This window comes from Falco biarmicus, chromosome 4 (assembly GCF_023638135.1).
Source record: "Falco biarmicus isolate bFalBia1 chromosome 4, bFalBia1.pri, whole genome shotgun sequence".
NCBI classification, from domain to species: domain Eukaryota; kingdom Metazoa; phylum Chordata; class Aves; order Falconiformes; family Falconidae; genus Falco; species Falco biarmicus.
In genome coordinates this window covers 18,808,331-18,880,419 of record NC_079291.1, presented here as the reverse complement: position 1 = coordinate 18,880,419, position 72,089 = coordinate 18,808,331, and the positions used below count along the sequence as shown (strand labels likewise).

General features: G+C 42.7%; 1 protein-coding gene across 5 annotated transcripts; it reads right to left on the bottom strand.

Annotated features, from left to right (window-relative positions):
• Positions 1-47,431: 47,431 nt before the first annotated feature.
• Positions 47,432-68,684, bottom strand: HERPUD2 (HERPUD family member 2). 5 transcript variants are annotated; one of them, XM_056335985.1, is made up of 9 exons: positions 68,563-68,684; positions 67,995-68,321; positions 62,276-62,353; positions 58,877-58,990; positions 56,612-56,769; positions 50,784-50,906; positions 50,129-50,452; positions 48,789-48,903; positions 47,432-48,447 (listed from the first exon to the last, which is right to left on the bottom strand). In XM_056335985.1, exons 2-9 carry the CDS (start codon positions 68,139-68,141, stop codon positions 48,286-48,288), a joined length of 1,221 nt encoding a protein of 406 aa, XP_056191960.1. In that variant the 5' UTR covers positions 68,142-68,321; positions 68,563-68,684; the 3' UTR covers positions 47,432-48,285. The 5 variants fall into 5 exon arrangements, with proteins under 5 accessions (XP_056191960.1, XP_056191961.1, XP_056191962.1 ...); XM_056335986.1 differs by having other exon boundaries at positions 68,521-68,665; XM_056335987.1 differs by having other exon boundaries at positions 68,517-68,664.
• Positions 68,685-72,089: the final 3,405 nt, after the last annotated feature.

The following is a 72,089-nucleotide window of genomic DNA, read 5'->3' as shown; positions in this document are numbered from 1 at the left end:
GTTTTGTGGGGCCAAAATATTTCAACAACTCTTTCCTCTTTAGCTGGAAACTGGGACCACTTTCCTCAGCCCTAGCCAGCCTGAAAGCACTCAGCAATCACAAATTAATTCATCCTTTTGCCAGTGGGGGAAGGCAAAGGGGCAAAAGCAATTAAGCAACACACTTCGATGAAGATGTCTATCGACAGAACTACAGAGACACGCCGTGGCTTCAGTCCTGTAACATACCTGCCTGGGCACCGGCTCCCTCCTGTGAGATGCCCAGCAGCTGTACCCACCCCTTAGCAGCCTCGGCCCCCGCACAGCAGACCCCACCGGGCAGAGAGGAGCTGTAGCAGCGGGAGCAAAATATTCAGGAGGCTGCCTGCCATAAAACAAGCTTTAAAATCTCAGTCTGGCATATCTGCTCATTTCTGCAATTTGGTCACCCTGACTACATACCCAATGGCTTTTCTTTAACCTCCTCTTCTGAAAGGAAAAGAAAGAACAATGCCCAAGAAAAATGTTTTCTTTATGAAGCCATCCAAACTTTTCATTATCTTTCTTTTTCAGGGAAAACTAATAACGGCAAACCACAGAAAGATACACTACGTGGTCTTGTCCTCTCCGATGTTACTGAGAGCAGAGGAACATGAAACTAAATAAAGATGTTTACTGACAGACTAATAAACAAATGGGCCCATTTTGATGTAACCTTGATGAATGGAGCATCCAGGTGTTTTCAATAATGGCAATAAGCACTACAACTCAAAGTATTTCTGATTCAAGTATAATGCATTATTAGGCCATTAGAGGCTGAGTATAGAGGGCCATTTGTGCTCAGCCCTATCAATAATGCTCCTTCCCAGCCTACATTTAGGCCAGGGGAATTAGTCATACGGATATTCTATTTAATAAAAACCTAAAGAAGACGCATCAAGAATCGCATTACATTTTAACAGGGTTACAGTAGTCCAGGAGGACCACAAGTTTAATTTTCATAAGAGCATTCATTCCTCAATTATGTCAAACATGAAAATGTAAATGGCAAATTTAATGCTAACAATATCCCTCAAAGCACATTGGCAGGTAGCAACCATTATGTTGAGTGAATGCTGGCTGCATAACAAGCAGCCCCAAACTAGACAGCAGGGGATTAAAATTGCCAAGCTGAGCTCCGCTGATTACAGCTGCACACTGCCGAAAACATCCTTTGTAATATGCATGCGGACTAAGGGTGGATTCTTTCCTCCTGAAAAATTCGCTGACTGTGCAAGAATCACTATTAATACTGGCTGAAGGCGGTAGCCATGTGATGAGATAGGAGATACCCTTTGGGTCCCTCCAAGCAAGTACAATGAGCCAAATCCATCCCCAGTTGTAATTCCAGCGAAGAGGAGGGAGTTGCATGCGCACACGCACTTCTAGGCTATCCTTGCACAAACAGGAGTGCCTGAACGAGGAGGAGAAAGAGGGGATGGAGGATGGACACTCACATCTTGTTTCAGAGACACAATCTGCAGCCTCCCAGAAAGATACAAGTTGAAAAACCAATTCAAATATTCTGCAACAGAGCCAGACTGTAATACTCCAAGGTGCCTCTCCAATATGTGAAGGAAACCTATTTCTTTCATAACCATCCAAACCACAGTGAACTACAAATGAAGTAACATCATGGATTACATCCTGCACCTTCTGAATACAGCCCAGACCTCTGCAAATACTTGGCTTCATTGCCATGCCAGGAGTAACCTGGGACTCCAGCCCTGTTTCCACATAAAATAGTAGGGTTGGGAGTCAAACGTGCAGTACACAAAACACCGCTTCCCTGCCAGAGCCTTGAAAGGAAGATGCGTTACTTAACGTGCACTGTGCTGTTAGATGGTACTGCTGAACAAATGCAGCCAACGCACCTCTGTGACATCTGCAGTTCAAAAGAGAGAGAGATGCATCCAGCTCTGCAAAGCGTGCCGTGCCAGCCAGGCTCTCACTGGTTTACATCTCTGCTCAGGGAGCAGAAAGCATCACTACTGCTGCAGTTCCCAAAGGGTTCACTCAGCATGAGGCAGACTCATCTCTCTTACTGAGGTCACTGGAAGTACGCTTGTGTATTAAGGTCACCTTCTACATATGTTTTTTGTGTGTCCTCTTGTAAGACCACGTAAATGGACAGGTATGTGCATATAGCAGACATTTAACGGAAATATTAATGGACAATTTCACATATCTGTTAATGCAGCCTCATTACATAGCAAGGAAGGTTGGGTTTTTTCAAGATTTGTAAGACAATATATGAATTCTAGATATCTATCTATTCTGGATTTTGAGGTAGGAAATGTTACTCAGTCACGTCATCTAGTGATATCTCCAAATCTACTCATCAGAGTTCTGAAGCTGAACAAGAATGGGGTGCTTAACAAAACCATATTTTTCAGCAGCTCTTTTAACGCAGGCCTGAAACAAAGCTTAGGCTCTTATTTCCCGAATATCCTTAAGTTTTTTCCCTCACAGAAACATCTAAAATGTATACGCAGGAACATCTGAGGTACAGATCTGTATTTTCACAGAGCTGTGCCACTAAGACCTCCAACTGCAGCAATGCTTTAGTTTAGGTGGGAAATCAGCTCATTGTCACCATGCTGCTTGGTTTATATGTACACACGCATGACCAAAAATCATGTCAAAACAGCCCTACTAGCCCCATATCCCTGGGAGATGGGAACTTTGCCCATCCACCAGCCTGCAAAGAGCCACAAGAATTCCAGCTGCGTCATCAGCATCTTCCAAGATGCCTGGGACAGAACTGGCCTCAGAAAGTGCTGAGGAAACCTGGAATCTGTGTATCCTGAAAATCTTTAGGTATTGTTTTCTACTAAACTTTATCTGTCCTGGGTCTCTCATTTTCTTCTTCCTTTCTCTCAGAAAAGGCTCATTAAACTCTCTCTCTTTTCCATAGACCTTTCTTTCACCTCCTTTTCTTCATCCCCCCAGTCCCTCTAAGTCAGCAGGCTCCTGCAATCAGCAGATCCTTCGTTATCCTTAATCCCCCATCAGAGCAGTCGTTCCACATTTGCCCTCTCCTCCTGCCACTGCTCCCTCTTCCACCTCCACCCTATGCAGCACTGTGATGCTACAGAGTTAACTCTGCTTCTAAACCAAAATCTTGGCTTTGGATATTTTGGGAATATGAAGGGATGAAAAGGCATTTCCCCAGTCAGATCCTGCCACTCCTACCCCTCTTTTTTCCCAGTGATCCCAAGCCTAGCACTCCTGTTGCTGACAGATAAAACATACACACTTTACCAACCAGCCTGTTACACGGAGGGATTGGCACCAACCCCCATCACACAAAATAAGTTTTTGACGCCAAGCCGTCTCATGAGAGAATTACTTCTGATGCTTATGCTACGGCACAAGAAAGAAATGTGGAACAAGCAAACTACCAGCAGGATTTTACTGTTAGTAGATTTGTTCTTTTCACAAGTCAGCAATAACAAGGAATGAGGCGTAATAGCATAAGCAGGGTTTCAGAGATGTTAAAATGCACACTTCTGCCTGATTTAACTTCCTAATCTCTTGGATACCTTCCTGCTAAGAGGAGGAATGATTCTGCATCTTGGCTAATAAAAGTGGCAATATTTTGCTTTGGATTGATACCAGCTCAGAAGACAATTTCTAACATGTCTTTCCACTTGCTAAGCTAGCATGGACACCCTCAGCATGCCTTTGGAATACACTGAATTGAAGATAAGAGAGAGAGACAGAGATCAGGGAGTAGAGAGAAAAGGGGAAAAAAACCATAGTTGAGGAAGTTACTTAGCAAATGGAAAAATTTTACAAGTGATTCTTGCTTGACAATCCAGTCATAAGCAGCAAATTGTTTGGTATGGACATTTCGGAAGGAGTGAGTAAAGTTTTTGGAGGCTTCCTCAAATTTCTGGAGCCACAGAGAAATCTACTATGTCTTTCTGTTTTCTTGGCATTACTGAATATTTCAAGGGAGCTCAGTTTTCCAGAGTCTGAGCTTTCTTTAACAGCCTGTAATAGCAGTCACACTTTACAAAGCATACACGCTCCGAACCCAGCAGATGTGTTTTCACGATGATGGGTTCTTGTTATTTCAGTCCCTGTGCCCCAGCTTTCCTCCAAGGATCACTGCAGGAACCGGCACAGAACAAGTGTTACAGCATGAGACCCTCTCTAGCCAGAAGCTGTTGTGTCAGCACCAGGAAAGACTCAGCTTTCATCAGCCCAAAGTGAGGATCGGTTCTCGCTTTGGTTCTGAATTTCAGCAAAAAAATGGGTTGTTTCACAGTGGCTTCACAAAACCCCAAAGCAAGCAATTTTGTAAGCACTGGAAGGAGTTAGTTGCCTGAGAGCGCGCTAGACCAACACGGCCAAACACAGGGTTTTCTGGTGGGTCAGCACACCTCAACCTTGACTCCCAAATGCAAGCACCCACCTCTGAGCTCAGTTTTCATGGACTAGGAATTCTTCATTGGGAAGCAGCCGTGTTTTCTTTTCTGGGATGGGTTATTTTAAGCCTATGTCAGATGCTGTCAGTCACCAGCCTAAGAGAACTGCTCGGACCCCTGGCTTTGCTCTCAGCGTCCCATGAGGAACTTCACAAGCAGTCCACAGCCGTATTGGCATACGGCTATCACCACTCCTCTCCCCAGACGTCTTAGAATAATAAACTGGTAATTGAACGGCGAGTTCAGTGCTGCTGTTTGCAGAGAGCCATGACCGCTGAATGATTACCACAGCAGGCAGTGCGACGGAGGTGTTGAAAGAGTCTATTAGTCTGCTTAGTCTAAGGCAGTATGGAGTGTTGATGCAAGCTCTCTGCAAACAAATACCCTGCACAGACGACACAAGAAGAGCAGCAACTGGGGGGGCCGTTTTCTCAGTGGGAGTTGTCGTCAGAGAAGTGTCATGCTTGAAGGTGTGAGAAATGCACAGAACTAGGTGACCATGGCTGGAAATGCAGACAGGGAAGGAGTCCTTGCACCCTGGTTGTAGGTCTTGTGCTAGGGGAAAGGCAAGGCAAGGGGAAGATTGCTGCTGCTTGCTGTAACACGACGTGCCTCAGAGACTCATTCCCTGGGACTTAAAATGACCCATTAGACGCCCAAGTGCACAGGTCATGCTCGAGAAGACAAGAATCACCACGTTTGGAAGTCAGAGGAATAAACGGGTCCAATCTATGTTGACACTCCCCCACCAACACCCCAGTGGGATGCCCACTCAAGACCCCTGTCCCAGCGGCTGCAAGGCTCACAAAGCCATTCCCAGCTAGGGGATATGCAAGCCCCAGCCCCAACAGCCATCCCCACTCCCCCAGGGCTTGCAGCACTGCATGGTGCTTCTGTGATCTGGTGGTCCTCAGGACAGCAGACGCTTTGGGCAGCGTGGGACAACAACACGTTGCATGAGGCCGAGGGACATGATTCATGGCCCACTCTCTCAACAATCAACAGGGCTAAACCAAGGTGCTTGCCGTTGATAGGATGTATGAGTTTTGGTCATGGATGACTCTTAAGTAAACACGACTTGGAAGGACTGTGTGTTCCTTGGAACAGCTGCCTATTGAGGTGTAAATCTCCTGCCACTGAAAAAATCCTTATAGATAACTTTCATCCTTCCACAAGTACCCAAGCAATATTTTATAAACCATACGGGAAACATTTTAAATAGTTTTAACTAACACTATGAGATGCTTTACCATATCCAGGTTAGAGCCTTCAGGCAGATTCTCTCTCCTATCTCACCTCTTCATTTTTCTCACCAGGAGGCTGATCTGACATCATCTGAAAGTTTGGGATTGACCTTGTTTGTGTTTATCAGCTCTTCTGTTACCATGGCTCTGGAAAATAGTTCAGGTCACCTTGCTCCCAGTTGTTTTGACATGAAAGCAGCAAGACACCAAACACCTCTCTGAAAAAAGAGGCTTTTAAATAAAACCTTACAAACCAGAAAACAGCACAAAAGTATCCATGGGATCTGAAGGAAGACATTCAATGAAATTGAGATCTTAACCTGAGGTGACAGGTGTAATTGGGAACCACAGGTACTCAAAGAAAGGGGAAATCTTGCTTTGTGAAACCTGGAGTCAAACTCTGCCCATTTCAGTCCATGTGCAGAGAAAGCTGTGTAACCCAGCCCCAGCCAGACCAAATCACAGCACATCCCCATCCCCTACCCCCAGCTCCCCATCACCACTTCTCCTCAGCTTCTTGAGTGCCATCCATGGGAGCCAGCAGAGGGGCAACAATTTGCACTGTATGAAAACTTGGCCCTTGGGACATAATGGAGAAGCAAATAAAGGTCAGTGCTGCCTGGTGGCTTTCGTGAGCTGGGGGGGAATTGAAGCTTCCCCCTAATCCCAGGGCCAGCCGTGCCAGTGGGGAGGCTGAGCAGCAAGCATCCAGGGAGCTGCCTGGGAGCAGTGGTCCCTGCCCAAGGCTGGAGCTCCCTGTGAGAATGCTGCATTGTCTCTACACTTCTTTAGAGGACAAGCTGGCATGGGAGAATCTGTTTTCCCAGTGCAGGGTACTCAGACACTGCTCCTGAGCACTGGATGCTTCTCCTTTCCTTTTTTTTCCAGAGGGAAAGGACATCTCTGCATAGCCTGCTGCAGAAGTCCCCACACAACGGGTGCAGGTGTCCCAAAGCAGGACCAGCTTCCCCCAGCCTCATGTACCTGCTGTGGCCCTCCAGGCACAGGCGAGGCACTACACCTCTCAGAACAACCCTCTGAAAATGCCGCTACTGCAATTAGAAGTGCCTCTCGCCTCTCCAGCTGGAGTAATCCCTTTCTGCCCAAATTCAGCCAAATCCCTGCACTCAGGGGTTGTTTCTCCACAGCCAGCCCCTCCGCTGCTGTCAGCCCACATTACGGTCCGGCAGATCTGGAGGGCAGGATTTAACGTGCTGCCTTGTGATTCTGCCCGCTGAGGATGTCCAGTGGCATAAGCTCATCATATGACTGCATGCTGTGCACATTGGGGTAACCATGTGGAAGAGCTAATTACAAGGCAGGAAATTAGAGCACAAGCTTGGAGGAAGCAATCTTTCAGCACACAGCAAAGCCGATCACACAGTCTTGAGCAACTGTGCCTTAAGTAGCAAGAAAACTGGCTGCTGGAGGACCTGGGTTAAATATCTCTTCCCCTCTCTGTTTCCTCTCAACTTCTGCTGTTGCTATAGCACAGCTCAGTGGAAGCCTAAGTGATGTTGTCCAAGAGAGATGGAAACCTCCCTTCATTAGCAGTTCAGCAGGACACTTCAGCATGTGCTTAAATTTAGGCATATGGATAATCTTACTGACTTCAACAGGATGGCTTGAATGCTTTTTATTAGGTGCACGAAGGAGAACCTTGCTGAGTCAGATCCAGAAGGTTCATAGTTTCTCCAAGATCAAAGGCAGCACGTCAGCTCCTACAGCAGAACCCACATGGCTGCAGTTTATTTGCTTTATACAGACTACATTTGAGAGGGATGAAGTACAGTCTGCAAGCTAAATTCAGCTCTCTCCCTCTCGTGCTTTGTTCTGATTTTTTTCTTTTTGAGCATATCAGCGGGACAAGATCTTTGACAGTGCAGAGATTTGCAGATGAAACACTGGAACTGTTCGTAAGCTGCTGTTGCACTAAGATACAGAAAAGGAAACCTGCAATACCACTAAGATGTTAAGTGAGTTAAAATAATGTTTTCATTGGCACCAAGACGCCTCTGTCTGCCCCCTCCCCAAGATTTAGCAAGATGGAAGAATCAACTGCCAGACAGCTACTCCTCTGACCTGGGATTCTGCATTTACTACTACTGTTTGCTTTGATATTTCTAAGCCAGTAAGACAGAACAGTAAAGTGTCTTTGAAATATCTGCCCCCCTAGGTCTGCCCCCCTCCAAATTATCACCAAAGCAGAGTGCAAGCATCACCCTCCTTAGCTGATATAGAAGCTCTGGAAATAATGTTACAGTCACATGAAAATAGGCTTAAGCGTAGATGGCTGCAAATAATAAAATAATAAAAGCTTGCTTTTGGCCTGCTAACTTTGCAAACACTGCTCTAGGTCAAGGGGTGAAAACACGAAGAGCTGTCAGATCACATAGGGATCTCGAGGGATCAGCTGTGACTTAAGGAGGGGATCAAAGCACTCACAAACTGCTGCCTGCTGCTGAGCTGGGCAGCACCCTTGCACAGCACGACTCAACACCATAAACCTCTAGGAAAGGCAGAGTAGCAACTACAGCCAGTGCACGGGCAAGATCTGATATCACAGGAGCCATCCAAGGAACCTGAAAGCTGAGAGGTGTCACGATGACAGAGTCAGCGCTTGGGAAATGACACTTTGGTCTCCAGCATCAGCTGCGTGGCTACATCCAGACCAGACCTCCGGAGGCTGAGGAACAGGAGTCAGCCGAGGATGGTAAAACAGCTAGTGATCCACTCCGTGAAGTGTGCTGGCAGCACTCACACACACACACAGAGCAATCCTTACGTTAAATTGCCATGCTTTTTGGTACAGGTTGAAAAACAAACAGTAGTGGGGCACAACTGACATCCCAGAACATCTATGAGAAGTAAACAATGGCCTTGCTCAGAAATGTGATTAATGAAGAAGAAAACCCTTGCAGGCCTCTTGCCATCTCAGCAATTCCCAGGTTAAATTGCTGTGTTTAACACGCACCAGCCTTTGCATTAGGTTTTCTTACAACGTGCACCTCAAAGCGAAACTCAAATACGGTAGCTAAACTATTTTATTTCCAATGAATATGCCATCTATTCGGCAAGCAAAGAGCCTCAAATGCTTCAAAACAGGCTGGAGATCACTGTCAGCTGAAGACAGCAGATGAATACTGCGAGAGCGTGAACCGAAGCAGAGCACCGGCTTATATCAGGGCTCACTTGCTCACTCACTCCACTGCCAGCGCCAGACACATTGCAGAATCCATCTAATCCCTAAACATATCCAGAACTTAAAAGCCACACAACATATTTTGGACAAAATATCAACAAGGATCAGGTTTGTCAAGTGAAAGGTTTTTGCATTGGAAGGTCACTTTTTCAGCTATTTCACTTTAACCTTTACCACCATCGTTCACACAGATCGAACAAACAACCAGAACCAGGGAAAGTTTCCACTAATAAACCCATAAATGTATCTTTCCTCTGAAGCAATGGAAAACTTTTAAAGCACTTAGATGCCACGATGATGAGCATGGCATTAAAAAAATGTAGATAGATAAGATAAGGCAGGGGATTGTCTGGCAGGAGTCAGCAGCTGTAATTTGACATGATGATAATTTCCCTTGTGAACGCTCAGACAGGGGCAATGTGGCTCTCTCATCTTCCATTAGCAGGGCAACAAATACAAAATATTCCTCTAAAAGAGTCCTGTAAAAATTGCCCTGTCTCTCTAGCTGATGTCTAGAGCCACCAAGAGAGTCAGATACTCCGCTCTTAAATGGGAGGCTAAGGAGCGAAAGGGACAGCATCAAGTGCTGACAGCTCGTCAGAGCTCAGACGCTAAGTGAAAGAGAGATCAGTGCTTGGATTAGGACACTCTGGTAAAAACACAGCACCAAGGAAGGGATGAGATCATGAGGCACAAATTTTAAGAGAGGTAAAAGCAAAAATGAATTCTGTTTGTGTATCAGCTTCCTTCCCTGTAGCTATGAAGATTCAGAGGAAAGAAAAATCATTGTGAAGTCAACCCTTGAAAGCAATTAACCAGCAGTCTCCTACATCAGAGGAACATTGTGCTGCAAGGAAAATAAGGTGACACCAACATATGGGAATAAAACACAAGTGCAGGGAAAGTAAAGCAATGCTCTTAAGAGACATTTGGAAGAAACACCATTTCCCACCTCACATATCACATATGTTCCTTGAAACAGACTTCTACTTTCATGCAATGCATAGCTTCATTACCATGAGATAAATTTCACCCTTCAAAAGTGCACGCACCCTTTAAATGTGTTTTAATAATTGCAGCAGAGTTTGGTTTTTACTCTCAGGCATAATGCCCAGGAGTCCCCTTCAAGTTTAGTCAGCCACGAGCAACAGAAAATTTGGATAAACTATAGAAGCTGTATTTCAATTTGCTCTTGTTATAATTAATAAACAATGCTACGAACATCACTGCAAATCACTACACCCTTCCCTGATTCATTCACAATCCTTTCTCCACCTATTTCAGAAAACACAAACATTTTTTCTGTAAGGTATCTTTGTTCACTGAAGAAGTGGCACCTCTGCAGTCACAGCCAGGGTCTGCGTGGGAATGCAATTCAGGCAACTAAAACCAGGATACACTCATCCCTCAGCATCCAAGTTTGCATATAAAGGAATAACCTTCCTACAGCTCATGCAGAAAGAACCAGAAATATATTTCTATTTTGTCTTTTCTATGTAACTGCTGGGTATGGCATTTTCTACCTAAAGTTTTCAGAAAGATACAGGATTTTGTTTTAAACACCTTGAACAAATCTCAAGTGCTATTTGCTAGAGCTCAGGTGCACAGGGTTAACCAGGAGCCCTGTCCTCCACATTAACTTACCCTAACGTGTGCCAATGTGCACACACCACAAGCCCTGGCAGCTTCTATAGCCATTAATCTTCCCCCCTGCCCCAGCTTTTCTCCTTGCTTGGGTTCTGGGTATGAGGAAGAGTCCTGCCCCCCTGCAGCAGTGAGCATTCATGCTTATTCTCTGGTGCCATCTTAACATGACAAGGTTTTAGTCTCCTGTGGCCATGCAGAGTGGGGAAGTCCTCATCACCTTGATATCCTGGGAAGCACCCATGATGCTTCAACCAAGCTTCATCCAGCATCTGCACCCATCCCTCCACCTAAGGCAGCCATACACCTGGAGTTAAATAGCAAAACATGCTGAGCTGAAGGGCCTGCAAATAAAATTGTGCCACGGAACCCCCGCCCCCCACTAGCACACCACAATAGACGATATTTGAAGTTCCAAATTAATTTCTGCAAAATTAAGGCAGATATAAAATACAAATGTTTCCCATGACCAAAACTGAGGCAGAGTTTACAGTGGAAGCTGGGCAGAATACAGCAAGAAAGTGGCTAGAAGTTTTATTTATTTTTATGCATGCATATTTAATATATGTATATATGTAAGCATTTTACATTAGCAAGAGGTTTTACTATGGGGAAAAAAAATCCCATTGTACTGGGGTAGAAAGGTCAAGGTATTTTAAATTAATTTTTCCACAATTTGTGTCTGACAAACTGATGCTGTCTAGGTAAGTACTGCTATCTTGGGATGAGCTCAGGGCCAGCAAAACAAGGTGATAAGAAAGGGACATCATCGCAAAACCAATAAATCTCCTTCCCAGATGGCATTTTTATCTAAGAGTGGCAAAAGAAGCTAGACAGGAAATTTGTGGACCTATATCATGGTAAACTCATTAAGAGTAAGTGAGTTTCTGAAAGACTAAAAGCGAGTTAATCTGGTGCCTCTGATTAAAAAAGGACCTCAGCACTTCAGCTCCATCAGCCTAATGTTTACAATGTAGAAGATAATTTAATCCACCAGAGCATCAGTCCCGTGAATATCTATAAAGAAGATAATGTAACTAGCTTGCATTTTAAAGAGGTCCCCAAATGATGTGCTAAAACTGATGAGTGCAGCAGCAGGAGCATCGAGGATTCCCTGGACCAACTGAGGGTGATTTCCAAATAACCAAATGATTTCCAAATAACCCCTGCATTTGGTTTTAAGACAAAAACATGAAAACACGGGGTGAGGGAGGAACATTAAAGCACAGGAACTTTTCTCTAAAGCAGCCCAGTGCTTCAGCTGTGTTTCAAGAGGCAGGATCCAGAGCTGAGACTGTCTCACTCATAGTAACGGACCAAAACACCACCAGGAATCCACGCAGGACAGAAAATCCTTGGTGCAGCCAGCTGTGGCCATGGCATCCGTCTGTCCCAGGCTGGCAGGAAGGAGGCAGCCCCCCAGGCACACAACAATGCACATACTTCTGCCTGGGAGGTTTTGCATAGTTTGGCCCCAGCTATCTCTACCTGGGGTTTGCAGCTGTGAAGGCAGCACAGTGAAACTCCCTTGCCTCCCAAGAGGGTCAGCACAACAAGATGCTCCAAGCACTCAACTGCTATTGTAAAAGAATCAACCAAAACCAGCTCTGAGCCCCCCTAGTCCCACAAACAGCTGCAGCCCAGGTCTGAGAGCAGCAAAGAAATACTTTGGCTGCATTACACGCATGCACCAGATATCTATCTGCAGCTAGGTCAGTTTTTGGACCAGCTTCAGCTCTGAAATTGGTGACGCTAGGGTACGGTCATCACCCTGCCCTCATCCCACCGCTCAGCTGTGGAGTGGACTCTCCTCAGCTCAAACAACATCAGCTCTTGAGACAGGGCTAGTCAGACCACCAAAGTAAGAGATGATGACACCGCAGCCACAGGTTGTACCACTGAAACAGATCAGACACTAGGAACTCAGCCTTTGACTCTCACAGAAAGAGAACAATTTTTGCATTTACTGATATTATCATCGGGCAGATTCAAGCATCCATGGTAACCACCTATCAAACTCGCAATGCTGATTTTCCTTAGAAGTAGGGAAGGGTAAGCAAATATTTACTTGGTTATATTTTTTTGAAGACCATGGCAGCCTTTTCCACGTACTTTTGCAATCGTAGCCATAAAGTATTTGCACAAGAAGGAACATATCGTTGGCAGAGGAAGCACATTTTGTTCTTAAAACTAATATTTAACTAATGCTCAGAAATGCATTTATGTAATCTGTGCTCTGTTATACTGATGTATTAATAATGAAATTGTAGCTCTCCAAGAAAGTAATGAACATTAACAATGGAAGAGGAATCAGAATCCTATAATGCAAGAAATACTGCTTGGTCAGCTGGACACAGGAGGTGCATCAGTGATTTGAGTAAGAACATGAAAGGACCATAACAATGATGACTCGCATTGTATTTGCATAGTTAGTGCCTTTCAGCCAGAAAGTGCTCTCTGGACTTTATAAGCTGCTAGCCCAGGAGGTGCCAAGCTGTTGCAGAAGGATGCTGAGCACCACCAGCTTTTGAGGGACCTCTCTAGCGAGTTAATTGGGTAGGCTCTGTAAGGCTTCTCCTTGGGACGTAGCGGCACACCTCCCAAAAAGCACTAGGGCTTTTGGCTCCTGTGAAGCACCCTCACCACAGACAGGCTCATTCCTACTCTGGGTCTGAGCCGCCATCCTGGATGTACAGGCTTGTTACTACCTCTTAGGTGCTGGCCCATTCAGGGTGAACAGAGGTGGTTTTTCTGTACGGAAGCTTGTTCTTGCACATTGTTCCCACAAGGACATTCATGGTAGGGACCACTCTCCATTGCATCCCTGCTCCAAGGCAACCATATGCTCAAGGGCTGCACTCCCACTGGGCTGGGCTTTGGAATTGCTTCAGGCTCCCTGATCCCCTCATCATTCAGAGTGAGAATTTTTCAGGTGATCAGCAGGTCTGGCTTCTGGGATGCGCCTAGCTTTCCTTACCATAAAAAACAGGGAGGGGAGGAGATTCTCACTCTGACACAAGTCCGGCTGCAACCACTACGTACCTCCAAGCACAGAAGTACCTGGTAGCCTAAAGGCAGCCAGAGTGAAGCATACATTTTATAACAATTTAGACATAAGTGCAAAAAACATATTCTTTGCAAAAAACCTACGAAGTCTTCTGTGCCCAGCGGTAATGCTGCCTGCAGCCTTACAGACGTAGGGAGCTTTTTTGTGTCTGGTAGAATAACAGGCTGAAAGTAGTGTTGGCCAAATAAAGGTAGGTGAGAATTGCATCCTTCCCCAGTTTGCTTGAAGGCAACATGTGCTCATGAATAACTATAGTCGGAGAAACATGAGTATTTCTATCAACTGCTACTGACCTAGAACTCAAATCATGGAACACAAATATAGATATTTTTGATTTCCTGCTGCAGGAGGTGAGTGGACTTTCTGTATCACAGATCAATAACCAGCAGAGGCACCTTTAAAAGCAGTAGTACTACATGAATCTTGCCATGCTACTACACATGGTGTCTTGAGGACAGTTTTCTGGTAGTCTGGAGTTTACTGAAGCTTGGGGGGTTCCCCACCCCCCATCACCTCCCTCTCTCTCTAAACAGATTTCAGTCATCTTTGATTTTCCATGCATGAGTGGCCAGGCTGAATGAGCAGATCTGTTATCAGCTGCAAGGAGCCTGGGCTTACAGCTGTTGACTGATAACTCCCTGCAAAACCCCCACCCAGCGCACCAGGTCCTGTTTCCCTTTGCTTATCCTCCTCAGGGATCCCAGGCTGAAGTTTCACTTGACGGAGCCTCCACCCTGGCACTCCTCTCAGTGGCTTCCCCACGCCTGAGCGACAGACCCAGGGTTTGATGGTACATCGGGCACAGAGATGCAGCACTGGATTTCACCAGATGAAGACACACAAGAGATTTGTACCCTAGGGTAAAACCATAATAGATCATTTTCTGACAAAGAATATCCATTATTTTGATTCTCGTGCCCTTTTTAGCAAGAACAGTGGAGACACACAACTAGTAAAGCAAACAAGAATACGGCCCACACCACTAATTCCTCTAGGAGAACAGCAGCATGTTTTAGATGTACAGCCCACAACTTCTCTGAGACCTGTTGCCTTGGTGGTTTGATTTCCCAGGCTCAGAAGTCAGTATTTCCAGAACAAAGAGCAACTAAGCAATTCTCTGGGAGAAAGTACAGTGGTCAGAAGCATCTTGTGCACACGCACAAAACAAGCCATTTGTTTTTGTCAAGGGAATAATTGTCAGCCGAGACCCTGGACATGGTAAATTGAATTGTCTGTTCTGCATATACTAATGGGAGCTCAATGTTAAGTCAAATAATGCCCAGAGATGATGTGAGGTTGAAAAGCAAGTTGTTAACAAGGAGAGGGGCTGAGGGTGCTTTTCCGTTTGGAACACACTATTGCATTTTTCTTCCAGACTCAGAGGATTAGGGTGATAAAGGGATAGGATTTGCTAGGAGTATTTTAGCTGACTAATGCATGGAAACAATGCGGATTGCTCGCATCCTGTTTGTGGATTAATCACCAAGGCTTTTTTTTTTTTTTTTTTTTTTTTTTTTTTGCCCATGAGTGGAAACTGTGCTGGTAAAGAAAATTGTATCAAATGTTTTCCCATAACTGAAGTTACCTATGTAAGCTTTATATTCACTTTTTACATAGAAGAAAGAAGGGTAAATCCTCAACTGGTTTTTATCATACTCAAAAGCTGGATATTTCAATGCAACCATATTAACTACTTATGTTCATAGTCAAAGTGACAATGAAAACTGAGGTTGCAAAATCGAACAAGATATCTTTCCGTTTAGACAGAAAGCAAATCTTAGAATGACCATGCATATATTTCAAAATTTTTGTTTGAAAACAAGAAATTAAGGTGGTAAGCCTAGGGAATGACATTTCAAACAAAGTTTAAGTATTTCAGGTAGAGAGTTTCCATCATACAAAAAAATAATTTGGTCCTGGTCTTACTGAATCCAGTGTTTCATAAGATTCATGGAATCTTATGATAATAGGAATGGAAGAACTCACTTGGCTGCTCCCCTGTATACATGTGATTGTCTTTGACCAATGGGTCAGAGCTGATGATTTGCCCTTTGTTTCTCCTCAGTTTCACACAAGGACACACTGCTGCTGCATTGGAGATGGCAACTGCTTTCTTCATAAGGAAAAACCCACACGGACTGTCCAAAATGAAAAGGTGGCTGACCTTGTATCAACTTATTCATCCTGCAACCAGCATAGGTGAAAATATTGTCTTTTTTTTTTTTTTTCTTCTTCCCCCAATGCTGTTCCACAAGGGATCAGCTCTGCCACATGCTGCTGTAGAGATGAAGCAGGATGAGCAGAGACCCAGCATTTGGTGGGCACGGGCTGGGAAATAGGGACAGCCGCTTCCCAAGCTGCGGCCACTTGTCACCACCCAGTCTCTGTTGTGCTGCTCTGAAGATGACGCCTCGAGGAAAGCTTCCCCGCTGGTTTAGCAGTCTTTCTTGGGCCGCGCTCCCACCATAAATCCCCAACTGGCTTGTCAGGAGGAGGAAGGCAACCGGAGTCGGAGGAACAATGAGAGCCTCAGACCACCTACCTCGGGATCAGCAATGCCTGTACGATCCGGGCAGATGCATGCTGCTGAGACCCTATGCAGGCACTGATATCGGTGAGAAAGTTTTCTGATTTATAGTCTTTGTTTTCCCATGCTGGAGCTTGGCCAACGGCCATCACGTCTGAGGCCTTTTCTTCTAGCCAGGTGTTCATTTCACAGCTCTCCTGTGCTCCAAGAGCTGTTTAGTTTAGGCTGGCAATGCTGACTGTGCATTTTTAGAGTTTCTTTATAGATAAGGCTCTCCACTCCAGCAATATTTACATCATAATCTTCTTGCTTTTCCATTTACAGCCCTGTGCTTAATTCTTTCATAGCATCTGCAAGGCATTGACATCCAGAGCTTTGCATAGGAAGGGCGCCTCGTGATCCATCTGTCTCCTGGGCACTGTCCTGCTCCACTTGAGCTCAATGGGGCCTTTGCTGGTAACATCAGCTAAAGACTGCCAGAGACCCTTGGACTACAAGTGTTTAACACATCACAGCCCAGACAGCAGCTTCTCTTAGTTCACTGGTAAGCCAGTGATTATTTTTATGAACGAAAGCACTCCTTCTGCAAAGCAGAGGCTGCTCCAGCTGCCACTATTGCATTCAGATTTGGGAGAACTTCCCAGCTGCCCAGCACCAATGCTGGAAGTAACAACCCTTTTGGACTGGTCACTGGGCGCCAGTTAACACAGACTCAAAGAGCGGGAAGGACACTATTTTTAGCTACCCTCTAAGTCTTGTCCCTCACTAAAAGGGCCATAAGTGCTAAATGCACGTGATGGGCTACACTCCAGCCAGAAGCAACATCACGGGTACCAAGTGAGCACTGCTAGTGAATAGGATACCCATTATATTCAACCTCATGGTGCCATCATTAGATATCACAAGTCGTGGACCCAAAAGCAGTTTCCTTTGCCTTGCTTTAGTTCATATGCAGGACCTGTTTCCTTCTTGCCTTGACCATTGTTTGGGTTTTTATTAATGCAAAAAAAAAAAATTTTTGGAAAGTAATTTTTAGATATTTTATGCATGCATACTGCACAGGTATAAACGAAAACATATGGGGCTAGGAAGTCAAGCCTCTCTGTTTTATCTGCTCTTAGCATAGCTTTTCTTCATGCCTCAAATTCTCCAAACCTCTCCCTGGTTTCTGCTATCCATGCATCTTGCAGGTACTGCACAATGACAGCTAGATAGCTATCACAGGCATATTTCGCAGCCATGGCCAGCCCTGCTTCTAAACTTTTCCAGAGGGGATTGCTGATGAGGTTGCAAGACCTTTTCAAAATGACCAAGAAATACGATAGTCCCTTTTAGCTCCGAGGAACCTGTTTGGTAAAAGCCCAAGCACAGGGAGGTCTGTAGTCCTTGAGAAAGCCTCAAAAGCTTCAGCCTGAGAAAGTTTAAGAAAGCAACAGCATTTCCAAAGGGAAGCATGAGCACATATCTGGCTGATGCATCTTTTAGGGCCTTTGTGGCATCACTGCCCCAGAAAAGAGAAGCCACAGATCGCTCAGCATTTCTGGTCCTTGCAGATCCTTTCTTCCTCTGGAGTGAAAACTAATCACTTTGACATACTATGTCAAAGGAAGAGACTGCTGAATTCTCATCTAAGGAACGTTTCAGTTTGATTTTCCCGCAACGGAGTATCCTGCCATGATTCCTGGAGCTCTCAGACCCCTCAGAAAATTTTGCAACTCTCCAGATGCCCACGTACAATCCCCTCCACATCAGAGGGGGTTCGTCGTAGTCCCTGCCCCAGAGCAGGAACCCCACAAGCAAGCTTCTCCATCCCTTAGTGGGAACAGATGTCTGGAAGAGCAATTTATCTGGTTTAGAGAGTCCAGAGTACTTTTGATATGGCAGATAGTTCTGCCCAAAGGATAGAGGGACCTGCAGCTTCCTGACCTCCTGGAGAGGTTTCAAGAGCTCAGCACAGAGGTGTGCACATCTTGCTGATTCAGGGCCGCAGAAGGTAAATTCTGCTATGGGATGTCTCTGCTCCACCCCAAACAGGATCAGTGCCCAAGGGCTCATCGTGTCCTAGTGTAATAGAAAATGTGATCTTAAAGCTGCTTGCCCAGGAGAACAAATTATGTCCTTTGGGAGGCACAGGCTGCATTTCTAGTTCAGTCCTCATCAAGGTGTAAAAGGTCTCGGAATGCATCTCTGCATTTCACCCTTTGTGCTGCAAGCTCTCCTTCAGCAGTAGGACTTGGTCCCACAGAGCTGCTTCTGAAGCACAGCCACCATCTCCCAGGGCTGCCTTCAGCCAGGCTTGCACTCGGCCAGCACTAGCCAGGAGGTGATAACTTCCACTTCAGTAGCAGATTACGTGGTGGGGAACCTTGGTGACTGTTAAAGATCCATCAGGGCAGGGGGAATTTAGCCAGTGTCCAATCACTCAGTGCATCGAGGCTTCAGCGAAGCTGTCAGCCACATATTATTTTAATTCTGGGGAAGACAGGACACTTTTCAGCAGGCCATTTCATGACATGTTTGAGGGCCGGTTTTTAATCTCATTTTTTACACCAGTGGCAGGACAGAGAAATCAAGTACCAGCCTCCTGTTAGCAGAAGCAAAGACCATACGTCCTATTTCCCAAACACAGCATTGAACTTTCCCCCTAGACCTACATCGTTCACTCAAATGGAATAAACAAATAAGGATCTTTTAGCTGACTAACTGGAAAGTATTTTTGCTCTTAATAAAAATACGCTGAGCAAGTATCGGGGAGATAGGGGGAGTCTTTCCAGAGCAAACTCTATTCACTTATTTCATCTTTTGTTTGACAGAGACAGGCAATTTAAGGAGAACCCCACTGCAGAGCAGCACACAACAGAGGAGCTTCATCCTCAGCCTGTCATTGATCACAGCTGTCTGTCCTTGCAACCTTGCCATCAGTCACAGTGACCACATCATCAGCAGACTTGACTCAGCCTTCATCCCGCCTCATGGCCTGCTCTACACTAATGTCTTCCTCCTGTTAATTCAATTATCTCATTCCTTATGCCAGGAAAAGTGTATTATCACATGCTCAGAGTACTAACCTCAGGGTGTTTACAAATCCAATGAGACTTTCCTAGAGGATGCCAACAGCTTTCAAGAGCCAAGAACTCACACAGGAACACTTTGGCTTCAAACAGCACAAAACCCAAGTTTATTTACGCTTACCTGTGTACTAGGGAATAAATAGGTTTCAGCAGGGAGGAGGGGTTGGTTCCCTCACATGCCACCAAGTCACACATCTCCCAGCACAGACAGGCTGCAAAGCAGCAAGGATTGGTGTGCTCCAACAAGACAACCATGGTACCCCAACTCCTGCACCACGCTGAGCACACACTTTGCACACCCCAAAGAGCTTTGTATGTGCCTTGCACGTAGAAACATTTTGACACATCTTTGCTATTGTTTTTACCATGTCACATCACCCTCAGAAGCACTTGACATTTTCCTGTGGATCCTGATGAGATCTGTATTCACACACATGCCATACAAAGCAAGGGACCTCTGCTCCAACTCAGCCACGGAAAAAGCAAAATTATTTAAAAGGTCCAGGGGTTGAAGGCTTGAAAAAGTACTGGTCCTCATTACAGCTTTAGAAGAAAGCTGCTTCAGATACCACTGAACTCTTGATGAAAGAGCTAGCAAGCTGCAGGAAAGCATCACCTCAGCAGTGCTTGATCCTTTAATGGAAATACCTGGTACCTACTTGTTAAGCATCAAGTCAAAAGAAAATAACTCAGTATATTCACAAATAGGACCAGTTTTCTAGTTAAATCACAACAATACAAAAAAGCCTAAAAAAACCCCTCCAAACTTCAAAGGAAGGAAGGAAAATACAGCCCAGAAGTAAATATGTTCTGTAAAAACTACCACAAAATGCCAAGTTATATCTTACTAAGCACTAACCAGAAGTCTCTAAACCTTCAGACGCCAGCTTATCCAACACACTACTCTGCTCTTCTCAACCCAGGATATGTGAGGATACTTAAGGAATGCAACCCAGATGTTTATGCTTTTTTTCAAATTCAAGCCTTTCTGAAACACTAAACCAGTGAGATGAGTAGAGTTTTTCAGCCACCAGGCACCAATCTGTTAATTGCAAAGCAGATAGGATTGTCTGGCTGAGCTGGGAAAAGCAGGGACCAACCACTTGTGCTAATGAACACTGAAACAGAAGATTAAGCAGGTAGCATACTTGCTGGGATTTTCAAACTGGATTGCAGTCCTCCACCTCCCCATCAGGGAAGACCTTGTTCCAAAGTTAATTTCAGTAAGGTAACTCCTGCTGCAGCTCCTGACTTGCGTGGTCCACAGGAGAACCACAATATACATCCGATATTGGGGCAAGCCCATTTCCAGAGGGCTGCCAAGGCGGCGGTTAATCTGAAACTCAAGCTCCAACACATTGCCTGGGTCTGACTTGTTTCCAGGCTCACAGATGTGGACAAGCCAAAAAAAGAAAGAGCCAATGAAAATAATTACTGTCATTATTTCTTGGCAACCACTTTCCCATGTATGTCATTTGGTATATTTTTATATTTTACATGTCTGCAGATAGCTTTAAAGGTATTACTGGTGTTTGGACATGTGGAAGTAAACCATATGCCTTGGCTTGGCACCAGCTTCAGGTTTTTCCCCAAACTGCCCATTTCTAGTAAAGGTTGTGACCGCAAGGATGCTGATGATCTTACTGCAACAAGCACAGGAGATGCTGACTGCACTCTGAAATACAGAAACTGCCTTAGGGCAATGTTCTCCACAGAGCAGAGCTATCTAGCAGTTCACCTCAGCACTGTTTTGGATCCATTTTCTGTCAGGATTGTACCATGGGCACAGGAGCAGGAACATCTGTGAGCACAGATTCTCCCCCTTTTCCTTCATCTTTCAGAGGCTCCACTCTGACACAGTCCTTCCCGATGGAGGCATGCTGGAGCCAGCTCCTCTCCAGAGCCCAGGCAATGTGCAGGAGATGTCTGTGGCTTGGGACTGGGACGCCAGATCCTCCCTTTTTAGTGCCAAATCGACCCTGCAGGTGCTGAGCCCCACGGGTGCCCACAATGCTGCTCTACCCTTCCTGCAGTTTTCCTTCCCACCTTCTGGCTGTGCCCTCTGCTCCTCCAAAAAGCTCTTGAGGGGTCACAGTTTACGCTAGAGGCTCTAGATGCTCTGGTAATGCAAAAAATTAGTAAACACAGAAAAGGTTCAAGATTTTTCACTCCATTACCTCTGTTGCTGCCCTTCAGGGAAGGAAGCCCTTATTGCACTAGGCAGGTAATCCACAGCAAGGTCCTATACACATGCAATTACTAAATGGGGGTTTTCTGCAAAGGCTAAAACCACACTTTTTTTTTTCTGTTTTGTAACAATCACAGTAATAAAAGCACAGCTCGGAAAATACTGAATTTCTAAAGCCTCTTGGCTGTCCCTTTTTGCTCTAGAAGAGCCATCTTCTTGGCACTGTCCTACAAAAACATATCATGTGTTGCATCACATGCTAATAGCCAAAAGAGCAACATTTATACTACTTTATATGACCGAGACATGAAGAAAAATAAAGTGTCTTGTGGATAACTCAACAAGCTATTCATCTAACTGGGCCTTAATTTATTTGATCTATAATAACAAAATATTTCCTCCTTTAGTATCATTCTTTAAATTCACCAGATGACAGGAGAATATTGTAAGCAGAAATTCTGTACTAGAAACCACATTCCAGTGGTATTGAGAAATCACTTTCTTGTGGTGGAACTAGAAGCCTGCTCTTGGAGATGCAAGGATTTCTTTTTCTCTGCAATAGTTTTCAGCGTGGTTGAGATGTAGTGTACGCTACAGAACAGACCTTATTTTGGATGCCGATGAACTTCATGGGTAGTAAATCTTTTTTCTTAAGCAATTAAATTTCTGGCTTTAATCTTCCATTCTCTTGATAGAAGTGGTTTCCTGGATCAGGCTGAAAGCCAGAAAATAATCTGCAAAACAAAGGTTCCCCCCAGCTCTAAACTACATTTAATATTTCTCTTTCACTGCAACCATCCCTGCTGTTTTCTTTTTAAATCTTTTATTCTTTCTTCACCGTATTGTAACAGATCAACTCTCACAGCTGGGGAAAAGTGAGCAAGTTTAGGGACATGCTGTCTTAAGAAACCTGAAGCATCTGTAGACCCCCAAATCTCGCCCTTCCTATTATTCACTAGCAAAAGTGTTAAAGCTGGAATAGATTCGCAGCTCTCATGGCTTGCTCTTGCCTTCAGAATCTCAATTACATCAACACTAATCTAGAAGTCCACTTCTGATCACTACTTCTCCTGTCTTTTCTCTCCTTTCACATGCATGGGCAGAAGCCTACTGAATGCTGGCATACCAGGTGATCCCTTCCATCTGTAAATGGAAAGATTATTAAAAAAATTAAAAACTGCAAAGGTGGTAGTAACTGTATGAACTAGAGGGTCCTGAGACATTTTAAAGCAGTTAAATGAGCTAGAAGGTATTTGTTCAGGAAGACACCGTTGCTTCCCATTAACCCCACACTTTCTGCTCTGTGGCCACGTTGCAGGAAGCCACAGCAGCAGATACAGAGACACGTGTTACCAGCGGTCTTGCCCCTTCCAGGAAGGGCTCTTTCCATTAGGAGCTGACAGTCACCACCCAGGGCCATATTTAAAAGTAACACAGGAGACTAGATGGGATTTAGCTGGCCATCAAACTGTGACTCAAACCTCCTGCCAGACAGTTTGTGTGTTAAGCAGTACATTCCATATGAGTGCGGGCATCTCCGCATATCAACATGTTAAAGACTTGTCCTTTCTGATTACAGGTATTGACTCTTATCTGGATAGCTTCAGAGACAGTAACAAGGTTTAATGCAGGCCTTCGAAGTACTCAAGTTCTCTGCTGGAAGTTGAAAAGGAATATTGCACGTACACACCAATATAAAATGCATTACATATTCCATTGATGTCTTGCACAAGATAAATACTCCTTTCTTAATTAAGAGTTCTCCCTTTGTTACAGTCTTAGAAATGTCCAGAACATTATGGGACTTGGCATTTGGAAACAAGTTTTCATTAAAAACACTACTTGTGAGATACAACTGCTCTCAGGTTACATAGCAGTTTTCAGTTTTCCAGACTTATGTAGCTTCTACCCCTTCGTGCAGTTTGATGGGGTTTTTTTCAGATGAAGCAGTTTCAAGTGAACTGCTGAGCTGTTCTTTACCCTTCTGCTTCCACAGTACAATAAACTCAGCATGATTTGTGGGTATTCAGCACTTAAGTCTGATCCCACAGCCCTTTAAGCTTGTGGTTGAACCTTTAACCCTCGGGACACTGAAGACACCGAGGATTATTTAATCCACATAAACTACCAGCATTTCCTCTTATGGCCCCTTGCTCAACTACACAAAATATGAGGCCATATTCCAATCAGTATTATACAAGGACAAGATCAATAGTCCTGCACCCTCTGTGGGCTAACAAAAATGCTACAACACATTTCAAAACAGTTGTAGATAAGTTTCTCTGATGCTCTTTCTAGACTCTTCAGCATCAGTTGCTACGTCAATGTCTTTTCTTCCAAGAATCAATTTGTGCAAAGTATTTTAACAAATGAAAACAAGTAGGAAGATGCTGAAGTTATTTCCTAAATCAGAGCCAGAGAATATCCTAATATACTTGTTTGAAGTCAGTGAAGGTACCCATTAGCACTGTTGACTGGATATGCTGTTGAAGGAGGTGACAGGATTAGATCAGTGGCCTTAATTTATCAGGAGGAACAGTCTATTGACTTCAAAAAGCTCAGCCACTGATAGAAGATAATTGTCTTTTTTGCTTAACGATTTCAGGAAAATAGAGTTATCTTGAGTTCTCTAGCATCTGAGAAACTGAGGAAGCATCTGTAGCCATTGAGTAGATGAATTCTTCATCCAAGACACATAACACTTTTCACATCTGTGCACTCCTACAAACAGGAGCCAGAGGCACAAAGCACTAGAATCACAGAATCATTTAGGTTGGAAAAGACCTCTGAGGTCATTAAGCCCAACCATTAACCCAGGACTGCCAAGTCCACCACTAAACCACGTCCCTAAGAACCACACCTGCGCATATTTTTTTTTTAACACCTCCAGGGATGGTGATTCCACCCCCTCCCTGGGCAGCCTGTTCCAGTGCTGGACCACCCTTTCCGTGAGGAAATGTTTCCTAACATCCAGTCTCAGCCTCCCCTGGCACAACCTGAGGCCTTTTCCTCTTGTCCTGTCCCTTGTTACCCAGGAGCAGAGACTGACACACACACACCACACACACACACACACACACCCCAGGCTCCCCTCAGGCAGCTGTAGAGAGCAACAAGGTCCCCCCTGAGCCTCCTCCTCTCCAGGCTGAACCACCCCAGTGCCCTCAGCCACCCCTCATCAGACCTGAGCTCCAGACCCTTCCCCAGCCCCGTTGCCCGTCTCTGGACACGCTGCAGCACCTCAACGTCCCTCTTGTAGCGAGGGGCCCAAAACTGAACACAGGATTCGAGGTGCAACCTCACCAGTGCTGAGCACTTGGGGACAGTCAGTGTCCTACTCCTGCTGACCACACTGTTCCTGATACAAGCCAGGATGCTGTCGGCCTCCTTGGCCACCTGGGCACACTGCTGGCTCATGTTCAGCTGGTTGTTGACCAGTATCCCCAGATTCTTTCCCACCAGGCAGCTTCCCAGCCCCCTGCCCCAGCCTGCAGCGCTGCCTGGGGCTGGTGTGACCCAAGGGCAGGACCCAGCACTGAGCCTTGTTGAACCTTGTACAACTGGCCTCAGCCCATGGGTCCAGCCTGTCCAGATCCCTCTGCAGAGCCTCCTGCCCTCTGGTAGATCAACACCCTTCCCCCCCCCGGGCCTGGCGTCATCTGCAAACTTACTGAGGGTGCACTCGATCCCCTCGTCCAGATCATTTATAAAGATATTAAACAGGACTGGCCCCAGGACTGAGCCCTGGGAACACCACCTGTGACCAGTTGCCAGCTGGATGTAACTCCATTTACTACCATTCTTTAGGCTCAGAATACTTGAGTTATCGATTTGCTTGACACAGAAGATGCTGAGAGGACAGTCAGAACTGCAGATCATGTATGTTTTAAGTGAAGCACAGCTCCAGAGAGGTCAAAAAAGTAATTGGGTGGTAATACAATTGCGTGAAATTATATTAAAGCCTACAGTTATTAATTTTATTACATTTTGCTGTAAACCACTGAACTGATGATCTATCTGGGTTGAAGTTTATTTGGTTAAGTTTAGAAATACACAGAAAATGACCATTTCAGTGCTCTCTTTGGCTTTCTTACCTAGGGCAGAGTTCAAGACACTCTAGGCAAGACTTCAAAGCTATTGAGCCTCCAGGAAGCATGAGGTACCTAAACGCCCTGAAAATCCAAGGCAGGGCTACTTCAGTGTTAAACATTAGTTAAACATATACTCTTCCTACACATCCCTAAAAGGATTGTTGTGTTTTTTCAAAAGCAGGTGCTCTCTCAGGTGCTTGTATGTGCCTGCAAGGTTCAAGCCTATAACATGCCCACACTAGGAGCATTAAACATTAATGCAGAAGGGAGCACGTCAATTCCTGTAGAGGAACTCCACAAAAATCACCAGACAGCCCAAACCTAGATTTCTGATGATTCAAATCCTGAAGTTTCAGCCTAAACAGCTGGACTATTTAATGGCTAGCCCACATGGTCCATTTCACAACTAACTACTAGTACAGCCTCTCCCTGCAGCAAAGGGAAGAGGAAAGGGGTGAGAAGAGTTAGGCCTAACCGAATTAACTAGGACAAGCTGTAAGGAGTTGTATTTAATGGTTGGTGTTCCTGGTGCTTGGCCACACCAAATATTCAATTTATTTTTAGAAGCCACAGCAAGGTGCAAAATTTTACTCTATTTCACGGATGTCTCCAAAAACTTAACTTCAGATTAACCCAAACTTCCATTTTCAAACAGGTGGCCACCAGGTATTCAATTACAGTTGCACATCAAACCCATCTGCACCTCCTTGATTCATACGTTCAGAAGGAAGAGTCAGATTAATCTTGGGTTGTTTCAACTGAATATGCCTTTGAGCATTGCATTCACTACAGGTTGTTTGAAGCTAAATCAGTTGCTTGACTATGGATTTTACTTGGTTATGGCTTGAACCTCAAAGCAAAAGAGAAGCTAGCAGTAACTTGCTTCACCACAGGTTAAACCCACTGCTATTTCCTCTTATGACAGGAGATTCATCTTGGCAAGTCTCTGTCCACATCATGAGAAAGAGCATCAGCTAACCACTGCCTAGAACAGCTCATGGTCTACCATAGTACCTGCCTTCAGCCCACCACCCAGGAAAGCAGAGCCACAAGCTATCCTGCCCGCATGAGCTTGGCAGAACAAGGAAGGACAAAGCTACTGCTCTCATTTGTCCAAGTCTCATTTCCTGCTATCCAGAAGCAGCTGGAAGACAGAGTTCATGCCAGAATTAGACCATTCTTACTCTGTTCAGCAACGCCGCACTTCCCATCTCACAGTGGGTACCAGGCGTAGGTAGCACAGAACAAGTGACAATGCCCAAGCAGCTCAACAGCCTGCTCTGCTTTAACAGCAAGGGGCTGCTAACTGCTCTGCAAATACCCACTGCTTGGTGCAATCAACACATCTGTGCGTTTACTTTCACGGAGATAGTCAAAAGTTACTTTCCAGCTTCAGCAGTAAACCCTCCTGCATACTTGCAATGGTTGCCTAGTTTATTGTGCTTCTTCTATACCAAAGCATTAGTACTTGCTATGGCAAAGCCCTAACAAAATCCACTGCTGATAGAAGTCTCTTAAAGTCACCAGGCATAGATTTACTAGAGTGAGACTTTGCTTTTTAGTGCAGTGCTTTCCCCAGATAGAGTTCCAAAGAAGTGCTCTTTCCTTTCCATTTCCAGCCATCTTGATTGTAGCTGCATTTGTGCATCCAGTCACCCCAGGAGGACTTGACTCCAAGAAGGGTCAGTTCTCTGAAATCCTAAACAAGCCATCTGGTGAGACTGGCAAACTCTCTAGAAGCACTAATGAAAGCAAACCCACAGGTGCTGATGGAAGCATCCCACAGTCAATCCACGGACCACTGAACTTGATGAAGTACAGACAAGCTGACAGGAGCTGTTCAGCCACCCATGTGGCCAAAGAACCAGTCACATGCCAGTATCATACTGGGCTCTGTTGTATTCTGCCTACCATTGGCGTTACACAGATTTACTGAGATAAATTGTTTTCTTCAGGTGATGCCACTGCAAGGAAAGAAAGTGGTGGACAAGATAGGCTAAGACAGTGATTAAAGAGCAAAAGATGTTCCATGATCATTTTTTCTTTCCTCAGCCAGAACATAAAGCTAAAGCTTCTTTCCAGGGAGGCCTCCATTTCTGTTCTGCTCAACCTTCACAATCCCTCTTGTCCTCTAAAATCCACATACATGCCATTAGGCAGTAAGCTCAAGGATATCAAGCAGCAGGCAATTAATATTAACAACTGACTCAGCCTTCCTTTTCTTTCAGCAGTAGTTTGTGGTCTTCTTGAGCAGACTTTAGAAGAGAAATAGAAGAAATTGAATACATATCAACTAGCAAAAAAAATACACCCCTAAAAGGGAAAAACAGACTTGGATGTGGCTGCAGAACCTATATTCAACCTACGCTTTGCCATTCACAGGCACTTTCACTCACTGCCAGCAAGAAGCAGAATGGCAGTAGTCACTTGCCAACTTCCACATGTGCACCCTCTGGTTACTCTTGGCTGCATACATTTTCCCTATAAGTCATTATGTCAAATGCCAGGACTTTGGCATTGCACTGTGGTTCAGTATTCCAGACCTCAAGAATCATGTTCAACTCAGAGTAGCTTTTATAAGGCAATGCAGGATTATTTTTTTTCTTCAAGGGTACCATCTAGATTTTGGAAGTGGTTATGCTGTCCATCAGTCAACAAGATAATCTAATCCACTTACGAAAAAGTGGAAAGTAACTACTGGAAGTTACTTGTCGTGATTAAACCCAGCAACTCCTCTTTTACCTCCATTCTAACAAGAGAAGGATAATTCTGACATAGTTTGAAAAAGTAAAAATCTCTACTCACGATGTAGCTTTGTCCTCTACAGCGATGGAGCAGATGCAACAACAATGTTTTACCAAAACCAGTGAAAAAAACTGCAGGAGCTTCAGGAATGCATTTTGCATTGTAATGAAAATATTCTGTCACGTTTTCCAATCATCCAATTGCTTTTTTTTCCCCCACACAGAGGGAGTTAGAGCAAGTATGCTGTTCATCTGAAGAAGATATATTTCCACCCCATAAAGGCTTTGCTTAGAGCATAAGAAATCAGGAATTTTTGCCACTCCAAACGAAGGGTGTAAAGACACACAAATTATTGCTTTCTAGCTGCCATAGATGCAATATTATTCAGGAAATACAGGCTAAAGAACACACTTAGAAAATCTGCAGGCACTCATAATCCACATACACGCACAAGTAAAGCAAGCATCTCCAGCGTGTCCTCCCATCACTCAAGAGGAAGGTTAGAAAACTCCATGCATGGCATTTGCCACAACAAGAAGAGCATTCACCTTCTGCTCCCGATAGGTGGCAATTTAGAAGCTCAGTGATGTTTCGTTACTGCACACGGAGACAGGCTCCGTGTTTAGACTCGTGCCAGGCTGAGCTCCAGGACCCCAAGAGGGCTCTCAGTTCCCTGCACAATGGGAGGTCAAACCCCCAAACCAAACAGAGGCTGTTCCTGGCGAGATACCACTGAACTGCATGGGGGAAATAGGTTAAAAAATAAAAATAATAAAGAGGGTGCATGGTGCTTTCAAACCAGCATTTTAAATATGTCATTCTTTGAACTTGGAAGTTAATCTGAAACAAAAGTACATGCTGAGCAATGCTCTGCAAACAGCTCCAGGCTTCATAAGTTACCCAAACCCTGTCACCAGGGCCATCAAAATCCAAGTTCTGGGAACAGGAGCTGGGGAGGGCTGTGCAGCGCAAGCCATGCTCCACTTGTCCAATAGCTTAAAGACAACATGAAGTAAATATAAGTCTCCTGAACCCTAACGTTGTGCATGGCAGTGCACTACTAGCAAAATGTTTACATTTGTATTACGGGAAGGCAAATACAGCATGCACACAATGGTTGAAAATAGCAATAGTCCTTCCCAGAGACATGTTATTAATGCAAAACCTTTTCTCTCAGAGATCAGTCCTTGATTCTCCTTTCTCCCTCCAACAGAGAAGTCAGTCAACTGTTTGGTGTGAAAACAAATTCTCCCAGTGTGGCCACAAGCTGAGCTAACACAAGAAACATTTCCTCTTGCACAGCTTCTGCAGATGATGGGACTTGGTCCCAGGGCATTGTATTTAGTTTCAGTCTAGAGCTGCAGATCAGCCTGAGGCTGGGAATCCCACCCTCGCCCTGGTATGAAGGAAACTGTGTTGAAAGGAAAGCATTTGGCTCCAAGAGGGAGGATTATTTTTAAGGACTAAACATTTAGCGTTTAGGATATAAACCACGTAAAGATATTTCGCCAGAAGCATGTATTCAACTAGGGGGATAACATACAATTTCTCAGTATATTGTAACTGATTTTGGTAATGAAGTTAAAAGAGAAGCTGCAACTTGGTGGCGTTTCAGAGAGGTGGGCCATGTTTTAACACAGCAAATCAGATCCAAAGAAGCATATATGAATGCATTTGCCTTTGTCTTGATACATTCATCTAGGCTGCTGTCCTTCTGGGTAGCGGTTCTGCTGCAGAGCAACACACAGCGGTGCAGAAGCACACATATTTCACGCTGAATTTACAAAATAGTCACCAGATTTTGGCCAGATATGAGCCAGAGGTCTGGTTTAATGCTATTGCTTCAAAACCAAAACTAGGACTCCATTCTTCATTGCTCTGATAAGATGCCCACATGGAACGTGTGGTGCCTCCATGGCATCGCTGTGCAGACACCTTCATCCCTAGGACCATGTGGCCATGGACAGCCAGATCCTCTCACTCACACAAAGTCAGAGCAGCATACAGAGTATTTTCACACATGCCCAAATTACTAGGGTTGGGGAATACAACAGAAATGCAAGAAACCCACTCCAAAACACCCAACTCTCCTTTACACAGCTTTTTCATTTTAGAAGCAAAACGCACAAGTCTGAAGACTTCCACCAACCTTGCAAGGCTTCCTGCTGACTTGAAAGCACCATGGCTATAATACAAAAAGCACCCAGATGATGTAAACCCAAAGCCTGGAGAGTATTAGGTGCCTAATGAGACACTTGAGAACATCCGACTGCATTATGCCTAAACTGCAGTCACTACCAGAAGGGCAGCTCAGCGTGGAGGTGCTCCGATACAAAATTCACCTGAGTAACAGGATTTCAGTGTTTAGTTTTTGCTGAGCTTTGACCCAGATCCTGCTGGTTCCCCAGTAGGCAGCTTATGGTTCAGCTACAGTTATAGTCTACTTCAAATACAGCAGCTGTTACAGTCTAAGAACAATATGGATGGGCCTCAACTTCCAATTTCTGTGGAGCTTTGAAGTCCAGATTTGAAATCCAACTGGAAAAATAATTGGCTCCAAGAAGAAGGATTATTTCTGAGGGGCTAAACATTTAGCTTTCAAGAACATAAAATGTACAGTAAACCAGCCAGCTCTATGTGTTAAACTAGGAGAACAACGTCCAATATTAGGAAACAACATAGGTATCTATGAGGAATATACACCAAGGAGGTCTACATGCAATCTTTTGGAGAATCAGGCACCAAGTCACATAGCCCTTCCCATGTGTTAATTGAGCTAAGCAAGCAGAAAAAATAATTAAGGGCTGGAGGAAAAATAATGAAACTTGTATTTTCATTAAATCTAACCACTCTCCCCTCCTCCCCTTCAAATAGCCAAGATTTCTGCTCCTAGTGTCCCGGGACATGCAGGGGGATAAACGGGACATATCATTTCACATCTATAAAATTATGGCACTGTACCCAGCACCCACATACAGAGGCTCACTGGACCAAACCACACAGCCCTGTTAGCGCTGGGATTTGCAGGCAAGAGTGTTCATCACTCACTGTCCTGGCACCAGCCAGGACCCTAGAGTTTGCAGAACTTTATTATTCCTGTTCCACAGTACACAGTGTTTTATTGATGTATTTAAACAACATCCTGTTCAAAAAAAAAAAAAAGCAGACACATGCTTATCACTGCTGGGGTGCGATGTCAAACTAACACCAGCCACTTCTGGGGGAAGGTCCAAGGCTGCAAAATCCAAGGGGAAGAAGGGAGGGAACTATGCAACCAGCCCAGCACAGGCAACACAACTCCCAGGAGAAGAAGCAGCCAAAGCAGAGCTTACTAAAGGCATTTTGTAGCAGCCGGCTCTCCTGAGACAAACTCAACTGCCTCTAGCACAGCTTTGTCAGCTCTCCCTTTCCACGCTGGCGCTGCAGAAAGCTTCAACGCCTGAAGTGGTTTCTAGCTACTCAAGGCATTGAGTTGAGATGGGATCTAGACATCTAGGTGCCTTCAGGAAGCCTTAACAAGTGACTGCAGGCTTAGGATTACTAATGTTTCTTTTCTTTTGGCTTTGTATTTCCTTGCTCAGCTTCAAAGTTGTTTAGCTACATGTTATTTTTACCCTCTTCACTTGAAACATCTATTCCCCTCTCTCCTATCAGTCTCCATGAAAGCAAATCAGTTTTCCATTTACCTTTTAGCCTCGGCAACTTGTCTTGTAGCCACACCAATCTGCCCAAATCAAAGGAACGGTATCCATGAAAAGATGGCACCTAGTTCTTTCCACCTATCCATTGCTACACAGCCCTCCTACAGCATTTTACTACTAGTCCAGGAAGCTTCAACACTCTCAAAATTTATATTTAGCAACACAGTCCTCAAGAACCAGGATCTTCCCAGCCACTCACAACACTAACTCAGATCAAGCTAACCCAACAACCGCTTGCAGGCTCAACGACATTAAACCCCCTCCAGCCTTTCTATAGGCTCCTGCTGGGACTGTGCTAATTCCTATCAGCTGTAGCTTAGAACCTGCTTTCTCCCAGCTGATGCTGTTTCAAGTCATCTCATCCTGAGATGACAGAGCTTAGTAGATGGCATTATTTTTTCTGACTAATATGTCTCTTCTTCTGAGAAAAAAAAAAAACAAAACCACCTCACAGTGTCATCCTTCTCAGGTCTTTTCCCTGGTTTGCTAGGGGGAAAAAATAAAGGGAGGGTCTGGGACCCTTAAAGAAATCAAAGCAAGCACCAATTCCTTCCCTAGGACTACATGATGCTCCTTCTTACTGCCCTGTGGAAGGAACTACTGTTTCTCCTTAAAAAGAACAGAGACAAAAGACCCCAAAGTTTCCCATCTTCCCAAAAGAAGGGCTTGTCCTCTTAAACAAATACTCAAAGGTGAGGACATATTGAAATCCATCCCAAATGAGTAAAACAGTTAAATCTGCACCAAAGAAGGTATTGATTCTCCCTGAAGTCAACAAGATCCAAATGTGGAAGTTTCTCTGAAGTAGACTGATGGGCCGACTGAGCCCAGAAACACAAACTTTTGCACACCTGGTAGAGGTTGGACCTGTGTTTGTAAGGCAGCACGGACTCATACTGCTCGGATTCAACAGGGCTGCTGCCCAGCTGCTAATGCTCTCTTCTAATAAAGCAAAGAGGGGGTTTGAAACTCACTTGGATAAAAACTGGGCCAGAGCTAAAGGACATAGTCAGAAGCGTTGCTTAGCAAGGATCCAGATGACTAAGATTTAATAATGGATGATTAGAAAAGCATCACTGCACTTCAACAGTTTGAACAGGGCCACTGCGATCCCAGGAATTTTGTGTTTATTGTTTTTGTTTGTGTGAACCAGTACCAAAGGAAAAACATTTTCATGATTTAAGGACTGACCAGTCAACTTTCACGTACAGGATTAAGCTTTACAGTTGCACAAATAACGGGCAACAAATAACAAATGATAAAAGAACTGCTCTGTGCTAGGATCACTGTACTGAGAAGTTACTTTTCATCTTTATTTTTAAAATTATTGTGTTTATCCAAGGTGACTCAGGAAAGACGAACAGTTAGTCAAACACATATTACTTAGTTGTAAAAATAATAATGAACTTTTTAAAAGGAGAGAAATGAAAGTACCCAGTTTATTGGTATTTTGAATTGACTTGAATTTTCTCCTCATATGGGAAAACAAATGAATATTTACATACTGTAATGTCAAGTGTCTAGTCACCAAAATAATGTTATCAAAAAGTCATCAAGAAAAAAGGTCTTATTATCTGGATAGATTTTTTTTCCTTCTGTGGTTCTTTCTTCTTGAGGTCTAAATAAACGCTGGGGCTGCAGCCACATTTAGTCTATTGGCAGTTCAGGGCAGTCGTGAACCCCAGAGTTTAAAGTGCAAAAGTTTTCCTCTTGGTGAGCAGCAAAGGCAGGGCCCCCAGGGAATTGAAGGAGAGGCTTCACAGCTCGAAACAATCACCTCTTCAGACTGATTAACAGGGGATGCTGTAGGAAGGCATTTCTAATCCTCACTGGCTGCAGCTAGAGGAAAACCGTCAGTCTTAAGTACGCTGCCAGCAGGAGCAGAAATGTCCACCCTTCCGTGACACACACTATAAAACACGGGATAACAGCACCCAGGGGAACACCATCTGAAGTTCTAGAGCTGAGGCATCTCAAGCTCTTCACTGGAAATCAATTCACCACTAGTATATTGTGTTTGCCCACACGTGCTTTAGGGGACCATGTTACTCGGTGAAGCCTCCATCTGCGGGATGTGGAGCATTCTCCCTCTCCTTACATTGCAGTAGCCATCAGAGGCACTCCACACTTCGGGAAGGTTGCCCTGCGATGCCACTAGCCCTCCTAGGAAGCAATCACACCCCCAGCTTCATAGGCACAGTGACCATCAGGAGGGAGACGCAGGAGAGCTGGGGAGGGCTGCAGGGCTGTGACTTCCCAGCCTGGCTGGGCTCCAGCTCCAACAAGATGCCCAAGACATCACCTGGGATATGTCACAGCTTTAGCAACCCACCAGCCGCTGCTCCTTTTGCTTCTGATTCAGAACTGACCCAGGTGACACCACTCATTGCAGCCAAAACTGCTTATTTTTCAGGTGAGCCAGAGCTTGGGAGGTTGGAGCTGTGGTGGATTTTCATGGAAGACAATGCTGGGGGATTGTAGGACAAACAGCAATTGTCTTATTGAAACTTCTTCTTAATTAGCAAATTTCAATAGGATTTTCCCCTCCCAGTGTCAGCTAGATATAAATGTTGTGAAACAAACCCTTCCAGACATCAAAGCGAGAGAGTGCTTGTTGCTGGGTTTCAGACTGAGCCTGAAACTGGATCCAGACCAGTACTTAGAGACACGCTTTTTCATCTCTAAGAGCTGTTGCGCAATGTGATTTCCCAAGGCCCCAAGCCTCCGTCCGCATGAACTTCATCCCCCACATTCCTCCCTGTGGCCAGTCCATTGTTCGTGAGCGTCCCCAGTAAAGCTGTTGTAAATAATTTACACAGTCCTCAGCCATCCAAGGCAGAGACAGTACCACCACAGCCACGTGAACATCTCAAGCTATAGGCGGGCTACTTCACACGTGATGCAAAATGAAAAATAAAGCCCTGAGCATTCCAGTCATACCAAGGGTGCTCCCGACAGCGCTTTTAAACAAATCTCCACTGTTCGAGGGACAGAGCAGAACTGGAGTCTGTCTGCTTCGATTAAATCTGTCCCTGAATGATGTCCATGAGTTAACAGGGAGAATTGCAAGGGAAGGAACAAATAAACATTACAAAAAGAAAAAGAAAACCAGACTTTTTAAACACTCAGATGCCTGGATAGTTCCCAGGCTAAGCATCCATGTGTTAAAGGAAAAAAAAAATTCTCAAGAGTATACAAGTGTTAGTAGCTCTGAGGCTTCGTAACTTATCTGTGAATCAAGCATAGATTTGCCAGGAGGGGGGCAAAGAAAGGTAATCCCACCTTGCTGCCACGAGCTGTGCCTTGCAGGGCTGCCGGGGGGCACACAGCCCACATCACGCAGGCTGGGGTACAGGCTGTCCTCTCCAGGGATGGGGGAAACCACCCAGAAAAGTGCTTTTGTCTACCAGCATGGGCAATACTCTTGGTGGTACGGTCACGCACAAAGAGCTTTAGCTACTGTACACGAAGGAGAGGTCTGGCCGCTGCTGGTTTTTATGATCATTTCTGCCTTTGCTTTCTATCACAGCAAGGGAAAGACTTACTAAACTTTGTTTACTTCAGGCAAAGCGTTTGGTTTTACAGCGACGGCCCCACAGCTCTCTGTTGGTGCCCACACTTAGGCTACCGCAGGACACGCAGCCCCTCGCCCCAGCACGTGAGACATCAGGAGCTTGAGTGTGGAAACACGGCCGAGGAGCCACCGCTCACGGCCTGGTGTTAACGCACAGCGCTGGAACACGGCAAGTCCTCAACAAGTGACAGCAGGTCGCTTAAATGTTACCTAACTCATCCCACAAAAAGCCATCTAGACTCACATTTGGCCCAGATGTCGTATATATGTGGTTCAAATTTATGCCCATGTTTAATGCAGGAATGTTAGAGCTTGAGTGTAATTTGTGTTTGTACTTCTAATAGCTATCCAGAAAATATTAGACAAAGCCAATAAAAGGAAAAGCTTTCCTCTGTCTCTCTCCTGAAACTCCTCTTCAGCTTAACCCAATTTTCCAAGTCACTTAGAGGCCTTTAAATAAAATGAAATCCTAACGATGTCGCTGCCATGAATAATTAATTGTACCAGTACAATCTCTCAAACAAAATCCATTCTCATTAGATTAGAGGTTTTCTCAAGACACACGAGTTCATTATGGCATTTTTACATCCTTCTTGTCTCTTACATTTCTTTGTCTTTCCTTATCCATGTCTTTTCTTATTTGTGTCTGAGAGCCAGGACTCCATCACCTCGGCAGTCTCCAAGCCGACGTGCCGATGCCCAGGGAGAGCTCCGGCAAGGCCAGGCACACAGCGGCAGGAGTGCGAGAGCCTTCTCCAGAGCTGATGGGCAGCCCAGTGGGGTGGGCATTTCACCGTACACTCCTGTTTCCAGGATCCAAGAACTCGTTTTGAAAGGTTTACCCTCTGCTGAAAGCTTCAACCTTGAGCACTTTAGGGAGCACGGTTCGTTTTGTGCAAAAACTTTGTTCAAGCTCAGTGGTAATCTCAGTGTTTTAAGTTATAGGAGGTAAAAGAAGATTTCTGATAGTAATAACCAGGCATCAGAGTTTGTTTTTTTTATCCAGCTTTGTACTCAGATTAATAAGGATAACAGGCAAATTAAGGTAGAAGGTCAAATCCATTGCACATAGGAGTTGACTTGTCTACCACCACTTTGGCAGGCAAAACTTCCAAGACGCTTAGAGCTGCATTTATCCGGAGTCCAAAGAAACTACTTTAAAGTATAATAGCAGTCATTCACAGCATCCTTAATAATAGGCTTTGCCACAAGAAATAAAACTTCTGTCCAGACACGACCCAATTTAAACTGTTGGCATCTAATACATTTTTTTCTTGAGCCTCTCACGGTCCAGGCCCATCCAGTGGATTTACTTCTTTCAACAGTGACAATAGCGTAAGGAATGAGAGCTCCCTGAAGTCCCCAAATCAACTATCAGTCTTTTGGAAGATGCATAAAAATAAAAGCCAGATCGCAGAGCGCCTTCAGGGATCTAATTTGATTTTTCACAGAGGCAAGCACTATTTTCAGTGCTGAGGACAGATTCCGAGTTTGATAATGACACTTCACCTCTTACATGCGCCCTGTGACTGCAATGGGATATGGCACTGCAGTGCCACTTTGGATGCCTCCTCTGGGATATGGCATCGCCGTGCCACTTCGGATGCTTCCTCACAAACTGCAAACCCTGCAAGCACACCCTCGTAACAGGGCACCGGGTCAGAGAACCAAAAGGGACCTCTTCCCTGTCACAGGATTCTTCAGGCACCATCTTACTCCTGCCTGTGGTCTTCATCCCCATCACTTTTCTTGGGAAGATACACTTCCATGGTTAGGAATCATCATTTCATGTATTCATATACACATGCATGTATTCACAGGCAACACTAGTAATTTCTCAGCTTTCATCTTCTTAGATGATTTAAAGTCTTCTGATTATCCAAGTACCCCTTCCCTCCATGCCACTCTTCTTGGGAGATGACCGTGGTGAAAACGGGAGACTGGAACTGTACACACCATTGCAGATTGCACAGTGGAGTTAATTCCTTCTCTTCTGCCAACACCTTATTTGAGGTACCTTAAGACATCAGGATTATAGATACTTGTTTCCTGGTTACTTTACACTTATGACTCCTTAGGAACCCCTGATCACCCAGCATGCCCAGCATACTACCATTGCTGTTTCCAAGCGTTACTTTCTTGGTTTGTAAGAGCCATTCTTGTTACTAGTCACTAATTTCTTCACCTAGATCTTCCCACTGCTGCTTTTCATTTCTCATTATCCTCATTGCCATCCTCTTCGTGCTGCTGGTGCCTTGTAACTTCAGGTCAGTATCCAGTTCCATCGGCGCTCCAGAGCCTGGCCGCAGACATGCTCTGGCTTAGGATTATAACCACAACATACAACCTACCACTGGAAGAGCCCACAGGGAAAGGGATGTTACCCCATTATCATCTGACTGCCTGCGTAAATCCATCCTTAAAAACACGGTTGGATTTTATGCAAGATCATTAATTGAAGTATTCAATAGAAATTTTTCCCCTCAAGGCCATGTTTAAAAACACATCTCCAGCCCTGTAATCCCCCTGTCAGCAAAGCTTCCAGTTATCTCTTCTTTATCTAGCTTTCTATTCCTCCCTATCTTATCCATCTAAACCAATAAATTCTCTCAAAGGGCCATAAAATCTGCTCTGCCAGACATGACATTTCATATTCCAGTTGTCTCTGCAGCACCTCCCTATAAAGATTTTGTCTTCATTCAAAGTCAATAGAGGTTCTATACTTTGATGTCAGCAGCTACAAGATTCCTCTAAAGCCAAGTCCTCCAGGTCTTGTTAGTGCCCCTTCTCTGCTCGGTACTAGTCTCAGAGGCTGCTTTCCTGAAATAAAGCATCTTGGTGTTCTTTAACTGCTTTTCTATTTAAAGGAACCGTCAATCTAAGTAGTTTGGTTTGGTTTTGATCATCAATTCTTTGGTAACATCCTTGCTGCTGCTCATCAGTGAGTCTGCAGTACCGATGACTCCTATCAGACCAATGACTGGTGAAGAAATCTGCCAGTTACTGGACACAAGGCTACCTGGATCCTACCAGACCTACCTACTGTTTTCCCTTACCTAGATTTTCCCCGTCAACTTCAATTAAAGAAACCTATCCATTTCTAAATCTAAGCCTGGGCATCTGCAAACAAGACTCCTAACACTAGACCAGTAGATACTTCAATTATTTTTTTTACCACCCTTCCCATAAATATTTAATCCAAAGTGGGTCCATCTGACCAGTTATCCCTTTTTGCTTTGGTCATCTGTCGTCCCGTGAACACAGGATTATCGATAACTGTAGCTTCACTAATCTGTCTTGAATAGCACACCTCTTCGAATGTGATTTTCTTTTACAATCTCTCTTCCCAAAATCCATTTGCAATCCTACTGAGGTCCTTCACCAGTAATTCATATGACTGTTGCAATGCTAATTACACGTTTCTGTTAATAACCTGCTGGCCTTGACACTACAACCGTGTTTCTGAAAAACTCAAATGTTTGCATAATTGTACATGACTCTGCATATACACGTGCCCTGCTCCTTAACCAAGACAGACTTTTATTAATAAACTGGGTCACTTCCCTGACTCTGCTCTCACCAAAAATAAGTACTTAGAGGCTTACATCTGTCAGTCTTTTATCTACTACTGTACCCCCTGTATCTCATTTTCTTCTCCTCGCACCCAGACACCACCAAGCCTCTCAGGTCCTGTGCTCACAGGTCCAGCTCTCTTACTCACTGGTAACTCTTCCAACCAGCTACCACAGCACGTACATACACCCTCAGGCCACCAGCAGGCTGATACTGGCTTGTTTTGCTTCATCTCTGCAATCACAAGGACTCTTCCCACAGGTCTGGCATCTAGCCACCTTCCTTCTTCAGGCTGCCTCCACTATTATCTTAGGAGCCATCTTTTGTTTTGTCGCTTTGTTTCTAAAAAAAAACCAACAAAAAAAACCCAAAACCCAAACCATTAAAAAAAATTAAGTGCAGCATCCTCACACCAACTTCATGACTCTGACTGCTGGGCTCCCCTGCTCTCTACTGTTTTGTCTTTTGCAGAGGTCAGCTCTGTATCTTTATCGAAACTCAGCAACTCATGGTTCATTTACTGCAGTTAAAGGCAGAAAATCTCTCTCACAGTCTAGGACCCACAGTTCCTCTTCTGCACATAAAAATCCCAACAGTATGCAGCAGATTCTACTAGTGCATGTGAGGAGGCTACACCAAACTAAGCAGTAGCTCCTCAGATACCCATGTAATCGAATGTGAGCGAGCGCAGGCATGTCTATGTGGCTCTACAGAGTGAGTCAGTCTGTTATCCCTATGAGGAAGGTCACTATAGCTATTAAATTACAATGGGCAAAAACATTAGTGTAGCCATTAAAATCAAAATCAAATTGATTTTCGAGATGATCACTATCCACGTTTGCAATTACAATTTTTCCTCTTTAAGATGGAAAATTCTACACAGACAGAAGGGCAGTGCAATAAACTCTACAGAGTTTTCTGTTAAACTTAGAAAATCAAGATAACTCACCCCTAATGTTCCTTGACCTAATTTCTTTGTCTTTTAGCATCACAAGGGCCGGAGAATATGAAGTGGTATCATCTGCAATGTGGATACCAAGGCAACAGGCTCTCAGCTTCAGGACAGAGTAAAACCTCATGGTACTTCTATGGAGTCAACAAAGCTCTCTGAAACCTGTTTCAGTGATGCTACCAGTGCTTTCAAAGATCTGATTAAAAAAAACCAAAAAACAAAAAAAACAACTTACTTGTATTTGTGATATTATTCTCCGTACTGTTGGGACACTGCAGACCCCCAGCGATGAGCAATCATATGCTGTGTGAAGTGAAAGACCCTCCCCAAGAAACACAGAAATGGAGTTTAACCTAATATCTTATGGGAAGTGCTTTCACAACCTCCATCTCAATTAGTGGCATTTCATATTGCCAAATTCCTCACAATAGCCCTGACACAATCTAAAAGCATTGGCAAACCCACTTTTTGAGCTGACACGGAACTGCCAGGGGAGGAGAGCAGGGCAGAAGGACAAGCAAAGACTTTTTCCAGGCAATCATTTAGCACTTTCATACATCACAAAAGCCAACTACCAAAGAGAGCTTTTCAGCAGCAGCTCTGAATGCACAAAAGAAGCCAGGATCTTTGTCCGCATTAAGAGAGAGGCTCCAGTATGAAGAGCTGCACTACCTAAAGAGAAGTCACCCTGAGTTACGTGCAGAACGGAAATGAAAGATAGTGATGGAAATGATTAAAAAAAAAATCCTTATTGTATAATAACCTACAGGTTTTTGCATAAATTTTTCAGCTTGTTTGACACACTAAAAAAACCCACCAAATAAACCCAAAACCAACCTTGATATTATTTCCCTTCGATAAACACTAAAATTCTACCTACTTCTTGAACAGACACCAGACATCTCAAAATGTTTACAAACACACAGCAAAGAGGAAGAGACCTGCCCAACAGTGTCTTCTCACAACATATCCTCTGAGCTTTGCTGTCTGTTTTTCACCACTGTGCATCTTCATGCTGCACCATTCCCACAGGAACAAATGCCAGAAGAAAAAATACAAACATTAACTGTGTAGGTATCACTAGAATGCATGCCTCAATTTGACACATGGAAGGTCTTTAAAGTGCAGTCACCAAAAGGGGAATTCAGCCAGTACAGGGAAGAATGGAAGGAAATCAGGATCCATTTCCCATCAGAAGTCTCTCAAGTGCTTACAGTCACACGTAAGAGGACAGAAGAAAGACCCAGTCTAGACACACAAACAACCCAAGGCAGAGAGAAACTGAAGGATGTACAATATATTTTTCTCACACACGCAAAATCACATATGTCTGTACTAGCTCAGATAATCCTGTGGACACCTTTGCATAGCGCAAGCAGGTTCTAATGCACCCAGCTTATTAACTGGCTTCACATTATCCACTTACAGCAGATAAAGAGGGCTATCAGTTTTAGGGTTCTGCCTATATTTTATTCATATGTGTTTCCCTTGAAATTCAAACCCAAGATGCGGTCCAGACCAGTCTAGTGCCTTAAAAACATGCGTTCCAGGTTCCTGAATGAGACTCTGGAACAATAGCTACGGTCTCTTGAGAGTTTTTGACAAGAGCATCCTCTCATGATACTGCTGCTGATGAGTGGTGTTCTTGTGCCACGCTGTGCTGCCCCCCTCCATTGCGCCAGATCATCTACTCACGTGCCCGTGCTGGGAATCAGGCCAGAGAACTGGTTCAGCCTTTGCAAACCCCATCAAAACGACAGCCTCTACGTGATCCAGCCCCTGCCTCGTGCCATGCTGTGACGCTGGATACCACCACCAGTGTTACATATTAGGGTACTGGAGGTCTGCAGATACCGTCACCTCACTTGGTAAAGGACATCCAAAGCCCTCTGCCAGAGGCCAGAGGAATTCTAGCCCTCAGCAGAGAAATGCAGTTGGCTTCACAAACTGGCACGGAGGTTGTCCTCCACCAGCAGCAGCTGGGAAAACTTATTCCGACGACTTAAGACAAATGTTTGCTTCAGCAATTCAAAAATAATACTTGCTCTGAAGAACTGTACATCATAGCTAGTCGCTAGGAAGACCCATGCTGTCTTTTGCATTATAATTAACAGGCAGGAAGATTCATTTAAGACTTAGCAAGACCAAGCCAGGCATATTCATCACCTTAATGATGTTCGTGCCGTAACTTACATGTTACACCCCATCCTTGTGGCCATAGGGGGGAAAACTAAAAACTCAACAGTGTTGGAAAACTAGCATACGACCCACAAACCGATGATTCCACGTTTCCCAGAGGCAGCTCAGCGTCGCATAATCCGGAGGCTGTTTTTTTTCAACCAGATGAAGAAGACAGCAGGGTGCCTAACCCATTACAGCATTGTTACCACACACATCCCAACATGAGAATCTAACTGCTCGGGAAGGGGCAAGCTACAGGCAGAGCCCTTGGACGCGAAGCCTTCGGGCCAGGAAAGAGATGCAACAGTGGGAGAGATTTCACACCCCTCGCAATGCTTCAAGCCACCTATTTCAGTCAGGACGTGCGTTTTGTAGCAGCAGCAGAGCAGCGCACCTTCGTGCCCATTGCAATAACTCAGTTCTGCAGAGGGGACCGCAGAAGGGTTTGGGTTAGTGATGGGGTTTTTTTTTTGTTTGTTTGGGGGTTTTTTTGTTTGTTTGTTTGTTTTTTAAGGGAAAGGTACCCAGCCTCCCCCAAAAGCACCGGCTAGCTGGTGAGGGGGAACGGCACGCCTGCCGCTCGCAAGGCTGCTCGGTCGGAGTGAAAAGGAACAGCTTTCTCGCCAGGCTGCGCCCCCCCGCTCGGCTCGCCAGGTCGGAGCACGCGGCTGGCGCCCCCCCGGGGTGCGGGGCCAGGGCGCGGAGCCGCGGCGCCATCTAGCGGGGTGCTGGGGTAGCGCCGCCCGCAGGGTGTCCTGCCCGCACGGCGCCCCGGGGGGCTGGAGGGGGGAGGCTCCCCCGAACCACCCCGTCAGGCAGGACGCGTTTTCTTATTTTGGTTATTGCTCGTTTCCTTAATTATCTCCGCACGGAGCGCGGACCGGCTAGGCAGTTGGCTCGTTTATTTCCACCGCGGTGTATTTCCACGTCGCCGCAGTTATTTCCTCACTACAGCTTCACCTCGCACCAGGCCACTCACCAAAACGCTGCAAAAAGGCCACCCAAACGTGTGAACTCTCCCACAGAGGCCAGGTTCAGCTTCCTTTTCCAACCAGCACTTCAGGTCAGCACAGAGTTTCTAAAAGGGTAAAGAAAATGCGTGCACACAAAACCCCCAGAATTTAAAAATGAACATACAGCCACAATTCAATTTACTTCCATCTGTAGACTCCTCACATATAGATTCCCTCCCAGGGTTTCTGCAAAACTGGGGGGGGGGGGGGAAGAGTTGACATCCTTTCTGTAAGCGCTGTCCCACTCGCACGCACCTCGCCACCCAGAGATTTAAACCGCGGCTGCCCTGGTATTAGAAGCTCCCTGCTGCAAAAATAACCACTCGTTTTGCAGGTTTATTCCTAGGACAGCTAAAACCACATGAGGATGAGGGAAACCAGTTAACATCACCAGCCAGAGAAGTCTGAACAAAGTTCTAGGCACATAATCCTTCTTGCCCTTCTTACTCCTCCCACAACCTTGAAAATTTTAGCACCAGCTTTATTACAGACCCGGCGTGTAACAACTATGGCCACGGAGCAAACATTAAATGAAAGTTAGAGCTCAACAGAACAACTGCAGCTCAAGCAGTGAAATCACATCAGTATCACTGATATAAGTTAAGGAAGGAGAAAAAAAAAAAAAAAAAGAGGCTGGGTATTTATTGTTATACAGCAACATTTCCTCATGTTATTTAAAAAACATATAAAGCTTGAAAACAAGCACAAATTAACATCTTCATAAAGAAGTGGAAATACTGTCTACACAGGCTGTGCATTCTCCCACTGGATGCTGTGCTTAGCTCTGGAAAATGTAAGAGAAGAAAATGAAGTTTGCCAGCCCCAGCCTTTTTAGGGCTAGTTCTTTCAGGTCCAGTATGCGCTTCCCTCCTCTCCAACCAGTGCTGCTGGGTGGGTCGGCTTGTGAATAAATATAAACAGCTACAGCTTCTTTCAAAAGCAAGGCCTTGCACAGACAGCTGCCAAGAGCAAGAAGCTGCCTCCCATGCGGCAGTAGCTGAACAGGCAGGGTAGACATAGTGCCCACGTAGAGCCACTGCCATGTGGAATGGCTGAACCCCCTTTTTTGAGACAAGAATCATGATGAAACGTATTTATTACCTTGTATTATCCTGTTACTCAGACAAACAGCAGCTTTGAAGCAAACCAGGGCTGTGAGCGATAAAGTAAACTCATTCCCAGTTTGCATCACCCCACCTATACTAACACTGTAATCTGAAGGAGCATCACCCACACGCAAAGCCATGCTGGCATTAACATAGCGAACCTCAACGCCTGAAGCATCAAAGCTTGCCCAGCACACGCAGCAGTATCATTCCCGGCTTGCACCTGAGTAAATACAGGCCTGCAACCTAATTTACAAAGGTGCAACCAGCCAGGCTGGGATTGTATCTCTGCCCACCTGAACACATCCAGAAAAAAACAGGTCAGAGTTTACAATCATCAGGATGTGGTAAATTCTGAATTGCTTCCTTGTGATAATAATAAAGGATGCTGAGAAAAAGCTTAGACTAGAAAACTTTTAGGTTGTACAGGGCACAAGCAGCAAAACCACACGACAGAACAATGTGATTTTGCATCACCTGTTACTACTACAAATCTTGCACACTATGGATTTTTTTTCCCCTTCTGCTGCAGCAATAGTAAGAAGGTAGCGAAGTAGGTCTGAGACAGAAGCAGCCTTTTCCTGAAGTACCATGTGATAATTTCTCTGTGAGTTACCTGCATTTAAGGGCAACAGGGAGCAACTGGAAAGGTCTCCACACCAAACAGCAGGATGAGCAAGACCTCATGAGCCCACAACTTAGGAGGAGAAAAAAAGATCACTTTGATGACTATTTTGCACCCAAGAATTCCCCAGTGTGAGTTTGTGTCACACTTGTTCACGAAACCAACAGTGGCATTGCTAAACACAATGTAAAATGTAGCCATCAGTGCAGATGTATGCGTATGTATTTCTCAGAGTAAGCACAACATTGAGAAATCATGCAAAAGAGTAGCTATGTGTTGCTCTTTCCATACATCTGCTCCAACCAGCACTGCTGATCTCATCTCTCTTCACAGCAAGAAGTATTACGGAAGGAATACGCTTCAGTCTTGTGTCTATTCCTTGTGTGACTGTCTCTGCCTTACGCACTGTGAGGTGCTGGCACAGATTTGCTATTAGATACACAGACTTCCTCTAAGTGTAGGGTACCTGTCATTTCAAGTTTTCCTGTAAGGTAAAAGCAAGAATGAACTTCAATCACCTTTACAACTTTGCATACAGAAAGTGTGAGTTATGCATGGGTACGTTACAGAACCATCAATACTGGGGCACACCCTATGCTGGCTTAATCCTCATGCTTTTCGTTCCATCTCATGCTACAATCTTGCTACGATTCAGCATTTACCTTCGCCTACAGCCGTGTACCACATAATGGCGTTTTGTTTTATGCTATAGCACAGTTCCTCCAAGGATGCACTAAGAAAAAGCAACTGTTTTCCTAGGGTTTTCATTTCCATCATCACCTGTTGCATATTTCATGCTGTTCAATTTACACATGAATTGCTCAGAAACCCATAAAACAAAGACCTGATCTGACTGGTTTTCATCAAATTCTTTCCTTTACTAAGAAAAAAAAAATGCACCTCTCTTGCCTCAGTCTGCTCTTCAATGCCTCATATTTATTCACGATCACACTTTCTGTTATCTTTGTTCCTCCCATTGGCTTTCCTCTGCCTCCAACTCTTTCACTAGTTTTTGCTGATGCTTCATATCTCTTTCTTACTTCAACTCATTTTCCTCAATAACCACCATTTTGCTTTTCCTTCCTTGGATCTTGGGAAGGTTCTGGAAGCTGGAAGGTTTCAGTGACCTTAAAATGTTCTCACATAAGTCTGGCCTCTTCAACTCATTGCTCCAGTTCTACAATCTAGTTAAAAAAAACTCTCAGAGCATCTCCTTCAATATCTAACCAACTGCCAGGATCTCCCATTTCATTATTTCAACCTTGTGTAACCCATAAACAGATTTCTCCTTCTCCAGATAGGAACAAGCAGTAACAATTCCATGTTCTTTAACCAAAATCAGGGCGAACAGGGTAATGGCAACTTTCTTCATCTAGCCTGCTCACAGCAGAGGGCTACCATCAACTGCTTCCTACAGCACAGAAAAAGCTGGAAACTCAGAACAGCAACCATGACAGCAAGAAGCAACTAGCAGCTGGATACCAGCAGGTTGTAACTACGCAACTTACAAATACACTAACCCCAGGACAAAAAGAACAGCGAACTTTTGGGAAAAGTGGGAGGAAGAACACACAGGTCAAACAGATGAAACTTCAACACATTCCAGAAATAAGTATAACGATATCCAAGATTAACACTGTGCCATTCCTTTAAAAGTGTACATTTTTGTAATGGTTCTTAAATATTAGTCAAGTTAGATCCACCCACCAAACTAAAAGAGTAAAATTTCTTCAACAAGGTCTATGCATTTTATGTTTATGCAGTAAAGAACCTAAATTGACAGCAGCTCTCCATAGTAACATGGGAGTAAAACACTAATTAAACATTATTTATTCATCATTACTGCCTTTAAAGCAAGTAAAATCACATTTATAAAAGACTTACATTTATATTTCTCCTCTTACAGATTTGTAAATAAGAATTCTTTTGTAACTCAAAAACCATTCCATTTAAGCTATTTAGATTAAAACCATTGTTCAAATCTATTTTTTCCAATTGAGTCAACTTTCAATAAGGCCTAGAAATCCTGATAGATAATTCAGAGTATAAACCCAAAGAAAATTTTTTAAGTTTCAAAACTTCGCTGCATAGCTTCAGCAGTCATGAACAAGCAAAATATAAACCCCCTATTTCTCACTTGTTCAGACCTATTTAAAAGTTTTGACCTGTTATCTGGAAATTAGGAAGTTGGACAGGCTTTCTCTTGGTTGTAGGAAAAATGACTGCAAAGATTCTAAGTTAGATAGCACACGGTAACTTCACAATTAGGAACAAAACCAAATATAACTTTTGACTATTACTAAAATCTAAAGAAAGCAGCCAAAAGCCTGACAGTAGCACTGTGCTATTACCTCATGTACAATCTTCCTTTTCTTAGTTTTAATTGGGTTAATTAAGAATACCAATATCCTGCTGTTCAGATCACACCCGCAACTGTGTATGTGCTGCTACAAACACACCACTTCAGTCAATATCAGTAATGCCACCATAACAACTTTATTCCACTCAAATCATCATATTTTTCATCCTTAATGATGCACTATTTAGCTGTTTGCATTCAAGTATGCATACAAACATCCAAAAGAGTTACCGTAACAATTTTTATTAAAAAACCCTAATGTACATGGTTTTCCCCGGTACAGCTATATTTTTCTTAAAAAGTACTGTATGTATCAAACATTTAAGGTTTATCCCATCACTGTCAATTGTCTTTGAAGAGCTGTCAAACATCTTCGACTTTAATGAACTTCAGTATAGCCTCAAGAGAAGGCTTTTACCTTTCTAAATGTGTAAGAGGCTTAGGATTTTGTGGTGTGAAGACAATATGCCATTAACACGTAATCCTTGTGTTCACAGCATTCTTTCAGGAATGATGTAAACTCCTAATCTCAAGCCGTAATTCATACCCTGCATAAAACTGGCATGATACATTAATGATATTCAGATGAATAGATAGCATTTGGAAAGGTCCATCAACATTTCTACTTTTAACAGCTCTTTAAAGATGTAATGGTGCAGCTTAAGTACAAGCTTTTTGCCTCCGTATAATACACATATGAAATTAAAATAAAACATGGAAGACCAATATCTTTACATTTTATTCTTCAGAAAAAGAAGAATCTTAAAGAAAGCATTTAGTAGTCCACTTGTGCTTAAAATGTTCAATGCATGAGAAAGCCGAAAAAAATACACATTTTTGTACACCATAATCAAAAAGGTAACATTATAGAGTTTCAGAAATTGCACTGTATTTAAAACACACTCTAGAATCTGCTCCACTTCTATGTATGGCTACTGAGGCTGCCTGACACAGTTCCTTTTCCATTTTTAATTGCCAACCTGTGGAGGCCCTTCCGGGATGAGTGATGTGAAGAAGGTTGTGATAAAGGACCAAGCAGAAGCCATAAATCCAGGCTGCTGCTCTGTATTGGCATCTTCACCTGCATCTTCTCCGCTGTCTTCATCAATCCCATCATCCATAAGTCGTTCCTTTAAAAACAGAAATTGAAGCCATTCAACTGCCGCTTTTCAGAGCCTTGACATAAGGTAACCAGCAGTATCTTCCTACATTAAGTAACTTCTCTGAGAACAACCTCCTGACGAGTAACTAGCACGAAGAAAGTCTGTGACTGAAGTAGAGCCAATCAGTAATTGTCAGACTAGAAAAATACAGAATTTAAGCAGCAGAATTTAAACACTGAGGACAATACTGAAAGCTCTCTGATTAAGCTGGCTATGTTTCATAAAAGTTGACTTTTTGTCCAGGCATTACAGCATGCTTTGCAGTATAATACATAGGCGTCTCAAAAGACATGTCTGCTCTTACTTACCATCTCTTCAAGATCCGGATTATTTGCATGCTGGCCATCACGGTTCACTTCCACATTATTGGCTGCCTGTTGTTGGCCTCCCTCTTGTCTAAAGGGGAACCATCCAGCTTGGTGCCTATGTAAGAAAACAGAACAGCTGAAAACCTCTCTTTTGAAAGGAACAAAAAGATTTTTCTGCTTTAGTGAACTACCGTAGCGAATTCTTCAAGTACTTTGAAATGAATGAAGGTATGCATATTTTTCTGTAAGTCTTACTTCTAGATCAAATGGCTATTCTTTGACATCTGGATTAAGAAGAGTCTTGCTAAAGAGCTGTTCTTTTAAGTTTCATAAGTGCTGTTCATAGCCCTCTGTCCCAGAAGATTATTAATTTACCATGATTAGGTGATTAAATACGCAGAATACTTTTGTTGGGTCTCCTCCCCAAATTTAGGTACTTAAGTTATATTAATTTTCAGAGAGCCTTAGTTTTCATACTTTAAAGTTTATTTTCTCTGGAAAAAGAGAATGTAAGTTTCAGCTAAGGCTTGAACCATGTTACCGTTGTAAATAAACTTTCAAGTGTCTATACTCTGATTTCAACTATCACATGTGCATGAGAAACAGAACAGTCCTTGCGAGGACTGAGACTACAACATAATGAAATTCTCAATGAATGACATCAGTTCAAAATATCAAGCATTACTGCTGATTTCCATTTCTATTTACATCACTGAACTATTTTTATATATGGGATGACAACTGTACTGGTATTTCTTAATAACAGAGTGCTTAAGTCTTTATGATATATTGTAAAAAAAATATTTAGGTCCCTGCAATTCTACCAGATCTGGTACTCACCATTACAGCAGAACTACCTTAACTCTACCTAACAACTCACGCACAAATCCCCTAATTCATTTTTCAAAAATAACTTATCTTAGCTCTGTGATTTTCCTTTTATATCCAAGTGGTAAGAGTTTTATGTTTAGGTCGAGCAGATGTTTGACTTCCATGAACTTCCCTTTCGTCAGCCCCACTTTTAAATTTCCAGTCCAAAATTCTATTTTTCTGTAATACTGGTCTGTTAATATCACCAATATTTAGGAGCACTGTGTTTCGGGTGTAAGTGGTATCCAACTTACTGTAAAAGTGTTATGAGAATCCAATTTTTATGTCAGCTTCTGTACTTGTTTGAATATTTAAAAAAAAAACCCAACAAAACAAAACACATACATCATACTGTAAAGGAGCAGTGCCTGAACTTCTGCATTTGGGTAATTTCTCAGTTTAAATTGATTATACGTTAGCACCATACTCCACATTTCAGACCTGCAGCTGTACTCAACCGTTGTACTCACAAATAAACCAGCAGCATGGCTCCCATTACCATGACAAATCGACTGAAAGAAGAATAGAAGTATACAATGCTCAGAAGAATCGCTGCTCTAGAGAACGTGTACATCCAGTCCAGCCAGTCCCGGTTGAAGTCCTCCTCATTCACTACTGGGCCACCCTGTGCATTCATCTGAACATTTGGGTTTACAGGCCTGTTTTCCTGGACGGCTACATTTGGCACTGCTGCAGGCTCATTTGCAGGAGCGTGTTCTGAATTTACAGCCTGGGCAACTGCAGATCTCACTGGCTCAGAGCTGGAAGTCACTTGGGCTGAAACAGCAGCTTGGCTAAAAATTTAAACATAAAACTGGTTTGTCAAAAAACATGCACCAAAATTCCTAAGCCTTTTCTTGTCTTTTTTTCTACACTAATAAAAACAAAATTTCAGATGTAATACATTAATAAGTAAAGCTTTAAAGGAAAATGCAGTTTGTTTTGATGTGTATTAATTCCAATCCAAAACTAGATTTCCTAATTTGCTGGACAAAATTGAGTGTAAAACAGCATATCCAGACAAAATAAACACATAAATTTTGATCCTGCACACAATATTTAAGTTTTTTAATATCTTCCTTTCATTAGTGTAACTCAGTACTACCCAAGATAATGCAGACTTACTATTGCATGTAGTACTGACGTGCATACATTTGTTGCCACCAGATCATCTGTAAGGGACTGAATGCAGGATACATAGAAAATCCAGCAGGAACACCTTGGCCTGGAAATTGGCTGCCTATATTGCTAGAAAAGGTTAAAGAAAAACACTCAGTTCTAAACTGCCACATTTATAAAATGCCCTAAATATTAAAAAAAACCAAACAATTAAAGTAGCATTTTTCTTCTCATTTGTCCCGCTACAATAATGCACTGAAATGACACTGAAACAACAGGTAGCGAGAACATCCAACCCATTCCAAAAAAGCACTGTACTTTCATACAACAAATTAATAAGCAAAGTTATTTCTACAGAAAGAGGATTTATGTTTTTTCTACTTAGAAATCTGTCACTGGCTGCACCTCTGGGACAAAACCATGTTGAATTTTTTTTTTAATTGTTTATAACGGGAGAAATTCTTCCATACAATTCCTTTCAAGTTCAGAGGTCACCCTTAGGTGCTGCAGAAGCTGTAAAGGGAAACCTTACTATCTTCTACAGCTTTCTTTTAGAAGCAATACCTGAAATACCACTGTGATCAAAGACAAGAAGAAATGAACATGAGCAAAGGCAATAGCTTCTGAAGATTGCAACTAAGAACATTGTAAATTATTTACTCCCCCACCCCCCATCAATATTTTGAGCATATTTTGATTCTCCTCCCTATGGGCTTTTAACTCTGGTTCACATGCAAGAGAGATAAAGCTCCTATATGTAAGTTTTAGGTTTGGTTTTGTCTGCTTTTAAACTTCTTAGCCTCTCTTACCTCCTAGAGCATATAGCATGTTTTGGCAAGATTTCCAACTCTTTCCCCAAAGATTTTGATGTAGTGAACTGCAGTAAACCAGGACATCTTTCAGGACAGCATGAGAGTATAAAGCATGAAGAAAAGCTTATTCAGACTGCAGGTAGCAAAAGCTGAGACTGCTGTAATTGCACTGCAGACTACAGCTGTTCCCTAAGTAAGGCACTCCCTGCAAAGATATCATCAAGAGATTTCATTAGTCTACCAGGCATTCAGATATACAAGACATGCCCAGAAAGATGGAAGACATTAAAATCTTTTTTTCCATGTTACACATGAATAAGTATTTCACTATAATTCTGGACAAGAGCCTGCCATGCAACTCCATGACCTCTGCTAAAACTGTTTGTATTTAGTCATAACCTGCTTTTATAATAGTTTGGGGCTGGGGGCAGGAGGAGGGCAGGGAAGCAAAAGTTACTTTCCTGATACCACATACAAACTAAGATAATCACAGGTAATACTCTAGGTTTCTTTCAAAAATTGCAAGGGTGAATGGGCAGCCCTGCTGATGCTACTTATTTATGCATAATTAACACATTCAAACAGCAAAGCTGTCCATCTGCTATTGAAAAACCATCAATCACGCTTTTATCTTTTTAACTACAAGGTTTAAGAACATGTTGTTCTAACCCCTGAACTGGCAAACACTTAGAGAAGTAAAACTCCTCCAAAGTTAACAGAACACTGAACCTCACAAAACATCTGACCCTCGAAATGTAAAGATGATTCAAATATTCTACATGGGTGTCATTAAGCACTTGGTGTGACAAATCACTGAGCAATGTCTCAATTTCAAGCAAGTAGAACATTACATGGGGATGTGAACAGACAGGACCACTCTCTGTTCGACGACACCTATTTCTCCAGCTCAGTCACCAATAAGCAATGCTACTAAACTTGCCCAAGTCCTGCAGAAATTCACCAATTTTTTTCTCATCAGTTACAGATTCTAGGGTTCTTCTTTGAAACCGCTAAGATGAGCTCAACAAAGCTGAGAGGCCTTGTATCTGTGAGGGAGAGCTATTGGCACAACTTTTACAAATATTGCAGGATTTAAACCCCTACTTTCCTCCAAACTCTTTCAAAAGTTGCTTTCTTGATGTAGATTAAGAAACCAGTCAACCAAGACAAACTAGAAAAGGTTTCAGTTGCATCATGTTCTTTCCTTTCCCATTTAAATATTTTGGTGGGGGGGGTTGTTATTGTTGCTGGTTGTGGTTTTTTCCCCCACGGCTTTTCTAGATGTGACTTTTTGAGAAGCACAACACACCTGTTCAAGATCTCACTCCATTAATGAGAAAAAAATAAGACACCAACATTTAAGAACTGGCTTCTGGCTCACAATGCCAAATAGCACAGCAGTATTTTGTTTGCTCATCAAAAATCAGAACAACACAGTTGCTGTCAATTACACAGCTATTCCAGCTGCTAGGGTATTAAGTTAGCTTATGAAATTCAGGAACAACTCCAAACAAAAAGTATGTATTTCAGTGAGAACCTCTCCAAAGGAAGAGGCTCTTCTCAGCAAAGCAAGCCGTCTTGCTGTTAGAAGAAAAAGGGAAGTAGCACATGCTTTCTCCTCTTTTTCCAAAGGGAGGAGGAAGAGGCAGGAAGCAAAGTATTTCAAAAGAATGGCAGCAACAGCACAAGAGCAGAGAAACAAACTGGATAGTCACAGGCATTCCAGGACTGGAGAACAAAGCACAGCAGACTGCAGAAGAGCAGTTAGGTAAGTCAGAAAACTTTTTAAGATTCAAATGGTAGAGGCAGCTTCAGAATATTCTGAAAGAGGCATGCTAGCCCTTAAATGGCTAGAAAGCTCACCCTTATTACTTCTGGTCTATAGAAGACACCTAAACTGGGATTCAATTTGAGGATAAAGTCAGACTAGTTAGCTAGTGTCATCATGAAGACACTGCTCACCCCTAGCGGAAAAGTAAGGCCTTTTAATTCAGACTTAAAAGCCCAATCTCTGTCATCTGCATCACTGACTACAACTGCATTTGTTTAGTGACCTTGACCCAAAAAGACATCTCATTTAGGGTTCATCTCATGAGTCTGAGATATCAACGTCAAGTGACATTTCAATATCCTCCACTATGTTATTTGCTACCTTAAGAAAAAAATACTGCAAGACAAGGCTACTGAAGAAGCAAGGTATTTACGTGGTAGAACATACTGTGTGCTGTCATATGTCATTTTGTTGTTCACTTTCAAGCAGTACTATATACACACAATACAAAAACATTTCACTAGATAGGCTGCCCACACTTGACAAATAATCTCACGGCCTTGATGTTCCTTGTCTGTTTACAGCTTCCAAGTACCCTCCAATCTGAAATGCAAGCCGTTTCAGGACTGAGCCCACCTGTTCTGTCTGTAGCTGCGTAGCACAATGGGGCCCTGATCCATGACTAAGTCCGCAGGAGCAGGCAATGCTGCACTTGCTCTCCACTTCAAAAGACTAACTTGGTAGATACAAGCTATTTGCTCAGTCCCACCTCAAGTCTAGGTTTTTAGAAAATAGCATGTACAACAGCTCAAAAGCAACAGAAAGTTTTAAGTTGCTTTCTCTACAACATTTTAGCAATCTGAATGAGCTGTTTTCCCAAAAGATACTCAACTTGCATACTAAGGCTTTCTATCAGCAACTGAGAAACAATCAAAACCATAAGTAACACGAATGTTAGGTGGTTATTTGTACAAGTTCATTAATGAAATTAAGTGTTGCAAAACACTGAAGAAAACTGACCCTCACATGTGTTTTCAAACATCTGAAGACCTTTTGCCCATCAGTACAGCCTATCATGCAGCTAGATTAAGTGGGTCTGGTCATGAAACAGGAAGAAAAAGTCACACAGATTCCAGCTACAAATATTCACTGTTCCTAACAAGCCTCAGTCCCTGTATAAATTACACTAAAGCTGGATTTCTTTGCCCCAAATGACGTTTAAGAGAGCAGCTAAAACACAGAAGGCATTTCTTATTGCTGGAATACAAGCAGCAGCTGTCTGAAGCAAAACCAGATACATCTGAGAAGATCACTAAAAGCATTAAAAAGGGTTTCCTCAAGACAGCAGACTACAGCAGGTCCTGGCATACACTATTTGGAGTTGAGCAGAGCACCACGGTACCCAGCAGTTGAAAAAGATCTACCTTAAGTTCTGACAGCATTCCATTAAATTACTTTTATAAAAAGGGCCTAAGATTATTTAGGGTTCATTTATTTTGGCATTTCTGTTCAGATCACGAATGCACTTCTGAAGCAAATCTCCAGTCACTTCCTCTTACTACAGTTTTGTTTGCATCACAGAATGCTCTTGGATCACCATCTGGATTCCTTTTGGATTACACTAAATTAAAGGATGCAATTTAGGCGCACTGCTAATGCACCTTAGCCACAAATAGGCACCTATTCCTGGTGACCAAGCTAGAGGTAGCCCAAATAAGACTGAAACCCCTGAAATATGTGCAGTGTTGATGTCAGGTTTTCAGCATCTCTTTCAGTCTACAGATCCACTCCTCTCGATCCACATTACTTGCTAATACAGACGCAGACTTGGAATTTTTATGTTTAAGTTTCTCTTTCAAACACAGTAAAGTCTTTCAAATTCACGATTCCCGCTGTATTTTAATGGAATTATTTCAGCTAGAAGACTGACCAATGGTTCTGTTGCCTTTTTGAAGTTCCTTCACCTATTCAATTCACCATGCATACTGACAAAAAACTCACTCTGTTTACATGAAAAGCTAATTAGAAAAACATTAAAACTTCTTACAGATTAGTAATTTGCACCACAGAATAAATTGCTTCCAGAATTAATCTACGTTACACCAAACAGCAGTCTTGACAGTCAACTTACTGTCACCTAGCTTTTGTCACAAAGACAAGCAAAACCACTTCTGCGAAGATGCACGCAGTCAGGATAACCCAAGTGCTCCACCCATTGCGAAGGCAGGTTTTTTCCTTGACAGAACATTTCAGATACAAAAATAAAAAGGACTTGAAGGAATTCAGGATTAAAACTAGTAAGACTAGTTAAGTCTAGGCTAACTCAACAAGAAAGCATGTAAATTGAACTGAAACTACTAAGTTTTCAACAAGTTCTTGATATCTGTTTTCTTTCCAGTGACAGAAAGAATTTTCGCTGTTCACAGGTCCACAGTTTTGTTTAAACATTCTCCAAAGAAAATCTCTAGAATCTATGCAGTACTGGGAGAATGCCTTGCCAGAAAGAAATCTTTAAAGTGTTCCCTGAGGAAATGAGAGGTATTATCTCAGAATGCACTATCCTCCCATTTTCCCCTTGGAAGAATACAAAACAAAAAAACCTTTAAGAAGCTGCAAAGGTCATGTGGGTTAAAAATTGCTAAAGCTGCTTTTTAAGAAAAAAATTTTGGAAGTCATGTAATAACAGATCTGCTCTAGAATTGTACACTAGTTACATTTCATTAGTATGTATGAAAATATTTTAAAATTGTTGCAGATAGACAAGTACATACATGTACTCAAACACCTCATCATTTATGCAGTTGAATCCAATATGGAGAAGTAAAGAGTTACATCTCCTTTGTGTTAAGAACTAAGAACCATCATACTCTGGTAAAAATTTAGTGCTGACTTCAATTACAATTAATTACAATAAAGGACTAGAAAAAGCAATCAGAAGCAATAATTTTATCAACCACATTACCAACTATATCCAGTAGATAGTATTACAAGCTGCACTTTGAGGGCAGAAAGCATGAAGAAAAAAAACCAAACAAAACACAGCCTGAAGGGTGCACTAAGAACACTTACTCTTTGACAGAGTCCTAGCTAAAAACATTAATGTTCATATGCAAAATGTTTCTAACGTAAAACACTTCAAGATGAACTAGCCAAATAATTTTACAGACAGTGAAACAAACATATTTGTACCTGAACATTTAAAGTACTTTAAAGAGTATCAAAGAACTGAGAATTGCTTCAATCTCACTTACCCTTGCATTAAATAAGGGAACTGGTGGCTTGGTATAGGATTGCTTTGTGCTTGTGGAAGATTACGATGCCTCACTCCATCTGCACTAGTGTTCAAAGATGTAGATGAAGGTTCTTGGTTTGTGGGTGAGGCAGCAGTTGATCCAGAATGGTCTAAATTCTTAAAAACAAATATAGTTGAGGTTGGGGATCTTTTTGCCACAGTTACATGATTTACAACTGTGCCTTAAAAAACTATTTGCTTTCATGTTTTGTCACAAGTTTTACTGAGAATATAAGCACCAGGCAGGTCTTCTGGGGTTTTATTGGTTCTGGCAAGCCTTTAGTAAAAGCAGAAATTCAAAATTGCACTCAGGTGCACATATAAAAAGTAGTGAAGTTTTCAGAAAGACTCAACACTTGATAGGTCCCAGAGAAAACCACAAGTCACTTGGAATCAGTTTCAAAAAGCTGAACCAAACTAAAGCTTAAATAAAAAGAATATTTAGCAGCAACAAAAATTCTAGTAGCTATCATTAACAAAAGTAACCTCAGGATATGACTTTATATTCGGAGACAACAGTGTCTGCAGTGACTTAAAATATCATTCCTCTGTCCTTCAGTTTCCCCTTCTACTCATCATCCTCTTCACTGTGCCAGTTGCCCAATACAAACTGCTGCGCTCACTGCTGGGAGGGGGCAGGGGGTAGGAATAGGGAAATAGCTAGGAACTGCTTAGGCTCCCAAAACCACACCTAAAACCAGCATGGTCAGACCTTCAATGCTTTCCAAGATCAATAATTAACCCTGGAACAGGGTTAACAGCTTAATATTTAACAGCTGACTGTACTAGATTATTTGTGACCGTAACTAGACTGCAATTTGGCCATTGAGATGCATTATTTTAGTTTAAATAAATCCCCAAGATCTGTTGCTAAGCATTACTGTAATGTTTACTCAGTAGAAACTCCTCTTCAACTTTTGACAACTCAGGAAGCGAAGAGGTGCAGTTACTTAAGACATCACTAGCACATTTCCCCCTACAAAGGAAAACAAGAAAAACCTACCACTAGACAGTGGGGAGGAAACAAAAAAAAAAAAAAGGAAGAATAAAGGCCATTCAAGATTTGGGTTTAGGTTGCTCCATTCAAAGTATTACGAACCTAACACTGGGTATACTGACTGCTTTAAGCAGTCATTAATACAGTCATGTAAATACAATATTTACAACTGATCTACATAGCAATAAAACAATAAAACAAAGGTGGCCCCCTGTGTCCTGCTTGCAAATAGAGATATTAAATACAGCCTTTGAAAAGATGACTTAACCATTGTCCACTCTCTACTATCACTTAAACTGCTTGTGTTTCTGACTGTCACGTAGCAGTCTGAAGCAATATGCTATCAACAAAAGAATGAAGACAGACAGCTTATTACTGGAAGGGTATTTCCCATATGCTGATAATCAACACACCACAGATGAAAAGTACCTACAATGGTATTATGTACACATTCCTTTCTGACTAACCTTCAAGGGTCGCTTAGTGATACTACTGTAATTCTCTTGGCTTTTTCTGGAGTTGGTAATGACAACTAAGTCATCAACAGAAACATTTACTGCACTACTGTCAAAACCGAGTACAACCAAAGAACATCATTTTTGCAGGGCGTGAAGAGGAAAACACTCAAAACACCCTAAACAAAAGTGTTTTGTGAACACCTTTAATAAAAGCTTAAGAACACTTTTTACTTCTGTCTTACAGACACTACAACTACCTTGAAGCTAATTGCATAAATACTGGCCAATTCCTGTCAAGCAGAATGAACACTGGCCAGGCTGCCCCTGTCTGTCTCACAAGGGCACTAATTTGACTGGTCTCTCTTCAGGGGTACACAAAGTAAATCAGAACTTAGTTTAGTGTTCATTGTTTTGTTGGGGTTTTTTTTGGTTTGGGTGTTTTTTTCAACTGAATACACTGCTCAATTTCTGCCAAAGACACAGCAATATGGAAAGGAAAATTTACTTTTCAATGAAGTGTGAAAAAGAAGAGTTTAGAAAAAGTGCTTTATCATCTAATAAACACAATTGTTACAATTTTTAAAAAAGGTCATCTTTGTTTAAATAAAGTGGCACCCTTAAATAATAAAGTCTAATTGTACAAACTCATATGGCATGCTCAACCTTCACCACACTATTTTACAGTCAAATTTTAAGAGTTAAGTCTTGGAAACCTTCCTCAGTGTAGAGGAAATTCACATCCTATGTATGAAACAAAAAAAAAACTCACTGAGCTACTGCTGGAGGTTGAAGCTCCGTGACCTTCTCTACTGGTGCTGGGTTTTGGAGAACTTGGGGGTGTCCGGGAAGTACATACCAGATGAACCATATGATATTCATCTTGCTAAAAATTAAAGAAATTGAAAAGCTAAAGCAACAATATTTGAAACATTTACAAGCAAAAGCCATCTTTAAATATCCACTTTCAAAGTTGCATTTGCAATCAGTAAAGAAACATTATACAAAATGAAGAGACCATAAAACAAAACTTGAGCCTAGCACAAGAGAAACCTACTGTTTCACAACTTGTGCTTTCTTAGCAGCTGTCCGCAAGAACATATTGAACATTCACTTACTCCCAATTTTCCCTAGAACCGCAGTATAGCGGAACCAATGGAGGACCACACAGAGAAACATGAGGTAGTCTATCACAAGCTTTGACTTTATTTTGGAAAAATCTCAAACCTTTTACAGGGCTCTGTTTCCTAAAGTTAAGAATGCTTACATTTGCACTGAGATCTAACGAAGAGTGTTATTCAATAAAGGCATCAGGGTAAATGAAAAATGTAGGCACTGGAGTTCCACAAGCCAACCAAGACAAAAGAAAAAAAAAAAAAAAGTATCAGCCATTGCCTCCACCTCACTCCAGCCTAAGCCTGGCTCAAGTCTAACCTGCAGATATTCCACACTCAGGCAACGCTATTCAAAGTACTAGATGGGACCCGAGTACTCCTAAATATATGAAATTAAGGAAGCAAGTCAGTGGCATCACTTGAAGCCATGTCAGCATGCAAGTAATCAGCCCATGCCAATTCTTCATGAATATGCTGCCCCACAACACACTAACATGGACGCCACAACAACTTCAATCTGAAGCTCTTGCCCTGTACCAAATGAAGACACCCCGTTACACCAGCATGCCTGAAGCTCATACAGCCATAGCAACAAGAGCAGCTACGACCGTAAAGTTGCACATGACAGCTTCCTCAGCAACCAAATTTTAAAGAAAAGCCACAAAAGCCACCTAGTCCTCTTCTGAAATCAGCGTGATGCAGTCAAGCTGCAGTTTTTCATGAGATGACATTTAGAAATACCAGGTTTGGAGTTTTTTTTTTAAACCTACTAAGAAACTTAAGACACATAGGTTTATTCACTTTTAAGTTTTAACCTTTAGGAATAAAGAAGACTGAATAACTGCTTTTATACACCAGTGTGCATTACTGCTAGCATAGCCTATCCATATCCACATTCATTTGAACTCCTACACACATACCAGTTTCTAGCCCCAAGCACAGCCTATTACATTAAGTGTAATTTCTTACCAGATGGTGATAGTAAGCAATGATCAGAGAGCACTGCACACAGGCAATCAGTGTTCTGACCACATCAAAAGCCTTTAACCTAACCAGTTACCTTCTTCCTAGGTGAGAACTTATGCCACTTGGAAAGGGAAAGGAAGTTAAACTTCTTTTAAGCTTACAGTGTACAGCTTTATTCAATGTGACAGTTCAATATATTTCTATTTATACATAACACATTGAACATCACTGTGCCTGAAGAGTGCCACAAATTATAGCCTCAACGTATTTTACGTCGGCAAAATGACACCTCTCAGTATCAATGAGCAAGTATCACAAAGCTAAATCAAGAGATTTAGTAAAACCTCAGATATTAGGAATTTATAGCTAATCAAGTGGGAAGAACGTGGCAGAGAATGTGACTGAACTTAAAGAGTAATCATATCTTTTTTCCAAAAGCTCTTAAAACCTTGAGCACAAAAGACTCCTCTTGTTCCAACACAAATTTTTAACTTTGTGCTTAAGACCGATGATTATGTTTTTAAAGTCAGTGAATTTAACTAAACCCAAGGCCTATAGCTACTAAAATGCCTTTAAAGTCAAATATAGCTCCTGTATTCTGAAGGAAGACATTAGTTAGGAAAAGTTTCTGCTCTAGTACACAAGTAAGGTCTGAAAGCGTGCTTCCTAAAACTAGTCTGCTCTAAGCAGGCCAAGTGAATTCAAGGGATCCAGGTTTCATTTTGTCCTCAACCAGCAAAACTAAGCTTGGAGGTAAGTTATATAAATACTTTTTTTTAATTTTTTAATTGGTACAGGATATATACTGGTTGGCAGTACTCCAGCTCCACTTTTGTAGTAAACCTATATATAGTAAGTTTCAATCATTTTTGGTTAACAGTTAAATCCAATGTAACAAAATCATTTCAGAATGAAGATTATGAAGTAACAACAGAGAGTCACGATTCCTCTGCATCAGTTTTTCCATACTTAAAACTGAAGTTTGGTTGCTTACTTTCACTAAAGCATTATTCTCCTTTAGAAACTTTCCTCCATACTACATATTAAAATGTAACCCACCTGCTCTTGCAGTCTATACATTGATTTTTACCTCAGTATGTTACAAAAAAGTATCATCATCAACACCCTGGTACTGTATAACAGAGTTTACCTATTTCATAGGATTAAGAACTGTGTAATTGTTTAATGACCTAAAGTATTTTCCAACTATAGCTACTGATGCACCCTCATCTACTTACAAGGAGCTGAAAGACTACTCAACATAATGCATTATGTTTTCTGTTGCCATCAAAATTGAAGCAAAGTTCTTTTTAATCTGCCCTAAATATTACCTTATTCTACACATCTTCAGGAACTTTACGAACTTAATGAAGTCCCTATTACATGGTAGCATCAATCCAAACTATTTGTAGCAATTTGAGAATAAAGTGCATTTACTTCAAGATTTCCTACATGATATGTCGCATGTATACAGGATTTTGATTTTATTTAAATGTTGACTGAAGAATCTAAAGTTAGATTAGTAAAATTACTTTTTTCAAGATGAACCAGCAGAATTAAAAAAAAAAAAATAAACCTCTTCAGAACAAAACAAACTTTCAAGTATCATTAGGAACAGTTAAGAGATGACAAATAAAACCAGGGTAACAAATAGCTTTCCCAGCAAAACCATTCAGGAATTTAGAATTCTGGTTTTGCATATAAATATATTACCCTTAATTTGCTTACACAAGTGCCATTTTAATGTAAGTTCTTGGAATTATGTACGTACAAGAAATGAAATTATGTCCCAAACCAACAAATTCCATTTATGTTGTAGCAGGAGCTGTCTCTAAACTACATATCCCTTGTTTATGACTTATGTAGCCTACTTGCTCTCCCACCCATTTGGAAGCATGCCTCAATCCACAAGCATCATAATCTTACATACATGGGATACTTGAAAGTACATTTTCCAGAACGTATCAACATTATATGGTTACATCTGTCAATACAACAATGAAAACTTGAAGCTAAACAACGCATCAAATTCCTATTTCCCAAAAAGGGGGGGCTGATCAAATATCATATGGTGTTGATATAAAGCTTACTTTTCTGAGAACATCTTTCAGCTGCAGATGATCAGGAAGCAGTCTGCCAGAATACACCAGTCTCTGATCCTTTGTAGACTAGGAGATGGGACAAAGAAAGGAATTTAGCTTTTTATCTCCAGCTGTATATCTGTACAGCAGGAACATTTGCAGGCATGAAAATTCCTTATGATTCCAACCACCAACAGAGCGCCTTAAAAACATTTCAGAGAATTCACACGTCCAACTCACAAATAAATTCTGAAAGAATTCTGCTATTACGCACTCAGCAAGAGTGCTATAACGATTAACACCACATAATTAGCAAATGCTGCTCAGCAAAACTACTGCGTATATTCAAAAATTCCTTTCTTTTTAAAGATTTGCTCTTTATCCTGCTCCCATTCCCAGGCACTTGCTGAAAAAGTAGATAGAAAAGTGGCTGGGGCAAACAAACAAAAAAAACACAGTAGGAAAATCAAGTGATAATTAAAATACACAGAAATGGGGTACAAAATCTTTCTCAACAAGGAATTTCTGTTATTACTCCCTGCTACCATTCCCCCAACCCCACAAAAATAAACAGAAGAGGAAACAAGGAAAGCATTAAAAAGCATGAAGCAGCAAAAAATTTATTTTAAGGTAGCCTTCAAAATTTGGTAAGCTTTTTCCCCCCCCCGGTCCTACACTCCCACATTTTAAAATACCTTTCTAATGCAAAAATAAGATTTTCCATTTTTTAAAAACAAATGATGCACTATTCACAAGGTAGTAACTTTTAGCTAGTCTACTCTGAAGAGATAATGATGAAATTTGGGGTACAGGTGTACAGTAATATGTCCAGTGTACTGAAGCAATAGGCAGCTTACTTGGCTAAACAAAACAAACAAAACCCCAACCCTACTCAATTCACTTTATGCTGTCAGAAAGTTTTAAGTAGTCTTACTACTAGTAGGTCACTAACATACTTCAACTACATAAACAAACAACTCCCTTTTTATTTTTTGCTTGAAAAATGCTCCTAAATATACACGCATATGGGAAAAATTTTAAAGAGAATCCAACTGTTACATCAGTTCAGTTTAACTACTGCATGCATCCTAAGTACAATAGCATTTATCACTCGAAAGAAAGTACTAACATAAGCAAATACTAAATGAAGAAATCTAGCTTAACATCAGTGGAACAAACATGCATTATCAGCATGAAAAATTTGAAGAATTTCCCCATCATGCAAACAGCTAGTCTTACAACATCTCTGCTCTTTCTCTCCCAGCCTACTGTTGCCCACTCTGCAGTCTTATTCATCCCAATAGTAAGACACCAATACCCAAGATTCAGGTCTCTGCAATTAGAAAAAGCTTTCACAAAAGTTTTGAGGTGGGTTTTTTTTTCTTGCAATAGACTTTTACAGTTTCCCAATAAATTAGCAAAACATAGAAAAGTTGCAGAACATTTTCCCCCTGAAGAAATCTGGTCATATCACTAGAAAATAATTATAGATACTCTAAGCAAATAATTATGAAAAGTACACATGAAATCTGAAAAGCTTTTGTTGTAAAGTTTTTCCTAAATCCATACTAGCCATCATGATTAAACACACGTCTTTTTTAAAAAAATGAGTGCATAACCTAACACATATAGTACAGAACTGTTTATCACTTCTATTTAAGAAACATTTTCCATATTCTTCTGCATTTTTCTGTATTTTTAATTAGTGACATAATACACTATTTTTGTATGTTTCACAACACAGGGAACTAGTTATCTGCAGCTCCAATGGATAAACTACTGCAATAAATTCAATATAAATGCTGTACTATTTCTACTTAGGTTTAAAACAACAAAAAAATGCTTGTCTCTCATATCAGACTAAGTTTTCTTGAACTATACCATTTTAGTTGCTCCTTTCAAGCAGGAACAGGCTGCTGACAGAACACAAGCTTACTTGGATTTCCTATTTGGGAAAGACCTTCTTAGAAAAAACAAGAATTTGCAGCATGCATCAAGACTACAGAAAACTTTGATTTCCTGTAAAATAGAAACTTGCTGCTTTAGAATGACCAGTGGAGCCAGAAGAAAAGTCCAGAAACCTTGTTTCTAGGTCCTGAGATAGATTATCTGGAGATTAATTAAAGAAGATAAGCAGTTAAAACAAGCAAAACCCAAACTCCAAATCTTTGCATCATCATCCAACACGGCAACGGAGTGCTATAGTGCCTGTCCCACTCATGGTCAAATTCAGATTCTTCTCTGCAGTACCTTATACATGAATCTCCCCTCAACCCCATCTAATTAAATACCTTCTCAAACTCAAGTAGTACAAATTAATTTTTTTAATACGAGTACTTTACTGAGAAGAAACTGCTAGATTAAAATGACCCCTCAAAGCTACTACATAGCCTTAAGTAATGCATTTCAGCTCCCAACAAAACCATAAAAGAAAAGGTTATGCATATACTGAGTACTGTTAATCACCTTAAGTTACAGATATTAATGGGGGAAGATGAGGTCTTAAAACGCCCTACATAACTTAAATACCTAACTGTGCACTACAAGATTATCACTTGCAATTCTCAGGGTGAAAGCCATCTGGGAATTCCGAAATGTGGGGATTTTTTAAATGCAGATGGAAGAGTGGACAGATGTGAAAACACACATATGCCAAAGTAAACAGAAAAGGCATTCAACTCATCCCTCTGCCAGAGGAGGTTCACTATCACACATCCTGCTTCAAGGAACAGCATGCTCACTACTAGCCCAAACACTAAACTGATGAAAAAAACACACTAGAGTGGCCCTATTTTCAAAAGCAAGCACATGGCACCAGATAAAAAGATTCTAGAAGCTAAAGTTTAGAATGAGATGCAAAACAGTCTTTAGATTATGATCTAAAAGGTATGTATTTAAAACTAAGAATTCAACAGCTAGTGTTTTTTCTCCCCCCTCCATTTTTCAAGTAAGACCCCCATCTGCAATGCTTAGTCCAAGTTGGCTACACCCAGCACATTACCAAAACTGCCAAACCTAAGCTAAGGAAGCCACTTCCCTTGAAACATGATCTCTGAGCTATCCTGTCTTAGCTACAAGATATCTGTTACTTTGGTCATTCATCCTCTCCTCCACTCTTCCAATAGGACATAAAAATCCAACCAACCACATCTGGTGAGAATTGTGGGGAAAGTACATGCTAGAAGACAGGTACTACAGGAAATGAGAAACAGCAGTTTTAAATGAATGCTTATGGGTGTAATCAACGCAGCAGTTAATGCACTGAATGGGAAGAACTGCTAGATTGAGACATACAGGTTGATTTTCCAAGTTTTCTTTTCTTACATAAAAGATTTAAGGACACTAACTGCAGCGCTCTAGCTATGAAAAACTGGTCCAGTAAGGGGCAACAAATACTGACAAATGTGAACCTTAGTACAGACCCATAAACTAATACTGTTTTCAACCCATTTAGATTATTCAATGACCGACTTTAGTAACTATACCAACTTTAATAGTGACTAAACCAATTCAAATCTGCCTATACTTGGAATCTGTACTTCATTTTAGCTAAAAGTCATTTACACAAATTAATCTGGAAAAATCACAAACACCACTGCCTCAAGGCCTAACTTCTCATTTGCCTATTTTAACCACCTCATTTTCTGAAGATATATTCTTAATAAATTGTAAGTTTAATGACAACGTTTACAGTTACCATCAGTTAACAGACTAATTTACAGATGCGTATAGGAGGATTAGGTAAAAGTCACACATGACAACTGGAATGACTATGTATAGCAGTGATAAGAACTGATTTCTATTTTATGCCCCTAACTTCAAGAACACTGCAACACCTGTACAGAGCATGTGTTCTGATTGCTCCTGCACTCTTAAAATAGCAATGTAATAGAAATTATTTCCAGGACCTATCATATTCAGGGAATGTAGAAATTTGATCGACAAGCTTTTGACAGTCATCTGGTTTACAAAGAACAAAAAAAAAAAAAAAGGGGGGGTGGGGGGGAAGGGGCTGCTCCTGAAAGCACAAGACTTAGAACAATTTTGGAAAAAGCAGTTAGCACTCAAGATCAAAAACATATCAAGCCGAAAAATACACTTTTCAATTTTACTATACATAGGAGACAGCCTATGAAACCCTCTCCTCCTCTCCCATCTTACTACTTTAATTTGAAAGGTTCTATGAAATGAAAATACTGTGTTCAGTTACTAATTTAATTGCAAGTACAGTAAATCCAAATTAAACTGGAATTATTGAGATAATTTTCACTAAAGAAACTTCCCATTCTTTAACCCAGAACAATTTTGGGGATTCTGAACTAGTCATTTAATAACGAGAGGCAAGCTGAGGAATCAGTTTTCATTGGAAGAAAGATGTTCCAGGAAACTGAGATGTAATATTATACTTACTACTGGTTAAAACCTACAGTGCAATATAAAAATCTCTCCTTCATTAAAGATTCTTCCTAGAAGCCCAATTTAGAAATATCATGAGTCAGAAAGCTAGTGTTTAAACACAAATACGTCATAGGAGGAGATTCCAGTGAGGAGGAAGAAGCAGCAAGTTGCGTATTTGTTTCTTTCACAGCAGATAGGCTCTCCCAGCAGAGAATTACTCACCGCAACAACTAAATCCACAAACTCTCAAATACTGCTTAACAGCTGTCAACATGCCAGTGACACAGCCCAAGCTGCTGACTGCTTTGCTTGCTCCTCCAAAAAGCAGAAACCTTTGAGAGACAAAGCTACTACTTTACACTCCCCCAGCCAAAAAAAAACCCAAACCAAAACATCAATGCCAATAATTCTTCTATCAAACTAGGTGAATACCAATCACTTACAATATAAATGCAATCTTTGTCTATTGGTTTCTACAGCAAGGTCTAGGCCTCACATGCTGCTGCAGTGTGAAGGCAAAGTCACTGTCTTTACACAGTTTTTCTGGAAGAAAATTTCCAGTACACTGTTCTGTATGACCACCATTCTAAACAGGTGCAGTATTATCTTCCTATTATTATCTGTATGGTTTTTCATAGACTCTTTTTAACTGCCAAATTTAGAACTTAAAAGAATTTACAAATAAAGCATATTTTCCTCAGGAAACAAAGAAAGCTACAGGTCTTTATCCTAAATTTCAAAATACAGTCACAACTGTCATATGTTTGCAGTACATCTGAGAGCAGAGTTTTCGACACAGCCTAAAAACAAAAAAAAAAAAAGGGTTTTGAAAGAGGAAAAAGAAAAAAGGGGAAGTAATTCTGGAGATTGCTCAATTGCATGTTTCAAATAATATTATGAATAAATATCTATCTATTCCACACTTCAGTGAATTCACTAGAGTTGGTAACTTTACATGTATCACATCGTAATTGGTTTAGACAGAACTCTGACATTTACAGAAATCAGTCTTAAATTCACTTAACTGAGATATCTACACTCCAGATCCTAAGAGAGTGAAACGTAGCATTAAGAAGTACCTTCAGTGATACCGCCTTTCAGGATGCTACACTGTGATCTTCTGCCACCCTACAGAACCGCAGCTATTTACGTTGCCAACTTCCCTGAAAGCAGAGAGCCGGGCGCTGCCTTGACACGGGTAACTCCTGGGCAGCGGGATTCTTGTTTATTTTGCAGAGTACCCAAGGAAAGCCTCGGCCGCCCATCCGCAAGTTACCGCAATGCCAGTTTTCCCGACAAGAAGAAGACAAAGGGCTGGCCAAGCACTCACCGGCTTACTAGGGTAGACTTTGGAGAGGTGAGATTTTAGCTTGCCCACAGTCCAGTCCAGAAAGCAGTTAATGGTCTGGTCGGTGTATTTCTGGTTGGGGGCCTTGATGATGAGGGTCACCGGGTGATCCACCACGCTCTGGTCCATGCTGCCAGCAGGGGCGACCGGCCCCGCCTCGCTCTTCTCCGCTGGGAGACGAGGCCGCTGGAAGCTCCGGGCGCCCGGGGCGGGCTCAGCGGCCGGGGGCGACGCTCCGGGGGAGGCCGGGGGAGCCCATGGTCGTGCTGGCGCTCACAGCGCGGGCGGGGCGGCGGCACCGGCCGAGCTCTGCCCGCCAGACGCGGAGGAGCAAGCAGAAAGAGGGGCGGCTTAGCGCTCACACAGCGGCACCCCCCCTCCGGTAACAACCGCCACAGGGCTCCCGCCGGGACAGCGGGCGCGCCCTCACCTCACCCTCAACCGCCACCCCCCCCGCCCCCCGCGGACCGGCCGGTTCCCCCCTCCCCCCCGGTGCGCCCGCACCCACGGAGAAGGGAAGGAACCGAGACGGGAGGGGACGGCCCGGTACCCGGAACGCGCCCGCCCGGGCTGGGCCCCTCCGCCCGCGGCGCCGCCTCGACCTCCGGCCCCGCTGTCGCTGGCGTAAAATGGAGACCGGAAGCGCGGCCGCGTCCCTCCTCCCTCCGCCGCTCCCCGCGCGCGCCGCTGGGTGGCGCCCGCGGGCCGCCCGGGCGGGGGGACACGGCGCACGCGCACCGCCCCGGGCGCGCGGGGCGGGGGCTGGGGCGGAATGGCGGGGGCGAGCGCGCGGGGCGGGGGCTGGGGCGCGCGGGGCCTGCTCCGCCGTTGGGCCGGCGGCGGCTGGAACGGGACGGAACGGGAGGGGCTGGGTGGGCAGGGCCGGGCGCGGGCGCTGTGGAGCGACACTGTGCGCCGGGGGGGGCGTCGGGAAACCCCGGGGGCGGCAGCGCTCGGCCTCGCCCTGCTCCGCGGCTGTAGCCGGGGGCCGTGGCGGGTGGGGATGGCGGTGCGCAGGGCAGTCTAAAGGCCGACACGATAAATTGAGAATTAAGACTCCGGTACTCGCTGTGTGCCTGGTCTCGTCACCGCCGTGTGGGGACGCCTCAGTGCTTGTATTCTCCCCGGTGTCCTTGTGAGCTCAGAAAATGCTACTTTATAACCGGAATGGAGGTGCAGGAAGACGGTTTTGCCTTCTGTCGCACAAGAGAGCTGTCTTACAGCCGTTAAACAAGTTTCTGAAGGCCCAGGTTATCACTGTAAACTAATAATTTCACGTGGTTTTCAGCTGTTGAGGAGAAAATCCTTCACGGGATATCCCTCAGGACTGGTGGCTAAAACGACAACAAGGGAAAAGTTCCGTTCATGCTACTGCTGCTGGAGATCTCGGCAGTAAAAGTTGGCCTCAATAATAAAATGCTTATAAAAAATGCTTTACATTGTCTCCTGAAAAGAACCAGTAAACGGTGCTTTCCTTATGCTTCCATCAGTCTTCAAATGCTGTGCGTAACTACAGAGGGCATGCGGGTTTCTGACAGGTCTGATTTGTCAGGTACATAGTGTCCCTTTAATGCCAAAGAATTGTCCCTTTTGTTAAGCTCCGGGAGTACGAACAAGGAGTGAGGCACGGGAAAGCGTGCTAATAGAGAAGAGTATAAGATAGAGAATAAGAATAGAGAAGATAAGAAGAGCCTGAAGGAATATCGTTAGCAGCCAGGACCTAATTCTTCCTTTTAAATAAAACCTGGATATAGACAACAGCTAATGTGAGAACTTGCAAAAGCAGAGAAAATAGTCTAATTTTCACATTTACCGACTTCTAATTTCCTCTACAACCAGTCCTTTGGAAAACTCGTGTTTGAGGTGAAGCGTGGGACCTCTGTGTTCCTACAGCACCTGCTGCCCTTGAGATAGATGGCTTATCAAATTGTAAATATGGACAACTGGTACTTGACAACACCTTCAAATGTAATATTTGACATACTCATATCAGTTTCCCAGCCCCCTCCCATGTTATATCAGAACAATTACTTGCACTTGAAATTCTGAACGTGCTGTCACTAGCAGGGCACATAACTTGGAATTCCCAGGAATTTCCAAGAATAGAATAGAATTTCGAGTCACTAGGCAAAGGTGCTGCACAGGGTGCACTGGGTGATACACCGAAATGGATCAGCTAGATGAGCACTTGCAAGGATTAATACACAAAAATCAAGGCAAATGGTAAGTTTTAAAGGTTGCATTTAGGGTGGTTGCAATTTTTTTGGTTAACAGTTTGGTGGTCTGCGTACACATAGTACTTCTGTAACACACCCATTAGCTACTGTACGAAACTCTGGACTTGGGATGACCAGGAAAGCTCCTGAGTCACAACCTGAGAACAGTCAGAACTCTTCTGTGGTGTCATTTTAGAAGCTGCGAGTTGTGACAGCTCTGTGACCGCATGCACTGTGCACAGGCCCTCAGGGGTCAGGATTACACTTGTGGCAATCTCATTTTAGGACTAAAACTTAGAACTTGGTAAAAATAGCTTGACATTAATTTACATTTCAGAAAACATTTTATGAGTATACATTGTGAAGTATCATAAAATAGCACACCAAGAGGTCATTTGATATTTTAACATGCAAGAAATGATGCAGTTATTATTAATTCTTGTCTGACTTGACACACCTTGACAAATCCACAGGAATGTTTTTGTATTTGTATTTGTATTATCTGTGACGTCTCTGTAGTTCAGAGGGAAAATTACGGCAAATCATCTTTAGGAATGAAAAAACTTTACTGATTTTTTTAGATAAAGGACTTAAAACATTACAAAAGACTGAGGGCTCATCTTCTGGCTGTTGAAATGTCTAAACTGGGTACCTGATTTGAGAGTTGAGGCTTCTTACGAAGCCATTAGACAATCCAAGGGAAAATTCAGAGCATGTAAGGTCCTACATCTCTAGGTTCTTAACTAAGTTAGGCACAGAAGATACCTTATATGATTAAACTGTGCTGATATTCATTTATCAAGTTGGAATAGACCAAAATCTCAAGTTACTGCCACTAAAATATCTTCTCTGCTTCTTGATTATTTTATTTATTCATTCGCTTATTTATTCTCTGATAGGATAAGTGAGTGTGCAGTCTAAAAACTCTGGATCACCTTCTCCTTTCATTCCTCTGCACAAACCAGCAGGGCTTAGCCTGGGCACTGTGACACCAAGTAAAATCATAGCAGTTACAAGCTAGGCTGTAGCTAACGAATTCAGACTCTTCTGCTATTTATACTAATAGTTGGGGTCATGTGAAATCACTGACCTGTATGTGGGATGAAAACCAGAAAGAACTTGAGAATCTGTTTGCTCAGACACAACAGTTTTCTCCAAGACTTTTTAAAAAGCCTGCCTTACCATGAAACAATGACAAGGATTCCCACATTCCTTTTTCAGAACAAACAGCTTTGAGAAAATTGGTATTTCAGCCCCTGCCAGAATTTTCTGTTCTAAATCACAGAATTTACATTTCATTTAATGATCTGGCAAACTTGGTGTTCAAGGAGGAAAGGGTGGGTTTGTGCTGTTTGTGCTCCCTTTAGTTGTGTACATGAAGCCAGAGAGGTTTATTCCTTAAGAAAACTAGGGAAAAGGTCATGTTCACATGGGTTTTCTCACTCTGGGAGTGTGTATCATCTCTTCGGTACTGGAAATGTTGCTAATTCCCAACAGTACTATGGGACTTTATGTAATGGATTTCCATGAGGAAAAATGGCTCTGGAAATCTTTTCGTTGCCATATTAGCAACACTGACAAACAGGTTTGACTATGTCTTTCAACAAGAGGTATACAATTTGTCAGCCCTGATATTTTTGTAAGCGAACAAGCTGAAATGCATATAGATTTAAATATAATAAAGGACTTCTCAGCTGTTTGTCAGGACTTACATGCTGGTATTTTCTATATGTGCCAGTTGACCCTCCCGCTAACCTTTAAGCCCAGTAGCCAATTTCCATCAAATTTCAAAAGAGGTAGCAGTCTTGGATGTTGCAATGCTGAAGGTTTCAAGAACTAAGGGGCTATTGAGAGAGAGAGA

Coding starts and splice junctions, on each gene's coding strand:
- HERPUD2 (XM_056335985.1), bottom strand. CDS start 68,141: ATGGACCAGAGCGTGGTGGATCACCCGGTGACCCTCATCATCAAGGCC. Junction 62,354..67,994: donor AAGTCTACCCTAGTAAGCCG/GTGAGTGCTTGG, acceptor CCCATCTCCTAG/TCTACAAAGGATCAGAGACT. Junction 56,770..58,876: donor CAACCTCCAGCAGTAGCTCA/GTGAGTTTTTTT, acceptor TTTGTTTTTAAG/AATTTAGACCATTCTGGATC.